We start from the raw sequence: 72,089 nt of genomic DNA, 5'->3' as shown, positions 1-72,089 counted from the left end.
TTCAATATGTTATTGCTATATGAAATGACTGGCTAATTTTATGACTTCAGGTTCAAATGAACAGCTACAGCAGAAATTGGAATACACCCTACTAAAGCCCGATTGTCACAGCTGGTAAATTTTAAAAATGCAATCAGGACACGAGGACACTTTAGAAGAACGACATGTAATAAAATTCTGTTTTAAACTTGAAAAAATGCCACAGAAACGTATGGAATGCTTCAGACTGCTTTTAGACCATCTTGTATAAATCGAACATCAGTTTTTGAGTGGCATAAGAGATTCAAGGAAAGCAGGGAGTCTGTAAGGGATGACGAGAGGTGTGGGAGGATTAAGGAACACCAGAGTTGATTGGCCAAATAAAGAATTCCATGGATAAGGACGGTTGTGTCTCTATAGAGACAATAAGCACACAGGTATCAGAGTGGGAACTATACACACAATTATTTGTGACGAACTGAAGATGCGGAAGATTTGTGCAAAGTTTGTCCCGAGGGTGCTCCATCCTTGTCACAGACTATTTAACCAAGATCAGCATCAAGACAGTTCCTCACCTTCCCTATAGTTCAGACCTTGCTTCCTGTGACTTTTGGTTATTACCTAAGCTCAAGGAAAATTTTAGAGGTTGTTATTAGGAGACAATTTAGGATATGAAAGAGATTGTGACAATGGTTATTGACACACTCACACAAGAGGACTTACATGAGGCCTTCCAGAAGTTGTTGGAACAGTACAACAAGTGCATTGCAGCCGGAGGAGATTAATTCAAAGGGGACTAAAATTTCATGTACTATCAATAAAAGTGTCCATATGAAAAAAGTCTGGAAACTTATTGGAGGCACCTTATACCATGTTGCAATATTTTTTAGCGAATGAGGGGTATGGTCCCTGACAGTCAAGAGATTCTATTTATAAACGATGCTGCTAGGAACTGACGAATCAAATTAATTCACGTTCTGCTACCAACCAATCAGAAACCAGAATTGCTCCATAAAAATTAACCCTTTTTCTGTAGCAACTGCGCATGTTTTCTTCATGTCAACATGGGAAGAATCTTTTGCTCTGTGGCTTCCAACTCAAGAACTGTCTATTGAGAACTAGTCACCTCTAGGACTTGTATAGAACAATTAACCATTGGAAACTGTTCTGAAACTAAACTGTGGCTTCCAACTCAAGAACTGTCTGAGAAACAAGATCTGTATAGAACAACTAACCATCGGAAACTGTACTGAAACTGAACATGGCTTACAACTCAAGAGACCATTAGATAGGTGGAGAAAAGTTATAACCCAAGAGAAAGCTGGACAGTGTATATGGAAATGAGTAATTACTGATCTGAAAAAGTAATGTATTTTAGAAAAAAAACGTTCAATAAATTATGGTGTAATATGTAGAAAACTAAATTTTAAAAAAAAAATGATACTAAAAATAGGAAATTTAAATGTAAAAACTATGAAAAATAAGAGTTGTAGTAGTTGTATGATGAACATCTATTTCTTCTGTATGTATATATAAATTCTTGTGTAATATTTAGTTGTAGTTTGGTTGGCTAAAACAGACAAGCTAAGACTAATGTAGAAATACACAAGGCAATTCAAACACTTCTATATCTCAGCAAACATCCATTTATGCTCATCTTCTGGGCAAGAAAATGCAATCCAGTTCCAAAACGAGATACCATGAAGAGAAGATGCTAAAAACATGATCTCATGCTTTGCCTGAAAATAGCAGGATGAGATGAAACTCCAAGACTCAATATTATACTTATTAAATTTGCATTATATTCCTATGTTTCTGCTAAATAAAGTTGATTTTATTACAGTGCACATGTTGGTATTTTATTTGAAACTTGATGACCATATATATTTTTTTTATTTAATTCAAGCCAGTTTGCTAAATGCTTACATGCATGGCTGACTCAACAAAATGGTGATCTCCCATCTCAAAATTCAAATCATACCAACTATCCACCTTTGAGCTCCAAATAGTAGCTGTCTTTTATTTGTTTTTATTCATTCAGGGTGTTATCTTTTTGTAAAGGTGACCACTGATTTTCCACTATAGGTATAATAAAACCTCCTTTAAACAAAAAGAAGAGTAATTTCGTTGAACAAAAAAAAAATGAAAATAAAATAACATAAACATAAAAGTAAACATGAATAAACATTTTATATTAACATTCATTTATTAATAAATAAATACTTAAAAATTTCACTCAAATCAGATAATGCTTTGATTTTTGGTAGATTTTTTTTTCAACTGGAACTATTCATATTTCTGGTTAAAAAAAAAATGTCATTTTCACTGTCATTATCCGATTCACAATTAAACATACACACACACACGATGACTACTTCACACATACAATCTTTGATAATCGTATAAATTTGTGCCAGAACAAATCAAATTGCGATTTTAAAAAAATGTTTATAGTCAATAAAAATAGTTGGTTGGTTATTTTTGTTTTAGGGCATATCAACCATTTTTTAAGTTATTTAATGCTGAATTCAGTAACTTTTTCCAAAGTTACTATTCTTGAAGTATTTATCCATGGTGTTTGGTTTGATTGTTTTGTAGAAGAAATTTATTTTTGCTTTTAACTTTATAGAACATGATTGACTTTTGCAAAGGAAAAGAAAAAAAAACAATATCAATATTTGGTGCATTTTAGTTGGGAAGCCAGTATCTTCAGACAGCCTGATCTGGTAGTACCAGATGCTCTAACAGGTTTTACCACTCCAAGCCAAAGTGGATCTGGAAGCAATAGTAACTAAGGGGCAACTCCATATTGTCTACATTCATCAAATGGGGCTTCATAACTGGATGTCTTTTAAGATCATACCCAGGACCAATAAAAATGATTGGTGTTTTTTCATTATTAGGGCGAAATTTGAAAATATTGAATTTCAGGTAAAACAAAAAACGATAAAGCACAAAATTAATTACTTATGAAAATAGTTTTCGAAGACAATTAGCAAATATTAAGTTTTGCTCAAAAAAAAAAAAAAAAAAAATGGAAAGTTTGACTGATAACAAGGGAGGTAATAAGTTTCTGAAATCTTGAACTAATTTAGCAGTTTGAGTAAAAAATTTATTTATTTTATCCATTGAAGAAATGCAAAGTTAAAATTTGTAAACATTGAATGAATAAAATTCAAGATGGCTACCACCTGCAATTTCGTAGAGCAAATAAGAGCCTTAACCTTGCAATCAAAAACCAAGATCGAGTGAAACAGAACAAACTGAGGCAAAACTGACAACTGTTATTAATACTTCTATAAGTAAAAAGAAATTAAAAGGAAAATAACTTTTTTTTTTTTTTTATACAGTGATCACCGTTTATCAAGGCTCGGAAGCCACTCAGGGATAAGGGTTATTGCAAGTACATTACGTTAGTGTGGAGATTTGATGAAGTGTTTACTTAAGGGGGCGGTTCATTAGGAATTTGTTAACGTTGGACTTGAAGACATCCAAGTTGTAGTCAGGTGGGAAGCAGGCAGACGGAACAGAGTTCCAAAGGCATGCAGTTCTAAGAAAGAAGCTTTGTTCATGGAATCCACTTAAACAACTTTTATTTTTACTTATGTAGAATAAATACCACATAAAAGATCATGACAATAATTTAAATAACTTTTGAATTTAAGTAAAAAAATTTTTAAATTTAGAATAAAAAATAATTCATGTAGAATAAATATGCATGATGCAACACAGGATTTCTCCGAATTTATTTGTGTCCACTCACTTTCTCCACATAAATTCACAAAGATACAAACTAAACAGATTCGCTGAAGTCCTGTCAGTTTGCTCTATTTCACTCAATCTTAGTTTTCGATCGCAAGCTCACTTGCTCAACAAAATTGAAGGTGGCAGCCATCTTGATGTTTACTCATTTTAATCATTTCTCGAGTTTCGATGGGTAAAATAAATTAACTTTTTACTCAAAATGATTCCTCATGTAATAATGTTTAAAATAAGAAACATTTTTAATGCCTACACGGATTATTTTCTCATATCAACCACAAAGCCTATTTAGTGACACCTTACTTTTACCTTCTTTTCAACCATTCATTTTATTACTTATCAACGTGATATAACTAAAGACAAAAGGCAATCATCTATTTCAATAGACATCATGGCTGACGCGTACAGTGCCACAACAAACTACTGTGACCTCAGAGTCATAGATTAGTTAGCTTGGTTTTCCTTGTCCTCGTTTAAAAATATTGATCAGATTATATCTGAATTCCCTGGATGAAAAAGGTGAGAATTAATTAAAGAAGAGAATGGATGAGCTGTCAAATCAGCTAGAAATGAAAAGCATGTTTGAACATGTTTTTGCATCTACATTGTTGCAGATGCTGACATTGATGCAGATGATAGAAAGTAATGAGTGCTAAGTTGTTAAAGACACCTTATTGTGTTAGATTAGTGTTATATATATATATATATATATATATATATATATATACACACACACACATGTGTGTGTGTGTGTGTGTGTGTGTGTTTTACAATCCACAGAGATTGCTCCCCCCTTCCCAATTTTTTTTTAGAGGGTGGGGGGCTATAGGAACTGAAAAAAACTTTCAAATGAGCAAATTCATTATTAATCGGTATTACTTTCTACTTTCATTTGTACAGTTTACGGACAGATCTGAAATAACGTTATTAGCTAGTAAGTCAGGTGTGAATTAAGATTCGCACCCCTGTATTTACAAAGCCATTTGGCGGAAGTGACGTCAGACAAATTTTAAGCTACAGATGACGAAAACTGTATATTATGTATCTCTTTTTTTTTTTAATGCAAATATAAAATTAGGAGTTTTATTTAAACATTCTTTATTTAAACTTTAACAGAATTATTACCTTTATAATAAAATGATTATGAACTGTTTTTTTTTTTTTTAAATATTTGTGAACGGTTTCTTTTTTCAATGAGATTTTGTTTAAAAAGTATTTATGAATTTTTTTTTTTAATATATTTATGAACTGTTTCTTTTTCCAATAGTCAAATAAAATGAGATTTTTAATAGCCATCTGCAAGAAAAAACACACAAACACATTTCATAAATATACTTTTATTATAAAAGTATTATTTTTACATTTTATTATTCATAAAAATTATCAACACTTCTGATGTTTGGAAAATAATTCATAGTATATATTTTATTATAAAAGTGCTATTTTATATTTGATTAAAACATAAAACAATAAACATGATTGGTGAAAAAAAAACAATTCATAAATATATTAAAAAAAAAATGGCCATAATATATTTTTATTATAAAAGTAAAAGTTCATAAATATATATTTTCTTTTTAAAGTGGTGGTCATTTGTGTATTTTTGACACGCATGCATCAAAAAGGTAAAGCTTGCAGAGAACGCTCTGTTTTACAGTTGTCATAAAAATGGAATGGAAATTTAAATTTCGTTCCGATATATTATTTTACTAGCATTTCATCCTGGAGTTGCCCGGGTGTTTGGAGGTGTGTGTTGAGAAAAAAAAAAAAAAAAAAAAGTAGTAGTAGGAAGGCAGGCTCGAACCCGTACCACGAAGGAGGAAAAGAATGGAAAAAAACATGATGTCTTTGCTGTTACGACCACCGCCAAACCAGAAGTGACGTAGGTTTAAATTAAGGCTACACAATCGAAAAGAGGGGATGACTTTCGAAAATATCGGCGAAAAAAGCGACCCCTCCCTGTTGAAAAGTGCCCAGTTGAGGGTGAAGAAATTAATGTTTTAAGCCAATTTTTCAGTATTTGTCGTCTGAAGGGTCGAGCTTCAAACGATCCTGATCTTGTGAAAATCCGTCGCCTCTGTCGAAAGTTTTAGGCAGACATACATACATACATGCATTTATATATTGGTAACTAAAACTTTTCGACCCAAACCAATCAAAAAGCTTGCAATATCTCTGAATACCTTTTATGCCGAATTTCAAATGTTTAGACCAGAACTTGTCTGAGTAATTTGGTAGAGACCACAGAGGTCAATTTTTTTTTTAACTTTGACCCCTATTATGACTCCTTAACATTTATTGTTTTAGGCTCAAATCAAGTTATTAAGTTAGATCCATGTCCAAGGAACCTATATCTAAAATTTTAAGTGTTTATACTCAAAATTGGCGGAGGAGTTTGGTAGAGTTCTCAAAGGTCAAATTATTGAACTTTGATCCTTTAACAGCCAAATTTCTGGCTGAAAACGGATTACAAAGATTTTCCCAAATCTCAGTACCCTGTATATCAAATTTCGAGTCTGTAGACTAAAAATTGACAGTTATTGCATAGGGAAATGTACACAGACACGTTCACTTTTATAGATATATAGATTACATCCAACTCATCATTCACATTCGACATGTCAACTTCTATAGGTTTTCAGGTATGCTGACAAGGTTGGGGGATGTCTATTCCGAAAGCCGTTTTTAGCATGGCGAAGTTGGGGGGTGTTTATTCATTGTAAACATACCTATAAAACCTATAAAAGTCGACATTTCCAATGTGAACGGTGTTGGACTTATGTAAAAGAATACCTAAAAGGTATACTAAATTGACTTTTTTCATTTAAAAATTAAATTATTTCGTTTTTGTTAATAAAATTTTATTTTTTGTAAAAAATTATTTCGTTTTATATATATATATATATATATATATATATATATATATAAAGTACAATTGTTAAATATTATTCTTTCGATTCCTTTTGAATTTTTGGGGCGCATGTGCAAGTTAAAAACCCCATTAAAATGAAATGAAATTTAAATTTCCGTTCCATTTTTATAACAACCTTAAAGCAGAGCATTCTCCACAAGTCAATGTAAAAAATATGCACGCATTTGCGCACATACTACCACTGATAACCTAAAGAATTACATTGCTTAATATCCAGAAAACTACTTGTTTGCGGTAAATTTTAATGCAGTATTCATTTTCAGCATACCCAAAAACCTTATAGAAAAGCCGTGATTTTATAAAAGTGATTGTTAAATTGGAAAGTAAGTACCGTTTGCCTGCTTCCCACCTGACTACAACTTGGATGTCTTCAAGTCCAACATAAACAAATTCCTGATAAACCGCTCCCTTAAGTAAGACACTGACTTTATCAACTCTCCATTACTAACGATTACTACAATATTATCCCATTCATTACTATACACGCAATAACCCTTATCCACGAGTGGCTTCCGAACCTTGATAAGTGGTGATTACCATGTAAAAAAAAAAAAAAAAAAAAAAAACTTAAACTTCAGGCATCCAAAAAAAAACAAACAAAATATATATCATTAAGTGGCCAGAAAATGGGTGCTCATTTTACGTTAAATTTATATAGAAAAATGATCACCACGTTTTGGAAAAGTAATTTCTTCATATCATGAAAACTATTTCTCTGCGCCACTTTTAAATGTTATGATCGTTTTCAGCACCTCCGAAAGCCTATAAAAGTCATCATTGTAAAGGTTTTGGGGGGTTGGAAAGAATTTTGACAATGACCGATATGTCTTGTTTATTAATTTATTAGGTGAAAGTACAGAATAGTTACAAAACACCCTCCACTCCCTATGTTAAGAATGAGTTTCTAAATAATAACGTTATAATTTCAGCACGATACTTTCTCAGCGTGACTATTCAATTAGCATTTGAAGAAGATAAAAAGGCATCATAATAATATTTTAAAAAAACAAAAAAAAAACGAAATACATTTCGTCAATCGAATTAATTCATATGCACGTTGAATATATAAGAAAAACTGAGGAATAAATAACGGAGAAGATTCCGTTGTATTTTCAGTGGTAAGAAAGATTTTTGAAAAAATAAAATAAAATAACAACGATTTCCGGCAGAGTTTACCTTCGAGTTGATGAAGATGCCTTGGAGATTATGACGCTTTCACTTATTTACTTTCACAACACCGGAGAGCTTTATACGGTGTAACGTCAAATATTTACCTTTCGAATGATATTCCGAGTGAGCACGATTTTTTCATTGTATTTGCATCCCACGAGGAAAAAGTTAGATAGAAAGTCGGTTTTTAATGTTAAAGAAATTCAGCTCTTCTAAAAGGGGCATTCTGGATTAGGAGAAAAATAAAAATTGCCTCAGTCTAGAGTAATTTCTCCTTCACTGTCCGAAGACAGAAAAGATAAACTATAGTATCAGAATACTTATTACATTTTGCGCTTAACCAAAAAGCAGTTATCAGTCATAACACTCCCAGCTAACTATAATATGGTCGTTTTCAAGTTCAATGTAAACAAATTCTTGTTGGGCTGCCTTATTTAAATCAAATTCTGCTCAATCACCACCATCATTGCCAATCATCAGAATGTTGTCACGGTTTCCTGACATTACCCTGCAACAAACGCGAGGAGCAAAATCACATAGGCCCATACACATTCTCTCCCGCACAGCAGACGCAACAACAAAGAAACAATTACAGGACATCCCTATCAACACATAGGAAGAAGTTGAATCAACAATACGAGTTGAGATGCACCACGCACGCTGATAAACTCACAACTTGGAAGTTTCGTTGACAGCCGGCAACCAAACTCATCATTCAACAAGAACGAATGCGCAACTAGCACCCGTCAAAACAATGCACACACTACCGCAGACACACATGCGAAGACAATGGCAACTGGACACATGACGTCACCACAAAACAAAAAAATTTTCCTTCCAAAGGAACAATTCACTTCTCTGTCCAAGTAACTCGTTCCACATGTCAGCACATAACAAAAACCAAAAACCAAACAAACAAATGTCAGCCTAAAAAAAAATAAAAAAGAGTAAACGCTTTTCCACGCGTAAGTAAATACTTTTTTTTTTTACGAACACACTCCGTTTTTGACATTCCGTTTTTGACATTCTGTTTTTGACGTTTTGTTTTAAACAACCACACCAACAGCAAAAAACAGGACGAAAAGTCGATTACCGAAAACATTACTTACAAAAAAAAAAAAAAATATATATATATATATATATATATAAATATATATACACTGCATATATTTTTTTTTTCCTAGGAAGGGGAGTATTGCGCGAGCCTTTTCTAGTCTCACACAAAAACACACGTTCACATTTCAAGCTATATTACTTGTCGCATACATACGCACACACAAACATACGCACGCACGTCCACACACGTACATATATTCACGTTTGTGTACGTACACTCACATTCACGTGTATATACACACACGCTAACGTACACACATGTACTCACACACGCGCACACGTAAGCATGCATGGACAACGTCACTTCCCCTTTCAAAGGAAATCCACACATGCGCAAAAGACCACTGGAAACGACTATAAAAGGAAGAGACAAGCTGTTTCCAAACCTTTCTTTTCAGACCAGCTTCCTAGCTGGGCGATCTACAGACCGACAGCGTGCCTTTTCGGCATGCGCGCGCACACGTGTACCTCACACCACTTGCTACTATGTGGGACAAAAAGCTATCAGACCGTATGTACACTTTATACGCTTTCTCTCTCCATGGCCTGGATTGACTTTTTCTCATTCTCACTCTTTCTCTCTCTATCTACTACTTGTGCCAGAGAACACCACCGCGTAGCTGACGGCTAACATGGTGCACCGTTTAACTGATATCAACCCTCTATCCTTTTCTTTGTCTACACGATGGACTGCCATTTCTCGTTCCATTACATTACTCACTTCTCTTCCCATGCGCGAACAAACGACAGTGACCCAAACGTGAGATGAACACACATTTCCTTTTTCCTTCTATACTACCAATCCTGCAACAAACGATGATTACACCCGCGCGGACATGAACATGTGTTATATCTAAAAGATTCATTCTTTCAACAGTAAATAAACGACACGTTTATCTATTCCAGCAATTGAGTTTTTGTTTCCTTCATTCCATTCGTTTCATCATTTTTCTTTTGTAACGGGATTAGGATTTATATATTCTAGTCCTCTACAACATCTCTAGTGCTTCATACACAACCAAACTTAAGACTTAACTAGCCATTAATACATGGTCAGACACAGCTAGCCCTCAATACATGATTAAACACAATTAACCCTCAAGGCACGACTAGACACAGCTTGTCCTCGATACACAGCTAGACACAGCTATCCCTCGATAGACAGTCAGACACAGTTAACCTTCACTACACAGATAGACATACTTAACCCTTGATACACAGCTAGTCACAACTAACCCTTCATACATGGCTAGACACAACTAGCCCTTCATACACAGCTTGTTGACTTCCATACATATTCTTGTTGACTTTCAAACACAAAAACATAAAATAAAAAAGTCCGACTCAAATCATAATTATCTACTCCATAAAACGACGATGGCATTTCTCAAAAAGTTCAAATCTCTAAACGTAATTTAATCTTATCCGTAATATGACACGATTTCTCAAAAAGTCAGACGTGAATCAAAATTTAATCTTTTCCATAACATGACAATGCCAATTCTAAAAAGTCAGATTCTTGAATTATATAAACAATTCTCAAAAACATGGCACCGGTAACCGTAAAAAATTCAACTCTTGTCTCATAATCAAAACTCTTCCACAATATGGTCGCATAAACTTCACTTTTCTAGCTAAAATCGTTTGCAATATAAATTGAAAAAAAAAGAAGAAATTCACATTATTAGCTCGACATCTTAACTTCAACATGTTTTCATTGCTGCCAAACATTCTCCTCCACAATTCGTCCTTCTTATTGCAACCATTCCTCTCATATGCAAATTATATTTTGGAATCACAAAGTATTTATTGCAAGTTTGAGGGTGTAAGGAAAATTGTGGAAACCAAGAAAATGACTTACCGTTAAAGTGTCCGTGTATGCATGTCATCTGGAGTGAAGTTGTTGGGGGAGGGTAGTGCAGAAAGAAGCAAGATGTTGGCGCCTACAACTTTTATAACTAGCAATCTCACAAAGTGACGCAAAAGCTTGTATGCAAAATCTCACTGCTTGTGTGCAAAATCTTGCTGTTCGATTGCACAAAAATAGGCTGCGGGAAGAATGCAGGTAGACAGCATATCAGAATCCTTGGAAACAGTGTATGAGAATCCTTGGAAATGGTTGTAAAAGAATCCTTGAAGACTGTTGTAGGAGAATCCTTGGAGAGTGTTGTTGCGTGTTAATGAGATACTTTGCTATCTTGCCTTTTGTTATTATTTTTTTATTATTTTTTTTCTTGCTTTTTTTTGTGTTACAGAGGATTATTTATTTTATTTCTTTCTTTTTTTGTGTTACAGAGGATTATTTATTTTATTTCTTAATTTATTTTTAGCAGTAAGATTGTTGTGGGGTGCCTATTTACTTGCCTTCCCCAAAAGCAAATTTAGATACAATGCCGGATTTTGATGTGGGTAAAACCCAACTCTCTAAAAAGTCGTACTATGGATTGAGACAAAAATTTAAATTGCCTCTATCTAGAAGGATTTCTTCTTCACTGATTAAAGATAAAACAGATGAAGTATTAGAGCAGATACCACACTTTGCTCATGTAGGATGTCCACCTTATTTGATTTCTTTTTGCTTCTATCTTACATTCACTATGTGAAAGTGGTGTAGTAATTCACAACTGAGAACTACATTTTATTGTATTCACATGCAATCTCTGGCATAATGATTAGTATGTGGTTTGGTTAGCTAAAATGGTCATATTAAAACTTGCATAGAATTACATTGGGAACATTTGCATGTTCAGTTTTTCCTTGTTTCCACCAAGCTCTATTTACTGTGCAAATACAATCAGTTCTAAGGAGATAACTAAACATTAAATTCCTGGCTTGCCTCTCGTTTTTAGTTTAGTTTAGTAGGTGAGCCTTAAAGACAAGACCGGCAGATTTGGACATAATTACATTTATTTAATACAAAAATACCCAAATTTTCTACCCCATGATCTTCTTAAAATATAAATAACAAACCAGCTTCTACATTTTTTACACAATTTTCACGTTCACTGCAAATGCATAAGTGAATCAGTTTTTTAATGTAATTACTAAAGCATTTATTGTTTGCATATGGTGAAATAGACCTGTACAGACATGTGCAATAATCAAATACGTGACAAAAAAAAAAAAAAATGTACGAAAATATATACAATTTTTAATTACATTACATCCCAGCAAATAAAACAGACATTAAATAGATGAGGAGGAAGAAAAACAGGAGGAGGAAGGGGAGGAGGACAAACTACATAATCTTCAAAACAGTTCGATAATGCAGAAAAGAAGAAGGATGTTTCTTGTGGAAATAAATTTATCTTTGTAGCAGTAATTTAAATGTGTGCATTTGTCAGTCACCTCATCAATAGCAGTTCAAAGAAGTATGTTGCCATAGCAACTGTGTTAAGCATGTTTACAAAGACAATATTTTTAAAACATTTGTTCATATATGAAACTGACACATTTGTTCATATATGAATTCCAGCAGGCCCCAGATATTGATAGGAATAAATTGGAATTCATCCTTTTTAAGATAAGGAGGCATAGATGTTTTATGACTGATCGTCTGATACATATGTTTTTATACTTATTTTTTATTCAAATACAGAGCTGCTTTTTATACTTATTTGCTTACTTTCCTGCAAAGTGGAACAATAAATTTTTCGCCCTAAAGAAAACAACACTACAGTTTTATTTTAAAACTTTTATTGAAAAAATCAATTCAGGTAACTTGATTATGTAGTAGAGCTGACATCTATTCAATGTAGCCGCCTTCAGCATTAATCACTATCTCGATATGGGTCCAGAACTGGGAGCATGCCTTTTCCACAAGTGCCGACAGGACTCACGAATACTCCGCAGATGGCGACGATCAGGCTACCTTTGGTGTTGTGGGAGGTCATGTTGGTGATGTTCTCAATGCATGACCAAACATAGTAGTCCAGCAGGTTCAGGTCGGGGAAGGAAGGGGGAAGTAAGAGAAGGGTACAAAGTCGTAGCACTCCTTCTGAAGCCAAGCCTGAATCTCTTTGGACTTGTGGGCTGGCACCAAGTCCTGCTGTCACTTCAGGGTCTGCCACCTAATTACACCAGGGGATCACCACACTCTTCAGCACATCTAGGTACACTTTGTTGTTGACGTTCAAGTCAACTTCGAAGATGTGAGATGGCATGATGTGGCCTTCACTTGAAACCACACCAAAGACCATAACTGTGACTGAAAACTTTGTTTTCATCATCTTGGGCACGTCCCTAGTATTCGTGGCAATCCAACGATGAATTTTGAGGGTGCTGGCAATCGTCCTGTTGTCATAACTTGAATCAGTAGAGAGCATGTAGTAGTTGTACAGCAGCACATCTCCGATCTCACTCGTTGAACATTGTGTCACTTTCAGACATGATATAAGGCTCTTATCACTCTTGGTATTTGTACACAACTGGCCAACTAGTAGAGGGTCTGCAACAAAAAAAGAAAACTGGTTTTCATCAAATGGAAATGGAATCATGTCGTCTTTTCTAGAGTGACAATTTTACCATTCCATCCTGTAAATAAATACAGATCATCTTCAAATTAATAATTAGAAAAAAAAAATTTTACCAAGAAATGTATTCTTATAAAATAGTACCTAACTTCCAGTATTTGTGCATAGACACTATTATTTAAAAACTCCTCTCCAAATTATAAACACAAAAATACTCCTTGCCTCCACATACAACTAAGAACAGTCATTCTTAGTTATAAAATAATATAAACATTTAAATGTTCATTATTATTCATAAATCTAATACTTACAGAACACTATAAGTAATACTCATAGATAATTAGAAATTTGGTTACAAATACTTCTATGGGGATTATGAGTGGGAGGAAGAAATTCCTATGGGTTTTTTTTTTTTTTTTTGGGCATAAATTTCTCCGGTACACGGGTGCCGGGGTGCAGCTAGTAATGTATACTTCTTTTAATCACCCTTGAGAAATATTAGTCTGATGTTTTGTTAACATGATTAACTAATGCACAATATTCTTACAGGATTTTTTTTTTTTATGTAGTTCAGTTCAATCTACAATTATGTTTCTCAACTATTTTATTGCATTCGAATTTCAATCTTTATATTTACATCTGTATGCTATTTTTAGACGTTATTCTCTTTTAAATTATTTCTAACAATATTTAGTTTTGTCCTTTTGTTTTTTGCATTTTATTTATTTATTTTTTAAAATGATTAAAAAATTGATAATGGCAAGAATATAATGCAATGTTGACTTCTAGGTACTGTTTGTATAGCAAACTTTCATCCTGTGAGGATATAATTAACTGGACTAATCTAGATGCGGGAAGAGAGAGAGAGAGAGAGAGAGAGAGAGAGAGAGAGAGAGAGAGAGAGTAAGGAAATAAAAGAGAAATAAAATAATAAAGTTCTCCAATTTTTTTTTTTTTTTTTTTTTTTTTGTGGTGTCATTTGGCAATCATAAAAACTATAACTTCAGAAAATAAAATAAAATTAAGTTATCTCCCTTAATTTAATCATATCAAAGTTATGTCCCTGTAATAACAAAAACGCAATAAGTTCCGTGCCTAACATATAGATAGTGCTACTTACTACTAAAAAAAATCCATATGATTTTTATAATATACTCTCCAAACGGCACGTGTCATAATTTGAGACCAGTAGGTACCTCCAAACTGTTGTGTACTACGTCATCATTCTAAACAAAAAACACGACGTCATCAGTTCGTGTGTTTATTGTAATTTCTATGGAAGAGCATTATTTATTTGCAAATAACGTTATTTTACTATCGTTATTATTTTTAGAACGCATAAGTTCACAAAAAAGTAATTTCTCATATATTACGAAAAGCAACTAGTCCGTGTTAATGATTTGAAGATATAAGAAAAAAGCTCGCAAAGAATTCAAAATTTATACATTAAACGATGAATTATCAGAAATTTCTGAATAAATAAAAAATACAATAAAAAAATGAACAATAAAAATGTATAAAACATAATATAAAACTTACCTTTTGCAAAACAAATAATTTTTAATAACGAACTAGACAGACGATAAAATTAATTTTAACCTGTTCTGTTGATACATGTATCTACAAATGTTGGTCCTGATAGGCTTCCATATATTTTTGAAAAAAAAAAGCGCAAATTTTGATTTCAATCTCTGTCATTTTAAATAATCAAATCGAAACGAATTTTTTTTTTTTGGGGGGGGGGTCGATTTTTCTTTTGCCATTTTTATTATCTCAAGAATCATATATTATATTATATGAATATATTTTTTTAATATTGGAAACCTGTTATATAAAAAAAATCGGTTTAAACTTCATATCGCATAATATTTGAATTTAATATCATTTAAAGCTTTTTAAAAATGATTATTTTTTAGAATTCGGTTTTTTTGTTGTAATTCAAATAATTATGTTACCGAGAAAACAAAAATCAAAGAAAAATTGTTAATTTTTTTTTTTTTTTTTTAACATAATATTAATGATTTTATGTCCAATTTTATTTACAACTTTGAGGTAAGTGAAAAAAATTATAGGATTTTATATATATATATATATATATATATATGTATATATATATATATATATATATATATATATATATATATATATATAACTACTTAATTTACTCAGATAAAATTAATATACGCCTGAAGAGTCCTAGAGTGCATGAAACACGGAATATTCAGTGTGATATATATATATATATATATATATATATATATATATATATATATATATATATATATATATATATAATTTAGTTGATCTTTCCAGTTTTAAAAATGTTGAAATTTTTATCGACCTACATTTATTTTTTTCAGTTTTCGTAACATGAAATATGAGGGGGAGGTGAACACCTAAAAGAAATCCTCTAATATATTTAACGACACCTACTTTTAATATGTAAGTTTATTTAATAATGAATAAATATCGAAAATTTCAGGTAAATATGACTATTATTTGATTTTTGCTAGATTTTTAAAACATAGGTGTGTCAATAGCTTAAAAAACCTTACTACATAGGAACGTTGTTTTAATGCGTCGATAATGTAAACGCGATTTTTGTCTTGCATTTTCATTATTTTTGTAAGCTGTACAAAATTTTAAAAAATATTAGCAGTTTATTTGAAGCTTCTTCTTTTAAATAGTAAAAAAAAAGTTAGGATGATAATAATAAATTAATTACAGTTACATTGTGTTATATACGGTGGGGGGGGGGGTAAAACTGTGGTGCGCGTTGGAGGTACCTAGACCAGAGACCAGCGTTGACAAGTGAGACAGTGTTATAAGTGTTGACAAGCTACTGTTGCAACTTTTCTAGACAATGTAAAAATTTTAATTTTGTGTGTCAATAAATAAAGCATTGCATTCCAATGAGAAATTTCTGTCGAAGCAAAGCCCAAAGCAATGGCTTGATAAGTGTTATTGCCAATTCGAAATTTTAACACATTGTTCTAAGGGAGGTAACTATTTTACTAAAGTAGTTGAAAAAATTAAAAAAATAATCATTTTTTTTTTCTTACAAATATTTGAATGGTTTGTTTTTAAAAAAGAGTTATTTTTTTTACTATTTTCCTACCTCAGCATTCACCGTTAAATTGATGACTTTTGTGTTTTCGGGTATGTCGAAAACAAATATCACATTTAAATTTGGGGCAGACAAGTAAGTAGTTTTTTGGATATTAAAACCTTTATTATCCGGTGTAACCCATTATTTTCTTACTGGCGGCTATGTTTTTTCCACCTGAAAATATTAATGCATATGCGTGTTACATACAACCCCCCCTCCTTCCCATGTTAAGAATGGCGAACGCCACTGGCATTTATTAAGTAATACATTGAAAAAATGTCTTAATATCTAGAAAAGTTTTTGTCAACCCCAAATTTGAATGTGATATTCGTTTTCAGCATACACGAAAATTTAAAAAGGTGTCATTTTAAAATGAATGTTAAATTGGAAAAATAGTAAAAATTTACCAAGAAAATGTACAATATCGTTGACATTTTACATATTTTTGCCATTAACATTATAAAAGTTTGTTACATTAAATGAAGTAGTTAAAAAATCATTTTTTCTTGCAATCTATCTGTCTATATATCTATAAAAATGAAATTGTGTGAGTGTGTGTGTGTGTGTGTGTGTGTGTGTGTGTGTGTGTGTGTGTGTGTGTACATTTCCCTACCAAATTACTCTGTCAATTTTCAGTCTATAGACTTGAGATTTGAGAAAATCTTTTTAATCAGTTTTGACCAGAAATTTGGCTATGAAGGGGTCAAAATTCAACGATTTGACCTTTGAAAACTCTACCAAACTCCTCCGTCAACTTTTGGTCTGAACACTTGAAATTTTAGATGTAGGTTACTTGGACATGGATCAAACTTTTTAATTTGATTTGAGCCCAAAACAATGAAGTTTAAGGGGTCAAAATTGGGGTCAAATCTTTTAAAAATTTGATCTCTGTGGTCTCTACCAATTTACTCAGCCAATTTTTGGTTTAAACATTTGAAATTTTACATAAAGTGTATTCAGATATAGGGCAAGTTTTTTTAATCGGTTTTTAGCCGAAAATTTGGCTGCCAAGGGGTCAAACTTCAAAAGATTTGACTTTTGCAGTCTCTAGCAAACTATTCAGCCAATTTTGGGTCTAAACATTTGAAATTTAAAATAAAATTCAGACATGCAGCAAGCTTTTTAATGCTTTTGGGCGAAAATTAAGCTGTCACGTTGAAAGAGTTGACCTTTGCAGACTTTACCAAACTCCTCCGACAATTTTGGGTCTAAAAACTTGAAATTTTAGATGTAGGTTACCTAGACATGAGTCAAACTTTTTAATATATATATACATGTGCACATAAAGTTATGAACATACATAGGCCCGAGCAAAGCTGGGCTGAACCAGTTCTTAATAAAATAGAGGTTTCTCCCTTAGAATAATGAGTTAAGATTCCAAATTCCCATGTTGTTCAAACTCTGCTCCATCAGAAACAATGGCTTAGACATGATATGGTGTTTTTAAAAGCGGTCATATAGACACAAATGTCCCAGCAAACAAAAAAGTTTGCAAACTCATTTGAACCACTCGTAAATTGCAGTTATATAAAATAGCAAAGGAATAATCATCAATAACAAATATTACTTGAAAGAAGAAATCACTAAACAAGAACAACCAAAAAATAAGGAAGAAAAATTGGTTTTGCACCAAGACAATGCGCTCTGTCACAAACCAATCACAATGATAGAAAAACTATATGCATATACTGCACTTTAAATTGCTTCGATATCAACCCTTTTCTCCAGATCTTGCCCTCAGTGACTATTAGCTGTTTGCAGTCCTCAAAAGAATGCTCCAGGGATGGAGATTTAGCTTCAATAAAGAAGTAATATCGGACCAGTATATTTTGAGGCCAAAGATAAATCGGTCTACAGAGAAAAAAAAAAGGCACCATATTGTTGGAATCATTAGAATCGCAATAGAATGAAACTATGTTGATGAATAAAGTCGTTTTGCCTAAAGGTTTTTTTTTTAAATTAGGTCCAAGACATATAATATGATTGTTTTGTGCTACGAAACAGATACTGTCAAGAGCGAATGTTTTTACATGTTGAATAAAAATAAATGGTTAGTTGAATAACATCTCGGAATTTGGAAGATAGCAGTTTAATCATCTATTTGTATATATATATATATATATATACAAATAGATGACTAAACTAAATATATATATATATACAAATAGATGACTAAACTGCTATCTTCCAAATTCCGAGATGTTATTCAACTAACCATTTATTTTTATTATTTATGACAGGCCCTTTAAGAAATTCGCTTCTTATCGTTGAGCACTTTCAGTTGAATTAAAAGTCGGTCAATTTAGCTCTTATGCGTAGATCATCGTATAACGATTTGATCACTGTCTGTCTGACGTAATGAACATTTAAATTAAAATGTTTAAAATTCAACGCTATTTCACACGGTTAATGGTAGCCGAATGGATACGGCCTCCGCTAATCGAGCCAGAGATGTCTCGTGTCGCGGGGTTCGAATCGTTCGACTGGTAGTAATCGTGACACCCTGCACTGAAGAATCCCGAAAGGATGAAACACTAGTGTCTGTAGGTATTTAATTATTATAGAAATAAAAAAAAAAAAAAATAATTATGACAGCCCCTTTAAGAAATTCGTTTCTTATCGTTGAGCACTTTCAGTTGAATTAAAAGTCGGTCAATTTAGCTCTTATGCGTAGATCATCGTATAACGATTTGATCACTGTCTGTCTGACGTAATGAACATTTCAATTAAAATGTTTAAAATTCAACGCTATTTCACACGGTTAATGGTAGCCGAAAGGATACGGCCTCCGCTAATCGAGCCAGAGATGTCTCGTGTCGCGGGGTTCGAATCGTTCGACTGGTAGTAATCGTGACACCCTGCACTGAAGAATCCCGAAAGGATGAAACACTAGTGTCTGTAGGTATTTAATTATTATAGTAAAAAATAAAAAATAAATAAAAAATAAAAAATAAAAATAATTATATATATATATATATATATATATATATATATATATATATATATACACACACACAATCTGATTTTAAAGTGGCTTGTTCAAAATTATATAAAAGTACTTTTTAAGCAGAATTACTTATATCTGCTTTCGATATTTCTCTTCTGCTCGTCTACTTTTTTATTCTTTATCTACTATATGAAGGGCAGTTGTCTGTGTATGTGTGTGTGCATGTCCAGCAAAAAGTCAAAATCTATAAAATAAATACCCATAAAGTTGGTACATTCTTGATTGGTATTGTCCTGAATGAATAATATCTAAGATTTTTTGAAAAATTATTCATTCTTTGGAGTGGTGGAGAGTCAACTAAGCCAGGTTTTGTCAGCGGAAAGGTAGGTAGTTTTTCAGCTATTTCCTATGTTATCTTTTTACATAAATGAGAGGTGAATGACATATTATCATATTAGAGGTGAAAAAAAACGGGAAGGGGGATAAAGAGAAAGATAGAGATATGAACCGAAAGAGATAGGAGTTTTAAGATAAAAACGTTGCACTCACTTTTTGATCTCTTCTATTATTTTTTTTTTATGATCCTGGACAACGCTGGGTAACACTACTAGTTATATTATAAAGTGTTCTTTAGCTTCATATAACTTCCTTTATAAAACTTTGAGTTTGTTTCATCTTAACTTTATGTGTTATTTTTTTCTGAACGGATTCAATCTTTTCTTTTTAACAATTTTACTTTTTTTATGATCCTGGGCAACGCTGGGTAACACTACTAGTTATTTTATAAAGTGTTCTTTAGCTTCATATAACTTCCTTTATAAAACTTTGAGTTTGTTTCATCTTAACTTTATGTGTTATTTTTTTTCTGAACGGATCCAATCTTTCCTTTTCTTTTTAACAATTTTACTTTTGTAGCAACTGTTTCATTTATTCCATTCTTTTATAAATCCATATTATTATGTAATAAATGTGATCCTTATCTTTTATTTTCTCCTAAAATGATTATCTTTCTTTGTCTATCGGGACAATGAATTACCTCCCTTGTATTTTGAAATAGCCACATCTGATTGGGTAAAACAATTCTCCTTGATCAATTATCATACACTTAATTTTTTAATGCTGAAGGCAATAAAACCATTGTACATTTTCTTTTTTTAAAATGATCACAGTTAATTCAAAACCTTAAGAGACTTTCGCTTTATTTTGAATCAAAAGTATTTGAGGGTGTAGACGTTAAATGGATACATTTTATCAATAGTTCTTTTTTTTTTTTTTTAATTAATCCCAAGATGCAGTTAGTTTTGCAAAAGACATTTCTTGTATTTGTTTTTCAAGTTTTTTTTTTTTTACTTATATTCACTCCAAAAAGCCACTGAGATGTAAGAGATTACTTATTTTCATTTTTAATTAGAGTGGATTGGGCAAAGAAGGTATTTTTATTTTTGTGATTATTGTTGTATTCCTTTATGAAACCATAATATTATGTAGTCGATGTGATCCTTGCCGGGTGTTTTTGCATCTTTAGTTAATCAGATAAAATTTTATATTAAAAAATGAAAGAGTTAATTCTTCTTTTCTCTTAAAATAATTATCTTTCTTCGTCCATTGTGACAATGAATTACCTCCCTTGTACTCTGAACTGTCAGTAAACTCACACAAATAGACTATTATTTGAGTCTTTATCTTTGAAGTCGTGGCCTTGGGAAAGCTCACTGTAGATAAATCAGGGTTCCTTTCCATACACAACATAGCACTATAGTTATCTCATTATACAACTGTTAATAGAACCGCTGCTCTTAGTGCTATTCAAGAGTTAGGGTTCTTGTACTACAAGTCAGAACAGCTACCAAACCTGTACCCTCAACCTGTCAGAACAAGAGTGGCTCACACTGCTTTTATTTCTGCATTTTACTAATTTCAGCAACAACAAAATTAATTTTTTTTTTGCTAGAATCATTTCAAGAAAGGAGGAAAAAATCAACAAAAATGATAAGATATGAAAAAAAATTTTGCTTGATTAACAGATTTATTTTAAAATATATAAAATGGTATATTTTGTAAAACAGAAAAAGAAACTAAATTGAATAGAAGTTAGTCACATCCTTTGAAAACATTACTAAGTTACATTTGAAAATTTTAGAAATCCAAGAGATGCTATAAAACTCTTTATTAAATGAAAAATCATTTTTTTCTTTTTTGAAACATTTGATGGTATTGCACCTTATCAAAGAAGATGTTGTTATTTTGACATTCCTCAGTCTTAGCATAACCAAAAAAATGAGGAAAGAAAAAATTAATTAAAAAATGACAAAATAGTAAAATCTTCTTGATAAGGGTGGATGCTATTGAGCGTCTCAAAATAAATTTAAAAAAATTAAAGAATAATTTTTTATTTAATAAAAAATTATACAGCATTACTTTTTTTTCTAATATCTTTGAGTTTTAAACAAAATAGGTACAAAAATGGCTGACATGTGATCACATCATACTCCTTCAAAATTTAACTATAATTTTGAAACCTTCAAACTGCTGAAGAGAAAATAATAATGGCTTGAAATAAAGTTTGAATTAAATCTCAAGAAGCATAACAGAACCATGTTCTGTTATGCTTCTAACCAAAGGAAAACATTTTTCTTACACATATCAAAGATTTGTAGCCTCCATATTTAAGGATAATGTCACTAAAATTAGAGGATTTTTTTCTGTTATACAAATCCTGTTTTCTTCACACGCTCCTATTATACCAACAAATTTGGGCAACTACAGCATTTCAATAGATGTTTTATCTCAACCTGGGCTGGAATCTCTCCTCAACAATTTCCGTATTTTCAAACTGGCTTAAAGCCAGAAGTGCTGTAGCGTAAGTATAAGGTGGGGAATTCCAGAATGGGAATCCAGAAGTGTTGTTATTAAAACCATTAAAATCCATTGGAGTAGTTTCATTATGAAATTTTGGTGTCTTTGCCATTTGGAGATATTCTTCTTCCGATATAACACCTTCCATTCCATATAAGCTGTAATGATCTTTCTTGGAGGATTCCACACGATTTCCAGGATAGAAGAAAGGGAATGTCTGCAACAAAAGAATAAAAAAATAAGGCCCATAACAAAACGATTTCATTTGCAGTCGTAATTCTGAGATAAATAACTTTAATTCCAACTTTTAAGTTTGAAAAATGACAGTAACAACGTTTAATTGTAAACAGTTGATTGACATTTAAAAGTTACAACATTTTCTTTTTAATTTCTTGTGTATTGTGCTATCATCCCTATTTAAATACATACTGGACTCTTCCAATAAGTATATAAGATTTTAACTCTAATCCATTCAGGGAGTCATGTAGCAAAACTAGCTCATCCACTTGAATATATTATTAGGTTGGTGCCAAAATAATGTCGTTTTTTGACATTCAACTATATATATAAAAACAACATTATTTTTGCAATAATACCGTTTTTTGACGTTCAATTATATATACAAAAACGACATTATTTTTTCAATAATGTTTTTTTTTTTTTGACGTTCAACTATATATACAAAAATGATATTATTTTTGCAATAATGTCGTTTTTTGACGTTCAACTATATACACAAAAACGACATTATTTTTGCAATAATGTTGTTTTTTTTTGCCGTTCAACTATATATATAAAAAGGACATTATTTATGCAATAATGTCGTTTTTTGACGTTCAACTATATACACAAAAACGACATTATTTTTGCAATAATGTTGTTTTTTTTTTGCCGTTCAACTATATATATAAAAACGGCAATATTTTTGCAATAATGTTGTTTTTTGACATTCAACTATATATATAAAAACAATATTATTTTTGCAATAATGTAGTTTTTTTGACGTTCAACTATATATAACCTTAACCAACACAATGTTCTGTCTCCCAACCAGAAACAAAACTTCATGGAGGCATCCTCGCTCCAAGCATTGGCACATGATTGGCTACCTCATCGTCAGGGCTAAAGACAAGAAAGATGTGCTCATGATGAAAGCTTTGTGCGGTGCCGACTGTTGGACAGACGATCGCCTCATTGTTTCCAAAATCAGACTGCAAATAAAGCCCAAAAGAAGACCACAAGGTCAAAAAGTTGCCAAACGAATGAATGTCAATAAACTGAAACTCCTCGAAGTTCAGGAAGAACTCCAAACCACCATAACAAGGCAACTCTCTGAACTCGAGTCCAACAATTGGGAGTCTCTCAGCAAGACAATCCATGCCGCTGCTCTCCAGGTACTGGGTCCAAAAACCAGAAACCATCAAGACTGGTTTGATGAGAATGATGCGGAGATACAGAATCTGCTAACAGAGAAGCACCGGCTCTTCAAGATCCACCAAAATGACCTAGACTCCACTTCAAAGAGAGACGCCTACTGTGGTAAGCAAAGTGAAGTCCAGAAAAAACTGCGCATCATGTAAGATACCTGGCTCAGTAACAAAGCTGACAAGATCCAAGGCTACGCCGATAGGCACGACATGAAGCGTTTCTATGAGTCCTTGAAGTGTGTCTATGGACCAACGACATCAGGTACATCTCCCCTGCTCGGTGCAGATGGTTCACTCATCACTAAGAAAAATGAAATCCTCGAGAGATGGGCTGAACACTTTGACAGTGTCCTGAATCGTCCTTCAGACATCAATGATGAAGACTACCTCAAGTGCCAATCAACCATGCCCTCAACACACCACCCACAGAGGAGGAGGTTGTAACAGCTACCAGGCAAATGTCGACTGGCAAGGCACCTGGCTCCGACGCCATCACAGCCGAAGTTTTCAAGTCTGGTGGTCGCTATCTCATCCTCAAACAAACAGAACTGTTCCAAGAGTTGTGGCAAAGCGAAATTCTACCTCAAAACTTCAAAGATGCAACAATTTTTCACATCTACAGAAGGAAGGGCAACAAACAGTCTTGCGATAATCACCGAGGTATCTCTCTCATCTCAATCGCAGGCAAAATACTGGCTCGTGTTCTTCTAAACCGCCTTCTGAAACACCTGGAACAGGGTCACCTTCCAGAAAGCCAATATGGTTTTCACGCAGGTCGTGGAACCATCGATATGATATTTGCCGCTTGCCAACTCCAAGAGAAGTGCAAAGAACAATATCAAGACCTCTACATGACTTTCGTTGATCTCATGAAGGCTTTCGACTCAGTGAGCAGGGATGGCCTGTGGAAGATCATGTCAAAGTTAGGTTGCTCGGACAAGTTTGTGAATATTGTAAGACAGTTCATGACGGCATGATGGCACAAGTAACTGATAACGGTGACATCTCAGCCACTTTCCCGGTAACCAACGGCGTAAAACAAGGTTGCGTGCTAGCACCAATGCTTTTCAGCATGACATTTTCGGCAATGCTGACTGATGCCTTCAGGGAAGTTACTCCTGGCATCCAAATCCGGTACTGGTGTGATGGAAAGCTCTTCGATCTCCGCGTTCTACAAGCTGTCAGTAAAGTCAAAGAAACAGTTATCAGAGACCTCCTTTTTGCTGACGACTGTGCTTTCAATGCCACCAAAGAGCATGAAATGCAACTGGAAGTGGACAAATTTTCTTCAGCATGTGAGAACTTTGGTCTTACAATAAGTATGAGTAAGACAGAAGTCATGCACCAGCCTGCTCCTGGCAACACGTACCAGGAACCGAACATCCAAGTAAATGGTCAGAGCTTGAAAGCAGTAGACCATTTCACCTACCTTGGCAGTACTCTCTCATGCTGCCAACATCGACATCAAAATCACCAACCGCATTGCCAAGGCCAGCAGCTCTTTTGGCAGACTAAGGAAAACAGTCTGGGAATGAAGAAGAATTCAGCAGTATGCAAAGGTCAAAGTGTACAAAGCAGTGGTCCTGACATCTCTTCTATATGGTTGTGAAACGTGGGTCCTCTACAGACATCACGAAAAACAATTAAACCACTTCCATCTTCGATGTCTTTGGAACATCTTGAACATTCGCTGGCAAGACAAGATCCCAGACACTGATGTTCTCGAGAGGTCCAAGCTCCCAAGTGTCATCACTACGATCTGCAAAGCGCAAACCCGCTGGGTAGGCCACGTGTATCGGATGACAGACTCACGCATACCAAAACAACTGCTCTATGGTGAACTCTGGTGCAGAATAAGAAGAGCTGATGGACAGTGCAAACGGTTCAAAGACACTCTGATGTCCTATATGAAAGACTTCAACATTGACGTGGACTCATAGAAAAGCAGTGCTTCCAACAGGCCAACCTGGCGCCGCTTGGTACACGAGGGCGCTCTGCTCGTGGAGGCAAGACGAACTGAATCTGCAAAAGAGAAGTGCGAAAAACCAGAGATGCTGAAGTGGCCATCTTCAGCCACTGGTGTCCAACATGTGGCAGGGGCTTCCAAGCCCGGATTGGACTGATCAGCCACCTGCGGACACACAACTAGTTGTCTATGGTCATAATCGACTCCGATTGTAGAACACACATAAAAATGACATTTTTGCAATAATGTTGTTTTTTGACATTCAACTATATATAAAAAACGGCAATATTTTTGTAATAATGTTGTTTTTTGACATTCAACTTTAGATATATAAAAACGGCAATATTTTTGCAATAATGTTGTTTTTTGACGTTCAACTATGTATATAAAAACGACATTATTTTTGCAATAATGTTTTTTTTTTGATGTTCAACTATATATATAAAAACGGCAATATTTTTGCAATAATGTTGTTCTTTGATGTACAACTATATATATAAAAACGACATTTTTGCAATAATGTCGTTTTTTGACATTCAACTATATATATAAAAATGACATTATTTTTGTAATAATGTCGTTTTTTCACGTTCAACTATATATATAAAATGGCAATATTTTTGCAATAATGTTTTTTGATGTTCAACGATATATATAAAAACGACATTATGTTTGCAATTATGTTGTTTTTTGATGTCCAACTACATATATAAAAACGGCAATATTTTTGCAATAATGTTGTTTTTTGACGTTCAACTATATATACAAAAAACGGCATTATTTTTGCAATAATGTTGTTTTTTGATGTTCAATTATATATATAAAAATGACATTTTGGAAATAATGTCGTTTTTTGACGTTGAACTATATATATATATATATATAAATGACATTATTTTTGCAATAATGTCATTGTTTGATGTTCAACTATATATACAAAAACGACAATATTTTTGCAATAATGTTATTATTTGACATTCAAATTTATATATACCAAAAAGGGCAATATTTTTGCAATAATGTTATTATTTGACATTCAAATTTATATATACCAAAAACGGCAATATTTTTGCAATAATGTTGTTTTTTGATGTTCAACTATGTATATAAAACGCCATTATTTTTGCAATAATGTCGTTTTCTGACGTTCAACTACAAAAACTACAAAAACGACGTTCAAATACAAAAACGACATTATTTTTGTAATAATGTCGTTTTTTCATGTTCAACTATATATATAAAACGGCAATATTTTTGCAAATAATATGTTTTGATGTTCAACGATATATATAAAAACGACATTATTTTTGCAATTATGTTTTTTTTTTATGTTCAACTACATATATATAAAACGGCAATATTTTTGTAATATTGTTGTTTTTGACATTCAACTATATATATAAAAACGGCACCAAATTTTTGCAATAATGTTGTTTTTTGATGTTCAACTATATATATAAAAACAGCAATATTTTTGCAATAATGTTTTTTGATGTTTAACTATATATATATATAAGAAAGACATTATTTTTGCACCAAGCTAATACAATAGAATACAGAGATTCATAATTGTCTCCTTTGTTGATTGATTTAACTGCCATCCTTGGTTAAACATCCAGAAACATGTATGCATATACTTTATTTTATTTTAGAGTGTTGTAAATTTCTTGTAATCTTTCACCTTCTTTAGTCAAGAACGATATAAAATAAACTTTCTAGTACATAACAATTATCTTTTCAGGTTATCTTTGATTGTTGTTCTAATATCATTCCTATTTAAATGCACAATGGACTCTTCTGATAAATATATAATACTTTGACTCAGGGAGTCAGGTGGTGAATGTAATTTACTGACATGTTGTATAACAGTTAAGGATCTATTATCAACAATCATTCTGACAGAGTCTAGGTCAACTCAGTGATCTTTTATCTGTTAGGCTGAGGTATTAGTACTGGGTAGTCCTAGGAGGTCCACCCACCTTAGGCTTGTATTCTCTCTTTAGGGAGGAGTTAGTTTATTGCTAACTGCCTGAGGAGGTCTGACCAGAAAATGCTGACAAGGCTAATTAGCCAGTTTTTAAAAGGCTAGTGACTCTTCTTAAGGAGTGTTGGTTTGCTCGCCTCACCTTCTGCCTATGTTTCACATCATACTTATATGGGTATATAATTACTGAAGGATTATTTCTTGATGATCACTCTTCAGAGACTGGGACATTTTGGTGGCCTTTTATCCTAGGAAGTCCACCCTCCCAGGCCTTGCCTTCCTCTTTGGAGAGGAGTTAGTTAATAGTTAAGTGTCTAATGCGCCCCTTGTAGGGAATATGGATGGTGGCATATTTATGGGTAGTCATAGAAGGTCCACTCTCTTAGACTTTACCTTTTCACTTTGAGAACAGGTTAGTTTATTGTTAACTGCCTGAGGCGCCCCTACTGAGGTGAGAGCATGCTATGTTATGTTTTGCAGAGTCAGAGTATGCTACTTCATATGCGCTGGCCTATCACATTCCACTTTCCAACCTTGTGTCACTTTTTCCTGTGGTGATGGTAGGGGAGGTAACTACTGTTAAGTAGCAGAACTTACATTCGCAATATTTTATTGCTGTAATATAACCTTATTCTTCAACAGATATGTTTTTATTGTTTGATTTTTTTTGTTTTTTATTTGGTGGGGGTCACCAGTTATCAAGGCTTGGAGGTTTGTCTTATCTCTTTATTATTTATTATTTATTATTATTTATTATTATTTATCTATTTATTATGCCCCATAATAATTACGAATTTCAGATTACCTAAAATGAAATGTATTTAATTTCTATCAATGTTTGATTCTAATCATAAAATTATTGAGCTCTCATTTCTTCTCAATTAATCTTATTCTAAATAAAGGATTACTTTTAGAATTAATTTTATCCTCGAAAGAAAGAGCACTCTTTCTTGTCTTGACAAAGTACAAAATCGATTTCACAATCTAGTGGGGATGATAACTTGTTCTCTAGAGCCTCTTTCTCTTCTTCTTACCATAAATGAAAAAAACTTTCCTGTATCCTCCCCCTATCAAATGGAATTTCTATGAAAAGTTCCTGTCCAAGAACTTCCCATATGGGACTGCATTCTAGCAGGCTACATACAACATGGTCGTCTTCAAATCCAACCTTCAGCAAATACTTGTCATAAACCACCCCTATAAGTAATTAAATTTTGTTCGTTCCATTTATAATTTTCAATCCTCTCATATTCTTCATCATCATTCCATCTCATTAACTCTTATCCTCAAGTTTTTTTTTGTTTTTTTGGTCTTGATAAGTGGTTACTCATTATTAAAAATAAAAAGTTTGCTCACCGACTTTCCTTTTACCGACCCAGAGTAGAAGGCATTCCAGGGCTTGTATCGAAAACCAAGAATATTCTTCTGGAGATAAGCGACCATTTTAGTTACTGTATCGTGAACAAGACTTGGAGTTTCTGGATTAGAAAATTTGTTTAATTAAAATAATATAAAATCATTTGAATATCAAGTTAAACATAAGCCACAAAAAAATATTAGATTGTACAGTGATTTCTATGTATGCTAAAAAGCAAATGGTTCTAATCACTATACTCTTTTGTTTTCTGCTTCATTTGAATTCACTTTCTCCATCATTTCCAAAGGTAAGTAAGTTTCACAAGAACGTGTTAATTGAAAATATGTTCAACCCATGAAAATCGTTTCAAATACTAAAAAGTTACACATCTATGTGAAAGTAATAAGCCAATGTGAATTTAGAAACTCTTATATGACCTGGTCAATAAAATCAGTTTTCTACAGAATTCTTAAACTAGACCCACCTTGAGCAGGACTGCAGAACGTCTGCTCAGTGCCCCTCTCGGTGCCTTTGGTCTGGTCAAGTGGAAATGACTTAATGATTCGCATATCAGCTTTCTTTATCTTGTGTATATGTAACAGAGCACAGACGTGTGCATGGCAGCAGCAGCAACAACCAATACTGAGCTGTGTGCAAGTTATGCCATGGCGAAAAAGAAGGAAAGAAAAATATTAAAAAAAGAAGAAAAATGCAGACCTTTGAGGTTAATGAGAGACAGAGATAGATGTGTTAAACATAAAAGCTTATCTAAGTAGGTAGAAGAGTAACTTGTAACATTTATATGTTGTGTTATTTTTTTCACTTCTATTTTGCTTTGTTAGTTATTCTGGAAAATATATAACAATTTGTGAGCTCTGCAAACGCCAACCAAAGGATTTCACTGTCAATGTAGCTATGCCCTTAGAGTGTTTTATTCAGCAACTGGATATAACTTTATGCAGGCGGTTTTAATCAACAATTATTTTATTTTTTTTATTCGTTTTTTTTTCCTGGCTAGGTGCCTGGATTCAACCTGCGATTATTTTAATTTTTGACAATCAATCATGTTATACTGTTTTCTTCCGGCCAAGTGCATGTCCATCCGAAGTGTACTTCTGTTAAATTACCTTTTCAGTACACTGTTTGAATATTTAACAATTGAATAATGATGGTACAGTACTTGGTTAGGTCAATCTCCATCCTTACTTAGCTTCTATGACATTATAAATAGTGCAAAGGCAAATATGTGTGAAATTTTGTGGGAAAATATATGCTATTTAGTATCTGTATGAGAGAGTAAGTAACTACAATGAATGTATTTACATATTTATTGGCAATAAAACTTAAGAAATTGTTTTTTAAACAAAAATAATTTGCTTTGAACTAATGCCAAATACTCTTTGTGGCATCTTTTTTGCAGATTTTGAAAAAGAAAAGGTCACTTTGTTCTAAAAATATATACTTATGCATTTTTTAAAATTACTATTTTATTAAATTTATAACATATTTATATAGTGAAAAAAATTCTGTAGATTTATGTGAGACTTGAACTCGGGTACTGACATCATAAAAATTACTGTCTTAATAATATTCACTCTGCCTATTCCTTTTATGTCAAATAATTGCAGGTCTATTTACATATGAAAAGACACTTGAAAAAATACTATAATTTTTTAGTAGTAAAAACATTTTCATTCTGAGAAAGGGAGTCAAATAAGCTTAACCCTCCCTGGTATAATTTTAGCCATTCCCAAATATGGGGTTGGAATCCAGTTTTAAATTAATTATCTTTAGCTATGCGGACAAAAACAAAACAATATATCTCCATTGAATATATAAAGGTATTTATAAAGTCAGGATGCATAGGGAAAAGTACAAAGTTTTATCGAAATAAAATTTTCAATTTAATTGCCATCATTTACAAAGCAAATATTAATGCTCTTACTATGACTGTTGCAAAATTGTGACAAATTTGTCATCTCAAAAATTCAAAATTTATTTTTCTGCAGAACTGGTTTTATTTACAATATAAGACAACAACACAAATGTACACAATAAATTCTGCCATTTACTAATAATTTTCTATGAGCAGATGTTTAACTGCATTATAAATTCAAGATGGCCGCCATCACAATATGCAAATTAATCAAATTTTACAATGTATTTTGATAGTCCTACTTATATACTACAAATTCTTACCATGAATCCAATTATTGCGCTTTGATGTCTCGTTGTATACTATCCAAATCCTCTGCAAAGCGTTTGTCGCCATTGAAGTAGAAAAAAGTCTATCTTCTGCCTTATTCTAGAATAATAGAAAAAGAGAATGGTGAGACGCATAGTAAGCAACATTAACTGTAAACCCTGATTTCATCAAATTAAAATGTTTCTTTATTTTTCTTTTTTTTTTTTTAAGAGGGGATGGGTATGGTATATCAACCATCAATTATTTAATGCGAAATCAAATTGTCAGATAAGATCTTATAAGTTAGATAATTACTTATGTTATATAATTTCAAAAACTCTTAGTAGACAACACATCTATTCTTGAACAAAAGCTTAACATACTAGAATTACTAATAATTAAATAAAACAAAAACAAATATCAACAAAATAAATTTCAATAAGAGTGATAACATTCTTGAATGCCTTTAAAACTCAAATCTATAGTTATAAACATGTGATTTACAGAAGTGAAAAAAATCACCTTTATACATAATCTAAAATATTTACTGGTAATTATCCCTGATGATGGATCTGGATGGATCTAAAAGTATTCGGATCAAAATTGACCATGGCAGTTATATCAGCCAGTTCTTGCCAGAAACTAATAAGAAAACTGGAAAGGATTAGAACCAAAATATATAGACAGGAATTATCTTTATTATTTAATGAAATATAATCAAAAGAAAAAAATGCTGATTAAATATATATATGATTGGTTAATTTATAATGTTTTCTTCCAGATTATTAAATAACCATTCATATTTTTTTACAATATTCTCACCTATGTTAACCCGAAAACGACCTTTTTTAGTCAATAGGAAGGAAGTCATTTTCCATTAATGCTTGTCCTCACACTACAGACCAAAGATCTGGAAAATTTGATTGGGAAATCTTGCCCCATCCGGCATATTCTCCTAACCTAGCTACCTTGGATTATTACTTATTTCAAGGATTACAAAACCATTTACATGATCTTAGGTTAATGTCACGAGAAGAGGTTGAACATGATTTAGATTCATATTTCAACTCAAGACCTAAAAAAGTTGACAAGCAAAACATTTATAAATACACTAGCATTTCAGCCCGTCGTTGCCCAGATGTTTGGGGGTGTATGTTGAGCAAAAAAAAAAAAAAAAGCGGTCAATTTTTTTAACTAACTCCTATTATGACCCCTTAAAATTTATTGTTTTGGGCTAAAATCAAGTTATCAAGTTAGATCCATGTCCAAGAAATCTATATCTAAAATTTCAAGTGTTTAGACCCAAAGTTGGCGGAGGAGTTTGGTAGAGTTCTCAAAGGTCAAATCGTTGAACTTGGACCCCTTAACAGCCAAATTTTTAGCCGAAAACGGATTACAAAGGTTTTCTCAAATCTCAATATCATGTATATCAAATTTCGAATCTGTAGACTGAAAATTGGCAGAGTTATTGCATAGGGAAATGTACACAGACAGATAGACACACACACAAACATACACATACAGACCCTTTCACTTTTATAGATATACTAGCACGATCACTTTTATAGATATACTAACACATTCACTTTTATAGATATACTAGCACATTCACTTTTATAGATATACTAGCACATTCACTTTTATAGATATACTAGCACGTTCACTTTTATAGATATACTAGCACATTCACTTTTATAGATATACTAGCACATTCACTTTTATAGATATACTAGCACGTTCACTTTTATAGATATACTAACACGTTCACTTTTATAGATATACTAGCACGTTCACTTTTATAGATATACTAGCACATTCACTTTTATAAATATACTAGCACATTCACTTTTATAGATATACTAGCACGTTCACTTTTATAGATATACTAACACGTTCACTTTTATAGATATACTAGCACATTCACTTTTATAGATATACTAGCACGTTCACTTTTATAGATATACTAACACGTTCACTTTTATAGATATACTAACACGTTCACTTTTATAGATATACTAGCACATTCACTTTTATAGATATACTAGCATGTTCACTTTTATAGATATACTAACACGTTCACTTTTATAGATATACTAACACGTTCACTTTTATAGATATACTAGCACGTTCACTTCTATAGATATACTAGCACGTTCACTTTTATAGATATACTAGCACGTTCACTTTTAGAGATATACTAGCACGTTCACTTTTAGAGATATACTAGCACGTTCTCTTTTATAGATATACTAGCACGTTCACTTTTATAGATATACTAACACGTTCACTTTTATAGATATACTAACACATTCACTTTTATAGATATACTAGCACATTCACTTTTATAGATATACTAGCACGTTCACTTTTATAGATATACTAGCACGTTCACTTTTATAGATATACTAGCACATTCACTTTTATAGATATACTAGCGCATTCACTTTTATAGATATACTAGCACGTTCACTTTTATAGATATACAGCACGTTCACTTTTATAGATATACTAGCACGATCACTTTTATAGATATACTAACACATTCACTTTTATAGATATACTAGCACATTCACTTTTATAGATATACTAGCACGTTCACTTTTATAGATATACTAACACGTTCACTTTTATAGATATACTAGCACGTTCACTTTTATAGATATACTAGCACGTTCACTTTTATAGATATACTAGCACGTTCACTTTTATAGATATACTAGCACATTCACTTTTATAGATATACTAGCACGTTCACTTTTATAGATATACTAACACGTTCACTTTTATAGATATACTAGCACATTCACTTTTATAGATATACTAGCACGTTCACTTTTATAGATATACTAGCACGTTCACTTTTATAGATATACTAACACGTTCACTTTTATAGATATACTAACACGTTCACTTTTATAGATATACTAGCACATTCACTTTTATAGATATACTAGCATGTTCACTTTTATAGATATACTAACACGTTCACTTCTATAGATATACTAACACGTTCACTTTTATAGATATACTAGCACGTTCACTTTTATAGATATACTAGCACGTTCACTTTTATAGATATACTAGCACGTTCACTTTTATAGATATACTAGCACGTTCACTTTTAGAGATATACTAGCACGTTCTCTTTTATAGATATACTAGCACGTTCACTTTTATAGATATACTAACACGTTCACTTTTATAGATATACTAACACATTCACTTTTATAGATATACTAGCACATTCACTTTTATAGATATACTAGCACGTTCACTTTTATAGATATATATATATGGATTGACAGGTGGAATCAAGTTATAGAGAGCCAAGGCTGTTATTGTTATGAATAAAAGTTTTTAAAAAACACAGTTTTTCATTTTTAAGATGAAATTTTAAATCGACAAAACTTTTGCTTAATAAAAAGAAGAAATCTCAGCAGCTTTATTCATACGAAAAGGAAACTATTCTAATATAATGAATACTCTTACATATTAAACTACGAAATTATTAATGTTGAAAATATATGGTCTATTAAATTAACAGTTTAATTTTTTTTAATAAATGAAGAAACAGACAAAAGAAGAAGAATTTTATTGGCTAATTTTCAATATTTTCAATAATAATAAAAAAAAAAAATCATTAAGCGTTTCCTCTTCCCCTCCCCTTCTTGTCTAATCAATCCTAATAAGGAGTTAACACCTTGGAGGGAAGGTCATAGAATATGTATTCTCCACAGAGAATTGGATGAAAGTAAATAGTCCTTAACTTTCTATATAATCGACCTAAAATTTTTGAGAAAATGTTTGAGAAAAATGAAGGTTGGAAGATTTCTCCTTGCAAAATTAATTTTATTTAAAGGGAACATGTCTTCAAAAATCCCCCTCCCCAAAACGAGTTCATGAGAACTTATCCTAAATGCAATGCTTAGTCTTTGTTTTTTGCAGTCTCCCTCCATTAATGTCAGTCCATGTCTTTTATGTGTGTACGATAGTGCACTTTGCTTCATATCTATCCCTGTGACAGAACCACAGATAAAACAATTCTGAGCTTGGCGTTGCCACAAACACCACAATATGATACATGACCCAAACAGATAATACACAGAGTGGACCCCAGAAGTCATGATTGACAGGTGCCCCCTTGGTGATTGGCATGGGGGATCCGGTCGTCATCCTATGAATGTTGGCTCATCTTTTAATTTTAGAAACAAGAATACCAAAGGTAAGTATCCCCCATAATTTCAGGTGGCAAAATAATGCAGATTGAATACAGAAATGGACATCAAAAGAGAATAGACTAATAACAAAATGTTATTACAGAAGTCACCAGAAAGAATAAGGTTATAGGAAACAGTTAGCAATAGAACAAAAGATTGTGGACCAAGTGAAACTTATTCCACAGAAAGACTAGCTTTCAAATCTAGAATTAACGGAAATATTACAAAAGATAAATGATGGAACAGATCAAGAAACACCTCTCACTGGAATCCTACACATAGAAACTCCACGTGTATTAAAACCTGCAAAGCTTAAACACTGCAAACATGGGGACCAAAATCAATGGGAAACGGAACTAAACAAGAATGAAACAGCTGAAGTAGAAAAAAATATACAACTTATGAACGAAGAAAAAAAACTCCCATCCTAAGGAAGAAATGAAGGGAGAAACAGAAAAGGTAAACAAGCTCACCCCATGCATCCGAACAGATACTATTACAGACTTAACTATCTTAACTTATGCATGTGTCAAGACAGTAAGTAACAAGACAGAAAACAGAGAAGCAAGAGATAAGACAAGAAAAGAAATATGGGAACAGAAACAGCTACATGGACAATTCATAAGGATGACAAAAGATGAGACTAACGAAAAACTTGGACATGTCTACGAAAAAGGAAAGTTAAACAGAGAAACTGAATCCCTAATAGCAGTTGCACAAGATAATGCGATTACAACCAACCACATTAGCAAATGCAAGCTCTGTGGACAAAGAGATGAAACAATAAACCACATAATAAGCGAATGCTACAAACTAGTGCAAAAGAATACAAAAATAGATACGATCAAGCGGGGAAAGCAGTACATTGAGAATTATGTAAAAAAAACTACATCTTGAACACCCAGACAAATGGTACAAGCACAAACCAGCAGCAGTACTTGAAAACGGAAGTCATGAAATCCTTTAGGATATTGATGTACAAACAGGTAAACCCATCCAAGCTAGAAGACCGGATATCATAACAGCTACCAAAAAGGAAAAGTCCTGCCAGATCGTAGATTTTGCCATTCCAGCAGACCACAGGGTGAATATCAAGGAGACAGAGAAGCAGAGCAAATACGAAGAACTGGCCAGAGAGCTGAAAGGGATATGGAAGATGAAAACACCAATAATAGTAGGAGTACTAAGAACAATCTTGATAAACTTTGAAAAAAGAATGGGAGAGATTTGAATCAGAGGGATGGGTGAGAAGATACAACGGATAGCAATAATGAAAACGGCTGAAATATTAAGGAAACCCCATGAATGCAGAGACTAATGCAGATGAGCGGCATAGAGAAACCACTACAGAAGTGAAACACAAAGAAACACATCATGGAATCAAAAAGACTGAAACAAGTAAACATTCCCCAAAAAATTGTCAGCATCAACTGACACCACACCAAATGGTTGTGGAGGATCAAGGAGGATGGAAAGACCGAAGAGAGAAAGCACTAACCAGACTTCCACTGGATGAGTGTGAAGAGGAGTGGGACCTTGAGGAGGCTTATTGCCACCCAAATTCCAGTGAAGACCAATTGTCACTACCAACGAAAAATCAATGGTAAACGGCTATTGCAATAACGCAAATTCATTTGCAAAGGTTATCAAAAGAGGTGAAGAGTACAGGAAATCTGAGGGGACTTGTTGTCACTTAGACTCCAGAGAAGACCACATGTTGTTCTCAATGAGAAATCTTTGATGATGGCCTGTGTGAGAACTTCTAGTGAGTAATAATAATAATAATAATAATAATAATAATAATAATAATAATCTACACAAGCTACAAACGCTAAGTGAACAAATAGAAAATGCTACAGAAATAAAACGAATAGATGCAACCAAGAAAACTGAAATTGCAAAATTGCAAAATTGTAAATTGACTACACCCCACCCACCACTACCTAAAAAAATTGTTGTGTCGGCATTGACTGGCACCACACCAAATAATCGATAAGGGTCAAGGAGGATGGAAAGACAGAAGAGATAAAACACTAACCAGGCCTCCATTGGATGGATGCACAAGATCATTGGGGAGGCTAACTGCCACTCAAATTCCAATGCAAACCAATGGCCATTGCTAGTGAGAAGTCAATGGCAAATGACTGTTGCAATAACACAAATTCATTTGCAAATGTTATTGAAGAAGGTGGAGAATACTGGAAATCTGGGTAGACTTGCTGCCACGGGTTATTGGCCGAGAAATCTCTATTGATGTCCTGTGTGAAAACTCCTAATGAGTACAAATAAAAATAATAATAACAACATACAATTTACACAAATCCAGCTTTAAAAAAATGTGTTTATGGATGGAATAAAAGTCTATGTAACAATGTCGGGCATAAGTGCTCAGTTGGGTTCAGAAAAATAGTTGATTACAACATTGCAGTAACGTCGCAACGATGTCACATGTCAAAATGCACGTTCTGCAACATTGCAATAACATCCCTGCATCAACATGTATGTGCACTCATGTAGAACTGTAACAAAAGCAGAAAAACAAAACCAAATATCCTCACCATGGTTTCATTGAATAGTGTCCGATCAGTATTTCCCATGAAATCATCGTAGTAAACTTCAGAATCAACTCGGGTGGCCATAGAGAGAATACGAGTGGTCACATGGCCTCTCAATGCTTTGCCAAACATTACTCTTGTGTCTTCCAGAGCCTGCAATTGAAAAGATCCAGAAGGGTAAAATAAAAGAACAATATGCTATTAGGTTGGTGCAAAAAAATTAATTTTTTAACATGAAGTTGAATGTAAAAAATACATTATTTTTGCACCAACCTAATATTTGAGGTTTGATATATGCATAATAATTGACACAAGAAGAGTGTTCTACAATATGCAGTCCTCAATCCTCTGTATTCCTCCCATATATGCCGCATGTCAGTTTCAAGGCTACCAAAACAGCTCCTTTATGCAGCGCTGTCTATATGAAAATAAACTGCAAGAGGACAGCAGAAATAGTTCAAAAACAGTCTGAAAGTCCACCTCAAGCAGTTCGGTTTGTATTCTAACTTGTGGGAGAATCTAACCAAAAACAGATGTTCCTGGAGTGCTGTAAGTCACTAAGAAGCTACAATTGCTGAATCGGCATGCAATGAAGAATGCAAGAGGAAACGTGACATTATAAAAGATAGAGCAGTTAGCACCTCTGCTTCAGAATTATCACATAGGTGTCCAGCATGTGGTAAATACTTCTGAGCTCGAATCAGTTAAACAAGCTGTCTCTGAACTCACAGAACAATTGCATGACACGGTCATCTTCGCAAGCAATGGACGAACATCATATACATATATAAAATCAGAATGAACATCATCATCGCATTCCTCCTCACATTTCATCAAATAGGCGTACATTACATCTCACCTACTCTTTATATATATATAATTATGACTATAATTATTTTTAATATCTACAGACAGTGTTTCATCCTTTCAGGAATCATCAGTGCAGGGAGTCATGATTACCGCTGGTCAGAAGATTCGAACCTGACCGCGAAGCCATCTCCGTCTTTATTAACAAGGAACAAACCATTCGGCCAACATTAACCATGGCGAGAATATAGTTGAAATTAACTATTATATAAATCGTAAATGTCATTCAAGAAGACCAGAGTGATCATGTGATTTTAATATTGTGATCTGCACACGTGGACTTAAGTCATTTTAATATAAAGTGCTCGAGGCAAACGTAATTATTACTATAATTATTTTTAATGCCTACAGACACTAGTGTTTCATCCTTTCGGGAATCATCAGTGCAAAGAGTCACGATTACCACTGGTCGGGAGATTCAAACCCAGCCACAAAGTCAACTCTGACTCCATTAGCAAAGAACAAACTGCTTGAATATATATATATATATATATATATATATATATATATATATATATATATATATATATATATATATATATATATATATGGAATGGCATTCTGTTTATTGTGAATATTACTGGACTTTATTAATTACTTGGATTATTCACACTTGTATTCTAGATTCTTTCTTTGACTTCACGGATTACTATTTATTGGTTGACTGATTGATTAATTTTTTATCTGTTATTTTATTGAAAATGCTTTTTATTTTCGCAAAATAGTTTATCATATATTTTATATCTTTTCCAATTCATGTTGACCAGTGATGCATTTTTTATTATTAATATTTATCCTCTGATGAAAAGTGCTTATCTTTGAAAATTCATGAGTTAAAGATTTTTCATTTTTATAATTCCTTGCTTGAATTCCTGAAGAATCGATAAATATTGTAATTCATTCAGTTTTATTCTTCGTCATCTATTTTTCCTATTTCTTTAATTGCTCTATCTAGTATATTGAGCTTTTTATTATCTTGATAGGTTCCAATTTAGAAGATAATATTTATATTTGTAATTATATATATATATATATATATATATATATATATATATATATATACAGAGAGAGAGAGAGAGAGAGAGAGAGAGAGAGAGAGAGAGAGAGAGAGAGGTGGGGGAATGAATACTAGTAAATAAATAGTTTATAGAATTATTTATTACAATTCCTAGAATTCAAAGTCAACAATCATCTGGCATACGATAAAAAAATTATTTAGCAATTAATGATATAGATATATAATTTTCCAATAATTTTTTTAAAGTGCATTAAAATATACATAAAATAAGGTAAATACAAGGTAATTTTTTTAGATTCAATTTAAAATTTTCATATTTTACTTTGTAAAGTTTATAAAAGTGCACTTTGAAAATTGATAAATTTAAAATAAAAACCTTTACCTTGATTTTTAATGTTTATAAAAAAAAACATTTTATTCAACCCTTTGCAAGAAACGCATTTTTAATTTGTATCTCATTTTTTAAGATTATATTTTACTTAATTTAAATTTAAAAAAATGAATATGCTTTTGAAATTATTTTTGTTCTATATTCTATGTGGTTGAAATAGTAACGTTTTTTTTTTTTTTTGTCATAAAAAAGGCTTAAAATCTGATTTAAAACGTAAAAAAGGACTTGTCCTGCCTTGATAGAGTTCAAAATAGACTTCGTAGCCTCGTAGGAGATGTCCTTTTCTCTTCCTTGCAACCTCTATCTCACAGAAGAGATGTTGCGAGTTTGTCTCTGCTGTATCGTTATTTTTATGGAAAGTGTTCAACTGAGCTTCAATCTATGGTCCCCCCTCACCAAACTTTCACAAGAAACACTCGTCTAGCTGTACACACTATCAATATTCCCCCCACTCTTTATCTGTGCCTAAACCTAAACGTAGATTCCATGAACAAAGCTTCTTTCTTAGAACTGCACGCCTGTGGAATTGTCTTCCGTTTTCCTGCTTTCCGGCTGACTACAATATGGTTGTGTTCAAGTCTAAAGTAAATAAGTTCTTGATGAGCCGTTCCATATAAGTTATTAAATTTACCAAATTTTCATTACTAATGATTACTATATTGACCAATTTCTACTGTTCACTCTTTAACCCTTATCCTTGAGTGGCCTCTGGGCCTTGATAATGTGGTGATGCCTTTGTAAAATATATATATATATATATATATATATATATATATATATATATATATATATATATATATGTATATGATAATTATTTTTTATACCTACAGACACTAATATTTACCAAATTTTCATTACTAATGATTACTATATTGTCCAATTTCTACTGTACACTCTTCAGCCCTTATCCTTATATAATTAAATTTACTCTTCTGTCTTTCCACCACCCTTTTAGTTTTATTTCTCCTTCATTTTAACTTTGTATCACTATCTTCTTACTCTCCCAGCTTTCGTATATATTCTATCTAAAGTATTGTGTACTGTTCAATTCAACATAAGACTTAATAAGAGTAAAATTATATTATAACACATACCAACTGTATTTAGAGTATTGAGTACATTTAAATTCAGCATCTAGTATGTCCCAAGTGGCATACTGTGTTATTACACGTATATGTTACGTCTATGTTACATATATGTTACATCTATGGAATTGAGCACTAAACAGCATATACTATTTACCAAGTGTCCTACTGTATTGATAATTTTTTGCCTTTAAACTGTCAAGGACTGCTTACTCGATTGAATATATATTTGTAGTTACTATTTAGTTTTTCCAAACATTTGGAAGTACTCGCTCATATTATCATTTGCATATGTCATTTCGTGAAAACTATTTGTAAAGTTGTTTCTTATGTTTCATATGAGCCAACGGTTGTGTTGTACCTTTATTCTGTTAATTTGGCTTTTTTTGAATGCCTGCAAGAGAAATAGTTGCAATAAATTTATATCTCCCGTCGGAGACTTTTTGTAAAATAAATTCTTTTCCTTTTCATTTCAAACAAGATAACTTGAAATCTTATTTCTTTTTTCTCCCACCCCGTTATTTTATCCTTTTATTTTTGCAGTTTTCTTTTACTAGCCAGTTGAATTTATCTGACGGCTTATAAATTTCCATAAAACATTTTAGTCGAATTTAATAAAAGTGTTGGGCGATAGAGACAACGCTATGAAAGGTATCGGTAATTTCACCGAACTTACCACATGAGGCAGTTTGCCAGCGAGTGCATATCTTTCCAGTAGGGCAGAGCTTCGAGCGACAAACCAATAGAATTCAAGTACAGACGGATAATAGAGCAAAGCCAAGTCTGGTCGCTTAGTTAGGTCTGTCTGCAGTTGCCACGTGATCAAACGAGATGTATTTCGGTAGATTTTCTGCAAATAAACAAGTAGATTAAGATTGACTTTAGGGGAATGCTAAAAAATAAAAAAATTGTTTAACAATATTACTGTCAAAATTCACTACTCCAAATCTGTCACACTGCTGTCAAACCTTACTAGTCCAAAACTCAACACTTCTGTCAAACTCATTACTCTAAAACTCGTAACTCTGCTGTTAAAACTTGCTACTCCAATATCCAAATCCAAGCTTCCACAGTGTAGCAGCCGCTACAGACTGGCAGAAGCTACTTCTCACAACTTTGAGATTTGAAATCCATTTCTTCCTGGCTTGTCCAATCACAAGCCAGCTCTCAATCACGTGACTGACACGAAATCACAAACATTTAATCCTCTTTGATCCTGACCCTGCCTGGGAGCAGACTTTACCTACGACTGCGGCCCCAGGCAGGAGGTGAGTACAACGAGCTAGCTATGGCTCTCTTTTAAGTACCATTTCTTTCCACGTGCTGTACCCAAACGAACATTCTTTGTCATGCTAAAGAACATATGACTTACACTCACCCAGGACAACACGCAAACACACTTAAAACTCTTACCCCTTTCTTTCACCTGTAACCGGCCTCTTTCATCCCGGCAACTACTGAACTATTCTCTTCTTCAACCAGCCGGCATGATATTAAATTTATCTTTATATACACTGAACACCTGTCTCTTTCTTTCTCCTTCAACAAGCCTGACTAATTGTCGGATATCTAATCTTCGTCTCCACACAAGAAACTCTTCACGGCTACTATAATATAAGCGAGCGCGTATACTGAACTCTCTTACTAATATGTTTCTCTCTCCTACCAAAGCTACTAACGAAAATGACGAATAAAGTTTGTTTATTAATATAGAATGAAACTCCATTTCGTTGTTTCTCATTTCTCTATAACAGTCTCTGAAAAATCAGCCTTTTTATTCAAAACCGGAAGCATTTCATTTGCATATCAGGTGACAAGCTCGCAAAAGAGAAGTATCAGCCATTTTTTCTTTTCTTTTCTTTTTGCCTACCAACGAACACTACAGGCTGCATAAAAACAGGTTTGTACCAATTTTCTTTTAAAACATTTAATCACAGTCACCTGACTTTACTCATCAGTCAGGAACTCTAAAAACAAGTCTTCTCTCCTTCAAATATCGAAATGTAAACATTGATTTCGGTCGCGTACTTCATCTTTCTCTCTTATTTCCAAGGTTACAAGATGAGCAGACTAATTTCTTTCCGCTACAATTCCCTTAAATATGCAGCATTTTAGGAATATAAGTATCTAATTCATGGTTGACTCTTCGCTCGTGTCCATTCTGTTACATACGCGAATACATTTTATCATTTTAACCAAATTATATGAATAAATGTTGTAATTATCTTACCGACGGTTAAGGGGTGGGGGAAAGGCTTGCAACGAAATGGCGTTGTTGCTTACAAACAATCTTTTATTGTAACGAGAACAAACTGGTAATAAAGACGAATTTAACACATGCGTCTTCTCTCTGAAAACCGAAGAAAACAAACCCAAGAGAAAACGAATGCAGCATGTCTTATACACCCAACTTCTCGTTCGGCGAGATTTGACGAGACTAGGGTGTCTATCAGGTTGACTAGAAAGTTCTTGCGGAATTTTTAATTTTGGTTTCAAATGGTGTATTTTCAAATAAATTTTCGTTATAATACCTTTACTTTATATATCATTTTAAAGAGCGTTTTGCGCTCTATCTAATCGTTTAAATTATAATCGTTTTGATACAATTATGTCTTTTTTTCAGAACATTGAATACAAGATGACAAAAAAGCGTGGGTCGATCGGTAGAACTGCTGACTGTCAGCGCGATGGTTCTAGGTTCAATCCTCGGCTTGGAAGAGGTGCTAGTCTAGCGGCACTGATGAGTTGTGATACAACGAAACAGGACTGTATGTCGATGACTACAAATATATATATATATATATATATATATATATATATATATATATATATTGAATCTCGTTAGATTCGGCCACTCTGATGAGTCATAGACAACGAAACACATGTCAGTGGATAATTATATTTTAAACAATATATATGCCGTTGCCCATTTAGTGGTACCAAATTGATAAAAGGGAAAATTATTCCCAATTCGCATTTAGGTTAAAATGCACTTTCGTATAAATAATTGAATTTATTCAAAAGGATCGGAAACAAATAAATAACACACACCCACACACACACACACACACATATATGTATGTATGTATGTATGTATGTATGTATGTATGTATGTATGTATGTATACATATATATGCACACACACGTATATATAGCTTTATTTGCATTTATTTATTCTGCTTTTATTCTCTTTTGTTTGATGATATAGGTCAGCCACCCCTGTCATCTCAAAATGGGCTAGGCAAAAAAAACTCCAGAAAGTAAGAAAGCAAGTCTCTTGCTCTTTGTATACTTCGCCCATCCTTCACCCTTTGCAATTAGAAATTCGAGAACTCTTACTCTTTCTTTTATTTCTTTTAGTTTGCTTTGCTTCATTTTTTTTTTTTTTTTTGCGTTTTCTTCTTCCGTTCCTCCTCTCTTACGATGCTCCTTCACCCTAATGTGCAAGAAATTTTATGCAAGTTTGTCTATTGAAAAAGATAGACGTGTGCGTGTGCGTGCGCGCGTGTTAAAAGGGAGAGAGAAAAGTTCATTCATCCTATTGAATACTACTGAATACGAATACAAACAAATAGCATGTATACAAACTACATGCGGATTGAATAGACAATAACCAGTAACAGCATTAGTGTAACATGCACCCCTCCCACCCCAGCATAAGAGAATCATACAAGGTTATAGGTGTTTTCGTTCATAAACTGCCCAGACGATTTTGACGATATCACGGTGGTTATACTTCGTAAGTACCGAAAGATATTACACACATCTACTTTTAACTTTTCTATTTTGTTATCAATGCGCTAGAGGCAATGCCAGATATCCTTGTTAGACATAGATAAATTTTTGTTGAGCTTTTACTTAACTTAAAAGTTGGTGCTGCTTCGCATAAAAACAGGACCGGGAAGTGAAGGTGATATGATTTTTAATCAATAAATAAGTATCCCTGCTTTGAAACAAATTTACCAAAATTATTTTTTTGTGGAAATTGCTCCAGACGAGTCGTGAAGCCACTTGATGTACAGCGCTAATAAGGACGGAAGATGATTATCGCAAAGACAGGAGATGACCAAGGTTATAGATAGGAGGAAAATAATCAGCAGGAAGAGAGTTTCACAAGTTTGTAGTTCTTGGAAAAAAACCTATTGGAATAGGAAGTTGTATTACAATGAGGTAACAAAACAACAAATTGATGGAGACAACTAGACCAACGAATCAAACGAAGCAGGGAATAGATCAGACAATTCCAAAGAACACACGTCATAATAGCATTTATAGAATAGGCTGAGGCTAGTAATATCACATCTGCAGGAAAGAGATTTATGAATGTTAATATACAGTATTATTCCGCTGACACTATTTGTTCTAAATTTGAACATACACTGTCGATGTGGATGTTTCACTCAGATTGCGTCCCCTTGGGATACAACGTTTGCCATGAGTCTTGTATGAATGCTGCACATTGGTAAGTGTGGATGAAGTGGATATATTGTCATTGAATGTGATGTGATTGGAATTTAGAGCCGGTCATGTTATTGGAATAATTAGTCCATGGATCAGTTTAGAGCAATGAATGAAAAAAAAAACTCGACTCCTGTGCAAGTATCAATGGCATCTGCTCTGAGAGCAACGAGGAGATAAGACTGATCTTTATTCTGTGGGTATTGATTTGAACCCCCAGCATATCTACCAATTCAACCGGGAAGAAGGAAGTAACTGTCCTACTGCAGAGGAGTATGAGAGCGAAATGATGAACTTTACCCTGATTTTTATCCATGTGATTATACAGGTGAGTGAAACAAAAGATATTACACATAGCCAATCTAAAGCACCTGTGATGTCTTGCTTTGAATGTACAGGGAACCATCCACTTAGAAGTCGATAAATAACGACGGTGAGGCGGAGATAACATGGGCAAACAATTGAGAGAAATTTTATAATCTGTATTATTTGGATTCTTCAGACTACTGTTCTCCTCTTGAGTATTATTCTCACAGCGTTTCAGCTGATCTAAACTCCGACCTTCTTTGACCATATGGCATAATGGATAAAGTACTAAGTAAAATCCAGTTCTAGGTGACACTCTGCTGGAGGCTGTAGGTTCAATCCTCAGTGCGGGCGATACTAAGAATAAAATTACGAATTATGTAAGATTTCTACTTGGTGATGGCTGACAGAACGAGAACATGCTACTCAAATAGACTAAATATAAGGTTCCATTCGAAATTCTGTATAGATTCCCAAATTCAACAAGATACACCTGAAGAAAATTGGAGGTTACATCGGCTGTAACATTGTGAGAATAACACTCAAGATGAGAACAGCAGTCTGAATGATCACAATAATATGAATTATCAATCCTCATCTCAAAAATTCAGAAACATAATTTTATAATCTATTCAATCATATTTTGTAAATGGTCGTCATCTTGACTGTTTACATGAGGTAAGGTAAAACTTAAAATTGGCAGGAGAAGATAACTCGAATAGAGACTTGATTATCATTTAGTCTGATCGGATTATCTTCTCTTGTATGGTAGTTTTCACTAAAATTTAAAATATTATTTCATTCATATTATTTGTATTCTTCAGACTACTGTTCTCATCTTGAATGTTATTTTCACAACGTTTCGGTTGATGTAACCTCTGACCTTCTTCAGGTGTATCTTATCAAACTCGAGAATCTTTCTGTCAAACCCGGGAATCTGCATGGAATTTCAAACTTTATTTTCAAAATTTATTAATCCACAGGGGTAGAAGTCTTAGAAATCCACAATTGCATTTTTCGAGTGTTGCCCGCATGGATTCTTGGATGGTGTAGTGGATAAAGTACTTGGTAAAATTCAATTGTAACGTTACACTCCTCTGGAGGTTAAAGGTTCAATCTTAAGTGCAGGAGACACTTAAAAAATGGCTGATGGAACAAGAGCATGTTATCCCCGTGGGTTAAATAAAACTGTTTCATTCAAAATTCTGTGTAGATTCTCAAGTTCGACAGAAAGATTCCAGAGTTCAACAGAAAGATTCCAGAGTTCGGCAAGATACATTTGAAGAAGGTTGAAGGTTACATCTACCGAAATTTTGTGAAAATAACCCTCAAGATGAGAGTAGTAGTCTAAAAAATCCAAATAATATGAATAATCAATCCTCATCTCTAAAATTCAGAAACGTAATATTTTCATATGCAACAAGTTTGCATAACATAAAATTAGAATCGCATTCATACAAAGAATTTGTTATGTCAATAAAAATCAAAGAGTTTTACACATTTAAGCCAAAAATAAATAAAAAACGGCCAGAGCAAGAAAAAATTCTCTACAGGCATTAAAAATTGTTTTATATTGTTATTTTTTTGTTAATTATTACTAAATGAAGAATCATTGTGAGTTAAAATTCATTTAGTATTACTTATGTAAACTTGAGAAAAACACATATCAAATGTATCAACATTATGTGAATAGGCAAAATCAAGGTAAAATGGCGGCTAAATTTCACCTGATGTCATGTGATTTCGCTTATTCACCATAATATTGACACATTCTAAGCATGTTTTTCTCACGTTTACGTGCGTAATACTAACTAGATTTTAATTCGACATGATTCCTCATTTATTAATATTTAAGAAATACAACAACGTAAAACGATTTTTAATGCTTATACAGTAGTTTTTTATCACATTTTACTCTGGTCGCAATCTTTAACGTTCATCAGTTCTTTTTAATTAAGAGCACATTTGGGTTCATACCTCTATTTCAGGATCGTCAAGAATGTCGGGTTTCAAGAGTCCGCTGAGAATACCGGAAGTGATGCCGTAAATGACGTTGGCACTCACAGTACATCCGATGTTATTGATATTGAAAGGCATCAGGACTCCTTTGCTGATAAGACGACGAGCTTCATCAATGTTTTGAACCTGGAAATGTAACCAAAAAAAAAATCAACAAAAAGAAAAGCGAGAAGAACAATCACATGTAAATTGATATAAAAGTATATGTATAATTGTCACTGTATATTTCAAATAAAAGAAAACAACCAAACTGCATTCATGTTTTTCATGTTTTATTCATGCAAGTGTTATATAGACTGATAACATTTGAATTGAGACGGTAAATAATGAGAAATTAGAATAGTAAAGGTGATAGACTGTATTTATGGGTTTAATGTATATCACATTCACAGCTCTTGTAGTATCAATAGGGATTACCTACGACCACATCAACAGCAAAGACAGCTCCTGATTTACGATTTTGAATCTGTATTTGGCTTATAAGCTTGGCGCTGATTGATGCAAACGTTCAACTTTTTTTTTGGCTTGTCCAATCAGAGGACATATCGCACGCACATGATAGAAGTTAATTAAAAAAAAAAAAAAAAAAAAAAAAGGCTTAACAGCGCACAGCCAACTCTCTCTTTTCTGGTCAAAAGATTAAAGCCAGTTGATTCATCCCACGGCACTTTTTCCAAACACCAATCTTTTCTTTTGGCGTGTAACTTACCAACCCTGGTCATCCTGCCCTTTTTCTTTCTTTTTTTTTTTTACATGGAGGTCACCACTTATCAAGTACCGGAAGCCACTCGGGGATAGGGGTTATTGCATGTACAGTAATCAATGAGATAGTATCGTAGTAATCATTAGTATTGGATATTTGATAGGGTGTCTTACTTAAGAGAGTCGTTTGTCAGGAATTTGTTTATGTTGAACTTGAAGACATCCAAGTTGTAGTCAGGTGGGAAACAGGCAAACAGAAGAGAGTTCTACAGTCGGGCACTTCTAAGAAAGAAGCTCTGCTCATGGAATCTACGTTTGGATTTAGGCACAGATAAAGAGTAGGGAAAATTAATGACAGTAGTTTCAGCTAGACGGGTGTTTTTCGTGAAAGATTGGCGAGGGGGGACCAGAAATTGGAGCTTAGACGAGCACTTGCCATGGAAATAACGATAAAACAAAGACAGGCTCGCAACATCTCTTCTGTGGAAGAGAAGCTGCAGGGAAGAGAAAAGGGCATCCCCCACTAAGCAACGAAGTCTATTTTGTACGCTGTCAAGGCAGGATAGGCTGCTTTTAGGAGTTCCTGCCCAGATGTGGCAACAGTACTCCATCCTTGGACGTACTGGGCTTTTATACAGATAGAGAATTGCATCAGTAGTGAGAGATCTTCTGGAGCGGTAGAAGGATCCCACCATTTTCCCAGTGTCCTTTGCAACAGACCTGATGTACGTGTTCCATTTCAGATCAGGAGTAAAGGTCAAACCCAAAAGCTTGTCAAAACATGGAGCCTCCCCAAGACGAGAGCTATCCATTTCAATTGATGCCAGATGGGGATCAGAGCGTTGATAATGTAAAGATAGGAGCTTGGTTTTAGATGCATTAAAAGTAACCAGCTACCTCTTCCCCCACTGTACCACGTGCTCAAGATCAGAGGAGAGAGAATCAGAGAGAACTTTGTCATTTACGGCCTTTGATGTGTTGACATAGATGGTCGTGTCATCAGCATAGATGTTAACGAATGATTTAAGTATATGTTTTGGGAGATCATTGATGTAGATCAGGAAGAGAGTTGGGCCTAGGATGGACCCCTGGAGACTCCAGCATTAATACTTTGGGCCTTTGATTTCTTGCCATCAACCACTACTCTTATGAACCTATCGGAGAGAAATGATTTAATAATTGACAAAATATTTCCAGTAATACCGTAGCTGGAAATCTTGTGAAGTAGGCCCTTATTCCATACCTTATCGAAGGCCTTCGATATGTCAAGAGCAATTGCCCTGAAAAGGAAGCCTTTGTCAAGAGATTCACTAATCCTATGAGATATAACCGTTAGCATATCTGCTGTAGATCTTGTGGAGCGGAAACCATATTGCATGTCACTAAGAAGGTTGTTTCTGCTCAGGTGGTTGACTATTTCTCTATTTAATATGGAGTCTAGCAACTTACTCATGACACACAGGAGACATTGGTCTGTACTGAGAGGGAGATGACTTATCACCTGAATTCTTAAATACAGGCCATACTGATGAGGTTTTCCAGGGTGTTGGGAAGCACTTCTTTTTAAGGCAATACTTAAAGAGTTTTGTAAGTATGGGGGCAAGTTCTGGTTGGATCCTTTTCAGCACTATAACTGGAATGCCGTTAGGGCCAGTTACTTTACTGGAATCAAGGTTCTTAATTAGCTTGGTGACCTCACACACAGATATTTGTATGTTATAGGCGGAAATACGGGGAGTTGATGGCCTTCATCGCTTAGGGTAGAATTAGCTGCAAAATTCTTGGCAAATAGTTTGGCCTTGTCTAATGCTGACCAGATGACCTCAGGTCCATTGATGATGGTTGGGATAGAACGCACGCTTCTGTTCAGGATCCTGTTTGCCCTGGGTTTTAACAATATGCACCATGGCTCCAATATAGTTATTACAACCGAACACATACGTGCATTCACATGAACACACATACACATAGCCAGATGGTCCTGACTTCAACATTAGTGTACGTATGGCATGCATTCTTTATACATGAACATTTTTCTTACAGACAGGACATTTATCCTTTCTTCATAAATGAACAGTTTTCTTTTCCCTACTAACTGGACATTTATTTAACACCACGTAGACTTCCTAGCCTTTTGTCTTCGTCCGTACTTGTGAACTTATTCCATTACCAACACTCTCCTCTTTGTCATTCCTCTTTTATTAATACGTTAACGAAGATGATCAATAAATGTTTTAAATGTTAGAATAAGATTTCGTCTACTTTTTCTATGTGTAGTCGTTTGTGTCATAAATAATTTCAAATACTTCTGTTATTTAACAATGTATAGAAGTCGGTTTGGTTTGTTCCAGTTTCTTTGACTCTTGTTAAACGTACGAAGATAACTTGGTGCTGTTTTACAATTTGTCATTATTCTGAGGGAGACAACTCTCTTTTACTAAGAGATTTGTTTATTTTTTCATCTCATAATTCAGGACGTTAATAATGCTGTCAGTAACTTTTCACGATCGGTTTACACAAACATACTTTTATGTTTTTCGTTCTTTTTTGTGGGAGTATTCAATTATTAAACTTGTATAGCTTTTAACGTGTGCTTCTGCAGTTTAATTAACCGTTTTCCGTAAGTAACGCGCCGACATTAACCGCCCTCCCCATATAAAGAATTTTTGTGAAATATTAAACGGTCCTTCTGCTTGGTTAATGTGGACGCGTTACTTACGGAAAAACGGTTAATTAAACTGCTGAAGCACCTGTTAAAAACTATACAAGTTCTATAATGTAATACCTCCATCAAAAACAAAAAAAGACGAAAAACATAAAAGTATGCTTTTGTAAATCGTTCGTGAAAACTACTAACAGCATAGTTAGCGTCCTAAATTATGAGATGAAAAAATAAATGCATCTTTTAGTAAAAGAGAGTTGTCTCCTTCAGAACAATGACAAATTGTAAAACAATGCCCATAATTTATGAAAATAAATTTCCAATCCTTGTATTCTTTTCCTGCGTTAAGCCCTGTAGTCTTGGTGTTGAATCTTTTCAGATGAAGTACTTGTAGTGCTGGTCCTGGTTACATGTAATTTATTTTGTTGAAGTCTTTGGAAAGTGCCAAGAACAGCGCTAACAATTAATAAACATTTAATTAAATTTGCTAATGAAAAAGATGAGCAAAAAACATGAATAGGTCACCAGTTAGCAAGTGCTAATTCAACCATGGGGTTTGGAGAGTGAGATGAGAAAACATGAATTAACAAACAAACTATATTTATATCAACAATTTTACACAAATGTAAAATACCCCATGAAACACCGAAGTTTGTTTAAAAGTTTTAAAGTTCTTGAATTCAAAATTCAGTTGTGGGTATGTGTGTGTGGGGGGGGGGAGGTGGATGTGTTAGAGAGTTTACTTTCTGGGTGCCATGGCTTAACTGGAGATCGAGCATTAGGCTTAAAGGGTGTTTCAATGTCTCTCATTCCAGTCTTCTGGGGCGGGCATTTGAAGAGTCAAAACAGGTGGTGGTGGTGGTGGTGGTGGTGGCGCCGGCGGCGGCGGCGGCGGCGGTGTTGTTGTTGTTGTTGTTGTTGTTGTTGTTGTTGTTGTTGTTGTTGTTGTTCAGAAAGAACTTTGAATTTCTGTCCATCAAGTCACTGTTTTATAAGCTGGTAGAATTTCATATTCGATTACTACATTCGCACGTAGGTGTTACTTTTTTGAAGTTTGGACATATTTCAATTGATTGAAAATGCGTTGATTTAACACATTCATGTTAAAGGTTGATAGCTTTAGTAAGTGACGAAGAGAATGAATCTCTATGAAATGGAGAAAGAAAAAGGATAACAATTAAAGCCAGTTGCTTCTGAGCACTCATTCAAATCGCATCTGGATGTAAAAATCCAACTGTACAAGAAGTGACAAAAAAAGAGGAACAAAGAAAGAAAGAGGAGTAGCTTACTATGCTCGTCTGTCTCTTCTCTTACATCGATTTCTATAATACCACACACTCTGCTCATTTCGTTTGTTTCTCTAAGTTCAGAAAGTTGTGTAATATCTTTTTTACTTGTAGACTTTCTGGTCCAATAGCAGGTGGTATGCAAGCATCTACTGAGTTTTTTTGTTTTGTTTTTTTTACATAGGCATCACCACTTATCAAGGCCCAGAGACCAATCGAGGATAAGGGTTAAGAGTGTACAGTAGTCAATTGGACAATATACTAATCGTTAGTAATGGAAATTCGGTAAAATTTGTTAACAAGTGGAACGACTCATCAAGAACTTGTTTACGTTGGACTTGAAGACAATCAGATTGTAGTCAGCTAGAAGGCAGGAAAACGGAAGACAGTTCCACAGGCGTGCAGTTCTAAGAAAGAAGCTTTGTTCATGGAATGTAGGTTTAGGCACAGATAAAGAGTGGGGGAAATTATTGATAGTGTTTTCAACTAGACGTGTGTGTAGCAACCCCTCCTAATGAACTATACTCTCTGGCGGATCAATGCTTCCCTGTAAGTTCTTTGGCCATAGACTGGCCAATCGACAGGCAGGGCGCATTGATCCTACTGTCCCCAAAAAGAGTGCAGGGGACATCCAACAGTGAGCACAGAGCCGCGAGCGAAGACACACCTTCCTCTCCTCCTCGCCCAGCACCGACAGTCCGACGTGGACCTGACTCAAGAACTTCGAGCTCCACCACTATTATCACGTCGGGGTCACCATTTTTAGTGGGGTAGTTGTACCCCAGCTAATCTTTTATCTTATAGAACCCTCGATAAAAAATGACAAACTCCTTTTAACATTGAACCTTTGCAAGTCTTTATTCCACGAGATAACAGTGGAAAGAAACTGTCTCTATTGACAGAATAAAAAAAGCCTTTCTGGACACGAAAACGCAAGAGCCACACATTCCCCCTACATACATGCATCATCAACATACACCTGAAGCAAGTACTCCCAATGCAGACAACTACGTTACTACCACGCGTAGTGGTCGTAGAGTGCATTGGCCTAAGAAGTTGTGCAAGACTGTATATATATAAAAAAAATAAAATAAATTTTTTCCTCACACAAAATTTTTTTTGCACAAAGACATTTTCTTCTTTTAAAAATATAAATAAAATCCTTTTTCTTCATCCTCAGCATGAAAACTCAGCTTTTCACTGAAAAGCAAGAACATTTTCTCATAAAAAAAAAAAAAAAAACTTTTGTGAACATTTTTTTTTTCTCTCTCTTAACAACTGCTACATTTCTTCTTTATCGGCTTTCCGCCTAAGCAGGGGAAATTATTGATAGTGTTTTCAGCTAGACGTGTGTGTAGCAACCCCTCCTAATGAACTATACTCTCTGGCGGATCAATGCTTCCCTGTAAGTTCTTTGGCCATAGACTGGCCAATCGACAGGCAGGGCGCATTGATCCTACTGTCCCCAAAAAGAGTGCAGGGGACATCCAACAGTGAGCACAGAGCCGCGAGCGAAGACACACCTTCCTCTCCTCCTCGCCCAGCACCGACAGTCCGACGTGGACCTGACTCAAGAACTTCGAGCTCCACCACTATTATCTCGTGGAATAAAGACTTGCAAAGGTTCAATGTTAAAAGGAGTTTGTCATTTTTTATCGAGGGTTCTATAAAATAAAAGATTAGCTGGGGTACAACTACCCCACTAAATGTGTTTCTTGTGAAAGTTTGGTGAGGGGGGGCATAGATTGAAGCTCAGTCGAGCACTTGCCATGAAAATAACGATAAAGAAGAGACAAACTTGCAACATCTCTTCTGTGAGATAGAGGTTTCAGGGAAGAGAAAAGGACATCTATGAAGCGACGAATTCTATTTTGAACTTCATCAAGGCAGGACAAGTCCTTTCTAGCAGCTCCTGCCCAGATGTGACAACAGTACTTCATCCTTAGACGTAACTTGTGTAGAGAATTGCATCAGCAGGGAGATATCTACTGGATCGATCTTTATTAATTGATTCGAGAGACAAATCTCATACATTTGACAGTAGTTTAAAAAATGACTACCTCTCACGGAAATAACGAATTCAACTTGCAAAATTTTAGAAAGCCATTCTTAACATGGAGACATTGGAAAACTCACATTCGCTTAAAAATGATTTTCTGTATAAAAATAAAACTGTTTGATCAATTTACATGATTTTGAAATACAATATTTTCTTTTGTCACGAGTATGTACATCATACAGATTGTTTTTTATTTTTGTTTTTTGTTTTTAATATAGGATGAATTCTGGACAATACCTCTAAAGCTAAAAGCATATTTTATACATTATGTGCAGTGTGATTGCAAGAATAAAAAGATACATAGTTTATTTCATAATCTTGTGTCAGGTTATTTATTTAGTGCATATTCACTTTTTGAACCGTGCTATTTTAAAATAGTATTTTCAAGTTAAATTAAAGTTTTACGATATCTTTCTTTATTATTAAATCGTTAGTTGAAAGTATAGAATAGTTACAAAACACCCTTCTCTTCCCATGTTAAGAATGGCTTTCTAAGAACGTTATTATTTCAGCACGGTTCAATAAATGCACCAGTACCATTTATTATATTGACTAGCAACTAAAACTAACTAGACCATACTCTCTATGGAGAAGTGCACCACATACTTGAGAACAAAATTTTCACTCATGGACGAGTGTTCAGTTACATCAACACATGTATGTATCATTAAGCCATACTGAAGTATTTTATAAAGCTTGGAGCTGAATTTTTTTGGCGTCCTCTCACATACAGCGCCCGGTATTTCCAATTAATCACCCATCTGATACTGAGAAAACTCATCATTGCTTAACTTCAGTGATCCAATGAAAATCAGTGTGTCAGCATGATTATGCTATATTAACTGTTGGTGTAAAAAAGATTGGCGACGAGCAAGGAATTTTACATTGGTCTTTTCAATATAAACAAAATTGCAAAGATAACACAAAGAATTTTCACTATGTTCAATAACTTAAGTCAATAATAAGTTTAATAATGGACTTTAAAAGTTTTATTTTGTAAGTCTAAAACGATGAAGAACCCTTTGAAAAAGAACTAGAATATTTATAAAAATAAAAAAAAACAATGAGTTTTAAGTAAAACTGACGATAGTGCTTGAGTGAGTTGTGCAGTTTATGTAAAAAAATAAAATCAATTTGTGATAATTATTAAACTGAACTAAACGGTTGTTTAAAATCGTACGATTATCAATTACTTTGTTTCGAAGATATATTTCCAAAGTTAATTAGAAGAAAAATATTATCCGATGCTTACATGCAAATTATGAAGAGTAGAAAGTGAATCTTGAGTTAACGCTGTGTCTGGGGTGATTTCCATAAAAAAAATACCATTAATAGAAAAAGTACAAGATTTGTTAACTATAAACACACACACGCGAAGGTTTGTACAAATTTAATAGCCTGTCGTTTTGTATAAAATTAGACCCATGAATATTTTAATAAATAATGGACGCCATGTTGAATGATTCGAATTTGGCAGTTGAATATTTCAATGACATTATAAAAAAAAAAACTATGATAGAAAAAAATATGTGAAAATAATATTCAATAAAATAAAATAGCATTCAATAGAATACAACTTTAAGTATCAATAAAATGTGACATTTTTTAAATAGCTATGATAAACAATTGATGAGCAGAGTCAAAAACCAGACCCAACCATATCTTCAGTATAGCGTAATGGATAAAGTGCTTAGTGAAATTCAATTCGTAAGTTAAATAGAAAGATTCCCAAATTTGACGAGATACACCTGAAGAAGGTGGGAGGTTACATTGACCAATACATTGTGAAAATAAAACTCAAGCTGAGAACAGTAGTCCAAATAATCTAAATAATACGAGTTAGAGTTTTCGTTAATGATAAGCTTGATTTGTTTAGAGATAAATAAGTCAAAATAATATTAATTTTCCTTGCTCTTGTGTCCAAGCAATTGAAGTTTGTCTGGTTAGTGAAACTACTGGTTTTAATAATAAACCTCGTCGCATGTACAAAATAATAATCTAGTTTCTTTGTTCTAGCATAGGTTTTTGTTAAAGTCTGATTCTTCCAACTGTAGCAACTATCATATCCCATACGATGTGTTAACAGCGGCAGTTACATTTTACCACGTGGTGATCAGATCTTGTTCTTATTATTATTCAGCTAGCACAGAATATATATATATATATAATAAAGCTCACCATCTGTGTATGTGTGTCTGTCTGTACACGAATAGGCTCCTATATGGTTTACTATTATACTAAATTGACCACATTTAATGATAGAGGAGATATCAAGGATCAAAAACGGATATGATAAAGCCCCCCCCCCTCAACGGGGGTGGCATCAGGGGGTAAACTCTATGCATGCTGACACTATTTCATGTAGAGCTACCAAATTTGACAGTATAACTCATCATGGGAGGGACAAGGTTTTGATAGGTTACATTGCTCACCCTCACCAATGGGTTGGGGACCCAAGGGGCGTCGCTTATAAATGGAAACCCTATCTATGTCCACACCATTTGATGTAGAGCTACCAAACTTGCCATGATAACTCCACAATGGGAAGGGGTAGGTTTTTACGGGTTACATCGCTCACTCACACCAAAAGAGGTGAGCCCCTATGGGTGTCACTTATAATGGGGAACCCTAATTAGTGTTCATACATTTGTGGTCAATAAAGACTCCCACTATACTCCCCTCATATTTGTTTGAGGGAGGTGCTTTGGTTTTGATACCCTAAAGGTTTGAAGCCATCTTTTTACACCAGTACCCCCTTTTCATAACCTTTCATACTTTCATAAATCAGAGTCCATTTTCTGAAACTCTTTTTTAACCCACTCAACGATGGGTAGTTTTCTAGTTAATAATATGAATGTATGAAATTTTTCAAACCATCATTACCAGCCAGGTTAGTTGCATCAGAGTTTTGATTATCGTCTAAAGAGCTTTTGTGACATATTTCACCACATGACCATCCATAGGACAATGAAATGATGCTGTAACTTCTCTTAACCTAACTCCTTATCATTTCAAAATATCCTTGTCTCTTTCTCCATACACGTCATTTGGTTCAACTAATAAGAGCATTTGGTATTTCTTAGGATCCCTTTGCAATTGAACATAAAAGATGTCTAGAAAAGAAACAGTTAAATAGGATACCTCACACATCTTGCAAAACATTGATAGTTAAAATATGCCAAATCTTACCCAGGTGGGTGCCAAAGCCACATCGCGTTTGTACTTCTTTGCGTCCTCTAAAAAGTACCTAAGATAGAAATAGCTGCGAGGGTCGATTGAGTTCACTGCCTTGTCATTTGAGAATGGTCGGTAGGCATATTTCTTGAGGGCATTTAATACACTGCTGATGTTCCTATTGTTCACGTGCCAAACATTTTGTTGCTTAGGAAAATCCGTTTGCATGTCAGTCAGCAAAGCACCAAGACCAAGGTTAACGAAGGTGTCATCAAAATCAGGAGGAATATGGAAGACACCGATTATTCCACGCCTGGAAATAGAAATAGAAAAAAAAATGACAACAGAATGTTTCCTTTAAGGTTTGTCTGTAGAATTGTACAGACATGCATCTTCTGTACACACTTGTAGATATTTACTTTCCATCACAAGGTGAAGAGGTGGGGAGAGTTGTCAGCGCCTCTAAAGCAGGAGCAATTTGGCCTTTTTAAAAATTGCCTGGGCACCCCTATTGGAATTATCCAGTAAGAATGCTTCAGGTAATAAGCAATAAACTTTTTCCGTCCAAAAGATGGGGAGCAACGACCTAGAAGAGTGGATCTCCTAGGATTACTTAGAACAATATTTCAACCCGACAGATATAAGCTCAATCCCTAATCAAAAATGGCCTATGTTCTGTCAGACTGTATTATGTATGCATCCTTGACTTGTTTTAAATATAAGCTACTCAAATTGTGCTGTCAGATTAGTCCATCAACAGGCAAAAAGTAAAAGGAAACTTGCAACAATAAAACCAATATTTGATAAATGTTTAAGGTGCCACTTTTATTTACATCACCAATGTATAGCGTATGCAATTGTAATAGCTATGGAGACTTTATATTTAGTAATTTGTGAAAGAGCACTTATGTATTTGTTGACAAGAACTTCGAATTTAGCATAAGTTGGATCTGCAATGAAATGAACTATAATTAAATTTATTGTTGTAAATAACATGCACCAACGTCCAACAAAAGTCAACTAGGCAGAATCAAATATCGATTTTATATGAAACTAGAAAAAATCCCAGTCCCAGGATGGATAAAATGAATTCCATGAACAGAACAGTTTACATCACTTTTATGTTGCCTTACAAAGACTAAACTGAAGGGATGATATTACTAACCTTATGTTTAGAATCCTCATACCAATTTTGATCAAAATCAAGTACATGATTTTGATTCTAGAAAATGTTAAATTTATTCTTTAAAATTAAAATAAACTGAAATTTAGGGAATCTCGTTTAATTGGTGTCTACTAACTATGGATAAAATTTAATGCAAATCTGAAATATCTTGATTTTCAGGTGGGAGGTTGTGTCCATGTTATACTCCTTAACAACTTTTAAAATGCTCCAAAGAAACTGAAATTTAGAGAATATTTATTAATTGATGTCGATTCCTAATGTAAAAATGTTTACAAAAATAAGAAGTATCTTAATTTTCACAGGGGACTTCCACTTTTTTTTTGCCCCTTTTGCATAAAACTAAATTAGAATAAATATAGTCCACATTACGCCTAGCAACTGTGTTTTTAAATTCATAATGGTCAACTAATTTATTTAAGAGTGAATCCTGTAAACGAACTACAATTAAAATTTATTGTTCTTTATAATATACACTAACGTTCTACAAAAGAAAACTAAGTAGAATCAAATATCGATTTTATATGCAGTTCGTTATTTAGGTTTGAAGTAAGAATTTCAGGCCACATTACTTTATGTATTAGACTACACAGTGTGTATTATACTAAAATAATCTAAATTTGTCTATTGGTTTGGGTTTTATGTCTTTCAAGTACAATGGAAATTCTAAGAAATTTACTAATTGTAAATTAACATTTCTTTGTGATAGTTTGTTACAAAAAATACTGAGATTAGTTTCGTTAGGAGGACAGAAAAGGTATTGACAAAACTAGTTTTAACAATAAACATAGCCATTTGTACAATCATAAAGTGTCTTTGAAAAGAAATGTTCTTCTGTAGTTTGTTTGTTCTAGAAAAGGTTTCAATAAAGTTAGGCTCTTCCAATTGTAACTATAGGAGGGAAATGTTGTGTATTTCTCTCCTAATAATTACTTAAATAAACACAAGGCCAAACGACATTGCTTTTAACAAAACACCCCTGATGCAATTCTCTATCTGCATAAAAGCCAAGTACGTCCAAGGATGGCGTACTGCTGCCACATCTGAGCAGGAGCTGCTATAAACAGCCTACCCTGCCTTAACAGAGTACAGAATAGGCTTTGTGGTCTAGTGAGTGATGCCCTTTTCTCTTCCCTGCCACCTCTCTCCCACAGAAGAGACGTTGCGAGCCTGTCTTTGTTTTATCGTTACTACCATGGCAGGTGCTCGTCTGAGCTCCAATCTCTGGTCCCTCCTAGCCAATCTTTCACGATAAACACCCGTCTAGCTGAAACCACTGTCAAAATTTTACCCCACTCCTTATCTGTGCCAAAATCAAAACGTAGATTCCATGAATAAAGCTTCTTTCTTAGAAGTGCACGCCTGTGGAACTCTGTTCCGGTTGCCTGTTTCCCACCTGACTACAACCTGGATGTCTTCAAGTCCAATATAAACAAATTCCTGATGAACCGCCCCCTTAAGTAAGACACTTTATCAAATCTCCAACACTAACGTACTGTACACACAATCACCCTTATCCCCGAGTGGCTTCCGGGACTTGATAAGTGGTGACTACCTTGTAAAAAAATAAATAAATAAATAATAAAGGGTTTATTTAGAAAAGGCGAGATTGTATTTGAGACTGAAGAGAAAGAAAGAAAGTGTAAATGCCTGTTTGAAGGTGTCGTCTATCATCAGACTGCAGCCGTCAACAAGTAGCAGTGGGAGGGGTGAGTGAGAGAGGTCGCTTGTTGGCATCTCTCTGGCGATCGCAGCTGAGATCCCAAAGGGCTAAAAATAGTCCTTAAGGGGACAGCTCAAATCAATGCGCCCTACCAATCGATTGGTCAGTGTGGCCGAATCACTTTGGCACCAGGCATTGATCTGCTTATAGTAATTAGTTTGTTAACTGCTACATAACAATGCTCGTAGAATATATAAACAGTAGTTATATATCGTAGTTAGTCTGCTATGTATTTTGAATCTCCATAAGAAGTGTCTTCATCAATTATACTGCTTTGACAATTGAGTTTTCAAGCATGCTCAGTTGAGCTAACTGTCAATATAGTCTGTCATTGATGCCAGTTCAGTCAGGTCTGTTATTTGAATCAAATTGATCTACTTATATACAAGCTGACATATGACCAATAGCCTGTTGGTAAAAAGCACATTTTTTTTTATTGTTTATCTCCTGTAGATTAAAAACCAGTCGTCTGTCTCGGCACTCTGAACTTAATGATGTTATCAAATGATGTAGTCAAAGGAATAATGATATAGTCAAATGAGGTTTCAATCCTACCAGGTTTACATTAATTCTTGAGTTGGTTGGCCCCAACAGAGGCAATAGTTGCCGACTCAACAACATGACACATTTTACTTTCAAGCTGGACGTTATAATATGTTTTTAAATTTTTGGTGCTAGTCCATAACTTCCCCTCATTAAAGACGAAATAAAAAAAATCTTTACTGTGTACTTACCAGTGATGGAAAGAAAATATCGTACACCACAAAATCACGAAAATTGATCAGCTTTATTTTTATAAAGAAAATCGTTTTTTACGTGATAATTTCAAATGTTTAGACCAAAAATTGGCTGAGTAATTTGGTAGAGACCGCAGAGGTCAATTTTTTTTAAAACTTTGACCCCAATTTTGACCCCTTAACATTTATTGTTTTGGGCTCAGATCAAATTAAAAAGTTTGATCCATATCCAAGTAACCTGCATCTAAAATTTCAAGTGTTTAGACCTAAAATTGGCGGAGGAGTTTGGTAGAGTTTTCAACAGTAAAATCGTAAAACTTTGACCAATTGACAGCCAAATTTCTGGCCGAAAACTGATCAAAACGATTTTCCCAAATCTCAATACCCCTTATGTCAAATCTCGAGTCTGTAGATTGAAAATTGACAGAGTAGTTTGGTAGGGAAATGTACACACACACACACACACACACACACACACACACACACACACACACACACACACACAAACAGACCGACCATTTCACTTTTATATATAGATATCCGTTCAAGTTTTAGCTGGAAGTTTGTTTCTATATAATAACCGTCACTATATGTTTTTGAATAATCTTTAGCAACAACCTGTTTACAAAAACCTCTTCAGAATTTCGAGTAATCGAGCAACATTACCTTACACTTATAGTTTACTGTGCTTTGAAAATGAACAGATAAGTCATTCTGATAAAGTGAGAGGTAGCTTTTAAATCTATATAAAATGAAGAATTTTTTTTTTTTACATAAACTTAAATAAAAACTAATCTAACGAATCTCTATCGTTAAACTGAACGTTGCATATAAAAATTAAATTAAAAAAAAAAAAAAAAAATTGTATTTCACCAAGGAGCAATTTTTTTTTCTTTTTGTTTTGCTTTGTTTTGGTGGGACATATTAAAGTCTTAAGTTACCATGAATCCAAAGATTCTGTTGTTGTCATTAGTTTCCGCAATATTTTTCTGGTCAGAATTCTGTCTAGAACGACATCGAATACTTACGAGAGGGGCCACAAGGAGGTCGCTAACATCCTAAGTGAAAGTGAGTTTTGTAGAACGAACTGGATTTGAACTTAGGACACCCAGGTTGTCAGTTCGTGTCGTTAACCATGGCACCACCGTCACCTCCGTCTTAAAAATATCAAAAGACTTAAAAGGTTAGCTAACCGGTTTAGAACTACGCTCAATAGAACTTAAGCGAGAATAGGATTACGATTTAAGAAGGAAAATATGATGGAATGGAGAGTATAGCGAGAAAAAGTGAGGGATTAAATTGTTTACAAAGAGAAGATCTCAAAGACTTAATGTAAATACACATACTTCATAGCAAACGCATTAGAACTAAATTCTCTACCGGCTTGTATACTTTTAACGTGTGCAAACTGTTTGTAAGATTCTTTTATTTCAGAATTTTATTTCAATGAAATATGTCTTATTAACATATGAAAAACAACATTGACCACTAAGTGACCACTTAATTTTGGTAAACTTAGGTGATTATGTGTGGTTTTACAAGAGGATGGAGCTCATAACAGTCGAATTTAAGGTTAATGGTAGAGTAAGTATTGTTTTACTACCTTTTCAGCAAACTCCCTCCTTACAGTTAAGCGATTGCTTTGGTAGCCATTTTGGTTGACGTGTGTCGATAAGACAGCATCTCATCAACATCAAATTCTGAAATAAAATGCCTTACAAAAAGTTTCAGTATGTTAAAAGTATTCAGGTCAGTAATTTAATTTTACTGCATTTGCTATAAATTATCTGTTGCTCTTATTTTTTGTTTACAAATTCTTGACTCTTAAAAATTCTGGACTTCTACTAGAAATAGATAAAAATATATTGATTTAGTAGAGACGACTTTTGTGATAATTAAAGATAAAGCAAAACAGCAAACGTTCCTCTACTAAACTGGGTTATTCTGCTATACAACCATTCTTTTAATAACAAAATTGATGACATCTGCATAAGAATAGACACAAAAATGACCCAGAGAACACAGCTTTCTGATACTGCTGAGAAAAAAAAAAAAAACATTTTACCTGACGCCATCAATTTTCGGAATACATGTACATGAATAATATAAACACAAATCGATGCAAATCCAAAGTTTAGTCTTTTAATTTAAAAAACTACAGAAAATGTAGAAAAGTCTTTATGATGTATGTGTCGGTTATGGAACAAAGATGTCATATTCCAAAAAATCACGTAAATTGATCAAGTAGTTTTCTTTTTAACTAATAAAATCAAATTTTATGAGGAAACAAATATATGTCTTGGTCCGCCATCTTAAAAATTTATCACTGGTTACGTCCCATTAACAACCTTTCTAGAAATAAGAGATCAAAATCAGACTTGTAATGGCTACGATAATACTATTGCTAAAAATCGTAAAATTAAATTTTCTTAGTTAAAAAAATACTTAATTTATATGATTTTTGGAATATAATATTCTCGTTCCATGGTAGGTACGTACATTATAAATATTTTCCTGTATTTTTTTTTTTTTTCAATTAGGTTAAACCCTGGACTTGCATCCATAAATCAATAAACGAATATTTAGAGGAGGGGGGGGGGCTTTGTCAGAATAAAAATTACCTCATTAATGTATAAAATTTTATAAGTCCTTCCAATTTTTTCAGACCCATTTTTTCCAATATCTTTTCGATAGTTTCAAGCGGGATATCATCAGCAAACTGAAAAAAAGTAACCAAATTCTTTGGAGTACACTGCCAGATTTTCAATGTCTCGTTGTAATTCTGTGGCCAGAAGTTCATTAGGGAATTGGTGTAGTTGGCATTTTTGTCTGCGAATTTTGCAATAGCCTCCAAAGAAAGTTCAAGTTGTGCTGGATCCGGCTTTGGTGTGCGGCCATATTTATACGCTTCTATCAAGACGGTGTTGATCCAGGATGTTGCAAACATGTTGACATCATAGATTGAGAACATATCACGTAAATGGCTGCTCGCTGCATCACCATGGAAGTAGTATTTAACCTGGCTCTCGTAAATACCTTTCGTCTTACTCCAGAAATTCGGTGGGTGGAAATCCGTGTCCTTTTGGGTCTGGTATGAACGGATTCTCTTTACAAGTCTCTTGATGGTGCACTGCAGGCACCCTTCTTCAGCCCTTTGTAAGCAGAGGACGGGTAAAAGAAAGCAAGAAAGAAGAATGAAAAGAATTTTCATTTTGAAAGACTGATTGCTTTTTGTGCACTACTTATTCAAAGGCAGAGCAGCGTTATGATGTTTTTTTGTTCTCTATCAAACTAAACTCAAATGATGCGTCACTGACGTGTTATTGTTTATATTGATAATCTGGAAGAACTTTGAATGTCATCTGACTGCAAAACGTAAATAAGATATGAGTATAACCAGTTGTGAGATAAGAAATTTCTATTATGATTTATTAATTATGAAAATAAAAACAACAACAACAGTGAAATGAAGGTAATTGTTACAGCTTTACCTTATCATGGCTAAAAAAAAAAAAAATTCCTCTCTGTTTCTCTCTTACTTTCCCTCTCTGTCCTGCTCTAACCAAGTCTGTTGACCTGTTCCATAAATCCCAATCCTCAACATGAAATATCTCCAGAAAAATAACACGTGTAAACCTAGGACCCCATCCTCGAACGTAGACCCCTACTACCATGTCTCCTTCTCCAACATCAGGGGTCTACGTTCCAACCTTCCAGAAGTTGAAACCCAATTACAGGAGACGAAACCAGACATATTCTTCCTAAGTGAAACTGGCATAAGGCCGAACACTTCCCTTGACGAATTCATGCTTAAAAGATACTCTAACAACATCTAAATCTGATCCCCAAGATCGCCATGGACATGGAATATGTGCCTACATCAAAGATGGCTTTCCGTGTGGTAGGGATATCTCCAGATAAGACCCTAATTTACCTTATATGTGCTTCCGGGTAGCACTTGCTTACACCACTGCATTTATATTTGCTCTCTATCGCCACCACAACAGCGGAGTTACTATCTTTAAGAGTATATCTAAAGGTTGACCACATCCTGTCTGCTCACCCTTCAGTTAACATCCACATTTGTGGTGACTTCAATGTCCACAATCTTGAATGGCTGACCCACTCTAACAAGACAGATGATGAGGGGAGATTCTGTCATGATTTTGCCATTGCCTATGACCTCACCCAGATTGTTCACAAACCCATCCGGTCAGTATGCTAGCTTTTTAGACTTTTTTCTCACAACTTCCCCTGAGCTATGTTCAAGTTCCGTTCTGTCTCCTCTGGGATCTTCCGACCACTCCATTGTATCAGTTAAGATAAAAATGAAATGCAATAAGTCTTCAGATGTATCTCTCCACCGTACTGTATATCGATATTCTACGACTGACTGGGATAGCTTCTGTACACTTACATCTGATCTACCCCTGCATTCCATATTTAAAAAGGATGTGTCCTCCATAGTATCAGACCTGACCAAATCGCTAATTGTAGGCATAGACCGATTCATACCATCAAAAAAATTCCAACAAAAACCTAACAGGCAGTCATAGTTCTCCCCAGAATGTACTGCTGCCATCACGCACAGAAATCACTTTTTCCATAGCTACCAACGTAATAGATGCACTGAGACTAAAGCTGCTTCCAGGACTGCCAGCAACCACTGCAAAAGAGTAATAAAAAATGCAAGGGAGCTATATGCTCAATCCGTTAAATTCAAAGTAGCTGAGCAGCGGCTTGGTTCCCACCAGTTTTGGCAAATAGTAAACAGAATTTTGAACAGAAGCGTGCGTTCTATCCCAACCATCACTGATGGACCTGAGGTCATCTCGTCAGCATCAGATAAGGTCAGACTATTTACCAAGAACTTTGCAGCTAATTCTACCCTATGCGACGAAGGCCATCAACTCCCCGTATTTCCTCCTATAACGGGCAACACGCTATGCAACATACAAATATCTGTGCATGAGGTCGCCAAGCTAATTAAGAACCTTGATTCCAGTAAAACAACTGGCCCTGACGGCATTCCAAGCATTGTGCTAAAAAAGCTTCAACCAGAACTTGCCCCCATACTTACAAAACTTTAAGCATTGCCTTAAAAAGAAGTGCTTCCCAACACCCTAGAAAACCTCATTAGTATGCCCTGTATTTAAGAATTCAGGTGATAAGTCATCTCCCTCTCAGTACAGACCAATAAGTCTCCTGTGTGTCATGAGTAAGCTGCTAGAATCCATATTAAATAGAGAAGTAGTCAACCACCTCAGCAGAAATAACTTTCTTAGTGACATGCAATATGGTTTCCGTTCTGCCAGATCTACAGCAGATATGCTAATTGTTATATCTCATAGGATTAGTGAATCTCTTGACAAAGGCTTCCTCCCTAGGGCAATTGCTCTTGACATATCAAAGGCCTTCGATAAGGTATGGCATAAGGGCTTACTTCACAAAATTCCAGCTACGGTATTACTGGAAATGTTTTCTCAATCATTAAATCATTTCTCTGTGATAGGCTCAAAAGAGTAGTGGTTAATGGACAGAAATCAGAGGCCCTCAATATTAATTCTGGAGTACCTCAGGGGTCCATCCTAGGCCCAACTCTCTTCCTGATATACATTAATGATCTCCCAAAATGCATACTTAAATCATTCGTTGACATCTATGCTGATGACACGACCATCTATGGCAACACATCAAAGGCCGTAAATGACAAAGTTCTCTCTAATTCTCTCTCCTCTGATCTTGAGCGTGTGGTACAGTGGGGGAGGAGGTGGCTGGTTACTTTTAATGCATTTAAAACCAAGCTCCTATCTTTACATCATCAACGCTCTGATCCCCATCTGACATCAATTGAAATGGGTGGCTCTCGTCTAGGGGAAGCTCCATGTTTTGATAAGCTTCTGGGCGTGACCTTTACTCCTGAGCTGAAATGGAACACGTACGTCAAGTCAGTTGCCAAGGTCGCTGGAAAAATGGTAGGATCCTTCTACCGCTCCAGAAGATATCTCACCCTTGATGCAATTCTCTATCTGCATAAAAGCTAAGTACGTCCAAGAATGGAGTACTGCTGCCACATCTGGGCAGGAGCTGCTAAAAACAGCCTACCCTGCCTTGACAGAGTACAAAATAGACTTTGTGGCCTAGTGGGTGATGCCCTTTTCTCTTCCCTGCCACCTCTCTCTCACAGGAGAGATGTTGTGAGCCTGTCTTTGTTTTATCGTTACTACCATGGCAAGTGCTCGTCTGAGTTCCAATCTCTGGTCCACCCTTGCCAATCTTTCACGATAAACACCTGTCTAGCTGAAACCACTGTCATTAATTTTCCCCACTCTTTATCTGTGCCAAAATCAAAACGTAGATTCCATGAACAAAGCTTCTTTCTTAGAAGTGCACGCCTGTGGAACTCTGTTCCGGTTGCCTGTTTCCTACCTGACTACAATCTGGATGTCTTCAAGTCCAATATAAACAAATTCCTGATGAACCGCCCCCTAAGTAAGACACTTTATACAATCTCCAATACTAATGTACTGTACATGCAATAACCCTTATCCCCAAGTGGCTTCCAGGCTTTGATAAGTGGTGACTACAAATGATTACAAAAAAAAGAAAGAAAAAAGGTGACTAAGTAGTTAATGACACAGACTGACAACCTGGATGTGCCAAGTTCGAATCCAGCTCCTTCCACAGAAACACTTTTACTTAGACATGTTGACAACCTTCTCTGATGTCTTTCTAGAAAAAATGCTAACGAGAAACATATTAGGGAAATGAATTCCAATAATAACTATATTCTGGGTGTGACCTTTACTCCTGATCCTAAATGGAATGCATACATCAAATCTGTTGCCAAGGACGCTGGAAAAATGGTAGGATCCTTCTATCGATCCAGTAGATATCTCACCGCTGATGCAATTCTATATCTATATAAGAGCCAGGTACGTCCAAGGATGGAGTACTGTTGCCACGTTTGGGCAGGAGCTGCTAGAAAGGACTTGTCCTGCCTTGATAGAGTTCAAAATAGAATTCGTAGCGTAGTAGGGGATGTCCTTTTCTCTTCCCTGCAGCCTCTTTCTCACAGAAGAGATGTTGCGAGTTTGTCTCTGCTTTATCGTTATTTTCATGGCAAGTGCTCGACTGAGCTCCATTCTATGGTCTCCCCCCCACGCCAGTCTTTCACAAGAAACACCCGTCTAGTAGAAAACACTATCACTAATTTCCCCTACTCTTTATCTGTGCCTAAATCTAAATGTAGATTCCATGAGCAAAGCTTCTTTCTTAGAACTGCACGCCTGTGGAATTGTCTTCCGTTTTTCTGCTTTTCAGCTGACTACAATATGGTTGTCTTCAAGTCTAACGTAAATAAGTTTTTGACGAGCAGTTCCATATAAGTAAACAAATTTACCGAATCTCCATTACTAACGGTTACTATATTATCCAATTTCTACTGTACACCTTTTAACCCTTATCCTCGAGTGGCCTCTGGGCCTTGATAAGTGATGATGCCTACATAAATAAAAAAAAAACATGCGCTTATTATTTGTGGATATCGAAAAAAAAGAAATCTGTTTGCTATCATGATAATTTCTGTTGATATAAACGGCCATTAAAAAAAGAACACTAGCTGAAAATGGGACATTGCAATATAAAGATATCTAAAAAAAAATGTCAGACATGGCGCCTTTTGGCGATTTGACATGTTCAGTTGAATAGGCCTACCCCTGTTAAGAAAAAGCAGTTAACCAAATTCTGGGTGGTCAAAATTTTAATAGGCTAGATATTATGAGTTTCTTTGGATAAGAAAAAAACAAGATGGTGGATGTCTGAGGAATTTATTCACTCCAAAAAGATAACCAAATTATTCATTTTTTTATTCATACGAAATGGCACTTGGAACAAAAAAAACCTTGATTATATAAATGAAGGGTGGACCCTCCCACGTTAGTGATGGAGGATGAAGGCAATAAACTCTCCTGTCGGGAATGGCAGTCAGAGATGCACATTAAGGAAGAAGAAAAGGAAATTTTTTTTAGAGCCTGAGAATTTCCAAACTTATTTGAGATTGGTTTTCTAAGAATCTTGAAATGGAATTCTGGTAATTGGAGGCGGGGGTTAAGCCCACCTGATCCTCAATATAATGAAGCAAAAATAGCCTCAAGGACACAATATACGACCTGCTTGGGGCTTTCATACCAGTCAGAGAGAAACCCATGACTAAAGTCTCACTCTATTCTAAGCCCTTGAATCTATACCGTGAAGAGACAAGCATAACTTTACTAATGGAAGCCGCCAGTGCACAGATCATTTGTATTTAGTTATAATTTATGAATGATCAGAGTTTTGTAACTTTCAGTGAATAATTATTTTTTTGTTTATAAGAAAAATGACCACTGGTTTTTCTTTATTTGTTGATTACCTGTTGAATTGAAGTTGCAGTTGATTTCATATCTACCATGAAGCCCAGACGGTGAAAACACAGACGAAGCCATTGTGAGAAGAAAACTCAGCATGAAGTCGAAGCGACATACAGCCAGCTGAAGTGAACAGTGTTGCGACACAGTTAATGTTTTATGCGTTCTGAGCATCTGAGCGGTATTTTCTGGTGATCAGTGAAGATCTGGTCACACTTAAAGGGTCCACCACTAGACAAAGTTAAAAGTGTAGCCACCGGGACGGGGGTAGTGTGCATTTTTTTGCCCGTGTGTACGACGAGGACCCGTCCAGGCTGGTGTTATATTGTTATATTATATATATATATATATATATATATATATATATATATATATAAAATGGGTTAAGAAATTCCAACGAGAGAAAGATGTATATTTAAATAAGGCGGGGGTCACTGGATAATTATATTTAAACAAAACAATATATATATACCGCTCCCCATGTGGGGATACCAAATTGGTTAAAGGGAAAACTATTCCCAACTTGCATTTAGGTAAAAATGCACTTTCGTAAATAATTGAATTCATTCTAAAAACATATCGCAAAAACAAAATCAAATAACATCTATATATATATATATATAAAGCTGAACGTCTGTGTGTGTGTCTGGTCACGAATAGGCTCATACATATATGGTTGACTATTATAGAAAACTGATTACATATAATGATAGAAGATGTATCAAAACACAGGAATGGGTATGTTTGATCTGGCATAATGATGATTCATTAAAATTGTGGGGTCTGCGTACGCGCATGATCTACAAAGTATGGAAATAAAAATTTTAAAAATTAAAAAAAAAACGTTTACAAGTGTTTTTGATATAAATGTACATAATAATACTTTGATAAGTATGTTTTAACTTAAATAGGGATGGTATAATAAAATTGTGGGGTCTTCGTTCGTGCCTGGCCTCCATAGAATGGAAATAGGCACAAACTTTAATAAAGACTTTTCATATCTATCTGCGTAAGTATACTTTGATGTTTCAGTTTGAAGAAATATGGTATAATAAAATAAAATTATGGGGTGTTCGTTCGCACCTGCCCTCCATAGAATGGAAATATGTCACAAAGTTTAACAAGGTTTTTTAATGTAGATCCACAGAATATTGTGATAAGTGTTTCAGTGTGAACAGGTACGGTATAATAAATTATGGGGGTTATCTATTTTATTTTTACTTTCATCATTGGAGTGGGTAATTACTTTCAGTTTTAACCCCCCCCCCCCCCCAAATTAGAAGCGAATTTATAGCCACCATTTGCCGTTTAGGTGGCACAAATCAAAATCAAAATTATCGACTCCATAGAAAATATACACCTCACAAACCGTTAAAATAAATTACCATACAGCAACAATACACCCCCTATTTTGCCATAATACATATACCCCTGAATCTCAATACCATATTAAAGACTATATATAATCTTATATATCATACTATATATAATAAGCTTCTCCTTATTTATTTAGAATTCAATAAAGCTTCCCCCAACTTTCTATAATTCCTCTTAATCTCTTTCGTCCCTAATGAACCTTACGCTGGATGCCGCATCTTCCCCATGCTACCTAGCACCTTCTCTACTCTTCTGATGAGAAGCATTAGGCTTCAAAATGCCCTGGCATAAAGAGTCCCTTTTATCCCCCAAATTTTGCCTGTATTCCATTATTAAATAAATGATCCATTCTATATCTATTAATATTAATATATAGTTTTGTGTCTTCATTTCATACTCTTGTTGTCCTACTATATATATATATATATATATATATATATATATATATATATAGTAGGACAACAAGAGTATGAAATGAAGACACAAAACTATATATATATATATATATATATATATATATATATATATATGTATGTATGTATGTATGTATGTATGTGTGTGTGTGTGTGTGTGTGTGTGTGTGTGTGGAGAGAGAGAGAG

General features: G+C 34.2%; 2 protein-coding genes across 5 annotated transcripts in view; both read right to left on the bottom strand.

The window, feature by feature from the left end:
• LOC145292091 (GPI alpha-1,2-mannosyltransferase 3-like) overlaps positions 1-10,979 on the bottom strand; it is a 50,429-nt gene extending 39,450 nt beyond the window's left edge. For 2 of the 4 annotated variants that reach the window (XM_080138171.1, XM_080138177.1), the window contains exon 1: positions 10,821-10,979. In XM_080138171.1, coding sequence (XP_079994297.1) covers positions 10,821-10,848 — 28 coding nt within the window. In that variant the 5' untranslated portion in view covers positions 10,849-10,979. Of the gene's footprint in view, positions 1-7,849; positions 7,932-10,820 lie in introns of those variants that run through there. The other 2 variants (XM_080138185.1, XM_080138193.1) reach the window with 2 other exon arrangements.
• Positions 10,980-21,503: 10,524 nt separating this feature from the next.
• LOC145292084 (uncharacterized) lies at positions 21,504-65,041 on the bottom strand. Its single transcript, XM_080138159.1, has 8 exons — positions 64,326-65,041; positions 58,077-58,374; positions 48,137-48,304; positions 42,072-42,245; positions 38,038-38,187; positions 31,277-31,382; positions 29,077-29,198; positions 21,504-22,560 (listed from the first exon to the last, which is right to left on the bottom strand). The coding sequence occupies exons 1-8, from the start codon at positions 64,913-64,915 to the stop codon at positions 22,270-22,272; spliced, it is 1,899 nt and encodes a 632-aa protein (XP_079994285.1). The 5' UTR covers positions 64,916-65,041; the 3' UTR covers positions 21,504-22,269.
• Between the last annotated feature and the right edge of the window lie 7,048 nt (positions 65,042-72,089).

Source organism: Euprymna scolopes, chromosome 2, assembly GCF_053919585.1.
Source record: "Euprymna scolopes isolate OS-2025 chromosome 2, ASM5391958v1, whole genome shotgun sequence".
Lineage (NCBI taxonomy): Eukaryota > Metazoa > Mollusca > Cephalopoda > Sepiida > Sepiolidae > Euprymna > Euprymna scolopes.
Note: the sequence above shows the minus strand (reverse complement) of the source record. Positions and strands in the feature narration are given on the sequence as shown.

Bases quoted from the DNA above. Each gene is read 5' to 3' on its own strand.
- LOC145292084 (XM_080138159.1), bottom strand. From the start codon at position 64,915: ATGAAAATTCTTTTCATTCTTCTTTCTTGCTTTCTTTTACCCGTCCTC. The intron at 48,305-58,076 runs GTAAGATTTGGC...TTACATTTCCAG, and splicing joins TGGCTTTGGCACCCACCTGG to GTTCAAAACATTGATGAAGC. The intron at 31,383-38,037 runs GTGAGGATATTT...CTATTATTCTAG, and splicing joins CACTATTCAATGAAACCATG to AATAAGGCAGAAGATAGACT.